The 60,948-nt window shown below is 39.4% G+C and overlaps 1 protein-coding gene and 2 long non-coding RNA genes across 4 annotated transcripts; 1 reads left to right on the top strand and 2 right to left on the bottom strand.

Annotated features, from left to right (window-relative positions):
* Positions 1-5,881: 5,881 nt before the first annotated feature.
* LOC117458913 (uncharacterized) lies at positions 5,882-8,008 on the bottom strand. Its single transcript, XR_004553458.1, has 3 exons — positions 7,923-8,008; positions 7,515-7,630; positions 5,882-6,962 (listed from the first exon to the last, which is right to left on the bottom strand). It is a non-coding gene; the product is annotated as an uncharacterized lncRNA (long non-coding RNA).
* A 9,734-nt stretch (positions 8,009-17,742) lies between these two features.
* On the bottom strand, positions 17,743-41,383 carry LOC117458099 (uncharacterized). Its single transcript, XR_004553401.2, has 5 exons — positions 41,324-41,383; positions 41,055-41,121; positions 35,368-35,474; positions 19,030-19,176; positions 17,743-18,129 (listed from the first exon to the last, which is right to left on the bottom strand). It is a non-coding gene; the product is annotated as an uncharacterized lncRNA (long non-coding RNA).
* Positions 23,703-35,043, top strand: LOC117458779 (cornifelin homolog B-like). Of its 2 annotated transcripts, XM_071205419.1 has the most exons (5): positions 23,703-23,777; positions 28,934-29,027; positions 30,430-30,544; positions 33,489-33,643; positions 34,229-35,043. In XM_071205419.1, the coding sequence occupies exons 2-5, from the start codon at positions 28,956-28,958 to the stop codon at positions 34,349-34,351; spliced, it is 465 nt and encodes a 154-aa protein (XP_071061520.1). In that variant the 5' UTR covers positions 23,703-23,777; positions 28,934-28,955; the 3' UTR covers positions 34,352-35,043. The 2 variants fall into 2 exon arrangements, with proteins under 2 accessions (XP_071061520.1, XP_033955331.1); XM_034099440.2 differs by lacking the exon at positions 23,703-23,777 and having other exon boundaries at positions 28,722-29,027.
* Positions 41,384-60,948: the final 19,565 nt, after the last annotated feature.

Raw genomic sequence — 60,948 nt, 5'->3', positions numbered from 1 at the left:
GCGCCTTGGGATCCCCCAGTCAGAGCTGGTTGATGTCGCCAGGGAAAAGAAAGTTTGGGGCTCTCTGCTGGAACTGCTACCCCCGCGACCCGACCACAGATAAGCGGGAGAAGATGGATGGATGGATGGATGGACATTTCCGCATGGTTTTCAAAGTAAGAGCATGATGGTTTGTTTAATGCAATGTTTTTTTAATGAACGGCGGAAGGTTAGATGCATTCTTTATCACCATCATCATAGTTATACAGTTAGTTTGTGTTTATTGGTTCAACTTTCTTCATTGTTTTTTGTGTATTCAGTCAAGCGGGTCAAAGTTACAAAGCACTTCACATCTTATTAATCGGCCTAGTTTTACCTTACCAGTGCAGTGGTAATCTAAAGCACCGTATTTAGGTCAGCCTAATAAGGCTACATTAAATGTTATAATATTCATCGTGTCCTTTCTACTGTATATGCATATATTCCTGTCTATTGCTTTCATTTGTATTTAATGTTATTATGTTTATACTTGTTTCCACACATTTCACAATTTGGGATGAATGAAGTATCTATCATCATCAGCTAATGTAATTTCTATCTATCTATCCGTCTATCTATCCGTCTGTCCGTCCGTCCGTCTATAGATAGATAGATAGACAGAGATTTTCTGTTCGGGCTCAAACATAGGGTTTCCCATTAATGTAGCTATGGGCTACAGTGAAATGTTCTACTGCAACACTCCCCACACGCATATACAGTAGGCTACGCCCGCGACTGTTACAATGAAGGCTCGATAATCAGCTCACGGCATATATAGGAAGGGTAAAAGTGCTATTTTTTTATAAGTGGGGGGCGGACCAGCCTCCTAGGGGGGTCATGCTCCACCGGGAAGATTTTTTTAATTATTGAAGTTAAATCAAATGCATCAATCTGGTGCACTTTTGAGAGCAAAATTAAGAGGATATGGATACATCTCTCAACACTCATATGAAACAGTACTGTAAACAGATACTTTTTCTTTATGGATATTTTACTTGTTTTACTGTCATATAGTATTTCATACCTGTTTTTCATTTATTCTCTTATTGTTTTATAGCCTAACTATAATGAGCATATGAAGGTGTGCCTCGTAAATTCTTGTTTACATGGTGATCAAACTGTTTTGAGACCCACTGAGATAACGACTAAAGTGATCTAAACACAGAGTCCTTACCTCACTAAACTGAGGTTATCTGACGAGGACTTTCCTTTCACTTAGTTGTAGAAACAGCAAAAAGTTAGCGCAACATCTCTCTCTCTCTCTCTCTCTCTCTCTCTCTCTCTCTCTCTCTCTCTCTCTCTCTCTCTCTCTCTCTCTCTCTCTCTCTCTCTCTCTCGTGCCACACACACGGAGCAGAGCTTGAATGAAACACCCAGAAGTAGGCTACTTGTACTCGCTTATACTGTACTGTAATATGCTAACCTTAATACAGTGTTAGCTCTGCCACTTCTGGCAGTATATGGTATCGCCACTAAAACTTAGAGCCGGTAATGACTGAGGTATGCTTGTGATTCTTTGTAATAAAGGAGTGCATATTACAAAGCAAATGTCACTATGTGACTTTAATTAGAAAATATTCGAAAGTCAAGGTTATACAGACAGTAAAACACAAAATCGTTTTTTACAAGATTATAAAACTAGGTTTGTCCTAATTGTCAGTATTGATTTGTAAACATTAGGCCAGTGGCAAACCATCTTTTTAAATGAAGATAATTTTCAACAAAAAATTCTGAATTTTCACTAAAACATTGAAAGTGTAGTAATTACTGCACTAAGCTGGCATGACTGGGTCACATGATTTATAATAAAATAGTAAAATAAATTCATGAAATGGAATAAAATCAGAAATAAAAAATGATGTTCAATAAGACATATTTCTTATCATTTAATTTCTTATAAAATACTTACACCGCATTATCCTCTGTGTTTAGCATACTTTTCACATTTGTACGCAGACTGAAAAGAGTGGGTTGCAACCCACTCTCTTCAGTCTGCGTACAAATGACACGACGTTACACATTGGAAAATGCGTGCAATAGATACGCTAAAGTCCGATTTTGCGTGCCTATCATCAAACACGAGCACATTTCCCCCATTTTATCTTCACTCCACTGGCTGCCCGTTCATTTGAGGATTCATTTTAAAACTCTTTTATTTACTTTTAAAGCCCTGAATGGCCTGGCCCCGCCGTACCTCTCTGAGCTGTTACACAGCTACACGCCCACTCGCACTCTCAGGTCAGCTGATCAGTTGCTCCTGAGGGTGCCAAAAACAAAGTCTAAGCGCAGAGGGGACTGTGCTTTCTCTGCTACCGCCCCTAAACTGTGGAACGACCTGCCCTTGCTCATCAGACAGGCTCCCACACTGACTGTTTTTAAATCCCGTCTGAAAACCCACCTCTTCTCCTTGGCATTCAGAAACAAGTAGAGTGTTGCTTTTATTTGCTTTCAGTGGTCTATTGTTTTTATTATATGCCTGTTATTTATTTTTTAATTATTACGTTTATTCTGGTTTGTTTTGTGTTTGTATCTTGTATTTTAAATGTATTTATATTATGTTGTGTGAGCTTATCTCTCTGTACAGCACTTTGGTCTGAAGGTTTTTAAAGTGCTATATAAATAAAGTTGGATTGGATTGGATATCATACGCCAACTATTCCCATTGAGTTCTGAGTCCGAGTTTTGCGTGCATATGAGACGCAAATGGATACGGTCGGGTCTGAGAAGACCGGAAGCTGTGTGGTCCATAAAAACATGTTATTACTCAATATCAAGCCACGATTATTGATTTTATTTTAAATCGTATAAAATATGACCTTTTTTGTCGTCCGTGAGGAAAAGAAATGAGGCTCAGAGCCTCAGAATACTGAAATCTGTATTTTTTTTAAATCTTTTTTTCCTTCGAATTTGTTATCCTTTTCTAAATCACACACTGTTATTTACTCAAAAATAACACACAATTATTCTTGTTTTTATTTGTTTGATTAATAAACACAAGTTGGAGTCCGTCAGGACCGAGGGTCGGAGCAGCTAACTTGCTTCAGAGAATATTACACCGGGAAGTAAGTTTTCTCTCCGCTTCGCTTGACAAACCCCGTGATAGTCCTCAAGCTCTGTGATTGGATGTTTGAGTGTGCTCCGAGGGTTACGCCGAGCGTCGAACAGCACTTGAAATGGGATGGAACCACGGCAGACTGTCCAAAACTGGATTTGAACGGGTCCCCCCCTCCCCCACCCCGTCCCCAGCACTACACATGCTGGCTATTGTGTTTCGCAACATGTTCTCTATCTATGGCACGTCTCTACTGGGAGTTGTAGTTTTAAAAGACGTTTTCGTATTTCCCATAATAAGAAGTTGCCAGTATTAAACTGTGTACATCCCTGGAGATTTAGGGGATAGGAACACCCACATTTAAAACATATAATTAATAAATGGGTCAAAATTGCTTGTGTCCATAATGTGCAGCATTAATATATACCCACATGACTGCTAAGGTCAGAAGAGCTTTATTTAACAGCTGGTCTTATGTCTGTGACCCCTGTTGTTCATTGATAAGCCTGAAACATGCAATTGTCAAGGTTCAGAGGCAAATATGGCAGTAGCCATCGATCAACTTAAGATAAGATATACTTTATTGATCCCAAGTAGGACACATTTGAGTTACATCAGCATGTGTAACAGTTGTAAATATGCAGTGGTGTTTATTTGTAAATCATTTAGCATAATCACACAAATTCTGTGTTTTATATTTAATAATTCTGTGTTCTTTATTTATTGATTGTTCAATACCTGACAAGGCCGGAGATTAAATATCTACATACATCTTATAAGAGTATAATGTATAATATCAGATCAAATAAGTTCTTCAACATAGTTAACATTGCTGGACTTACACGAATATTGATAGATGTCTTGTTATGCATTGTTGAGGAACCTGCGACCCAAGTTTTTCATTCATTGCATAACTACACCGTTTGTGTATATGATAAGTCAATAAACCTTAGAAAATCTTGAAATCTTGAAAGGGATGTGCAAAATAGTCATTATATACAGTCTTTAATTAACTATTAGTAGAGAATAACGAGTAATGAATATACTTTATAGGGATCCTATTAATATCTAATAATAAAAATAATGAAATTCAATAACATGCTTTAACCACTAGGTGTCCCTTTCTATCAGCTGTGCACCGTTATGGTGTAAATACAGCCTATCTACCAATTGGATCAAATATACAAGTCAGCCAAATTAGTGTTGATACTGCAAGGAGACGTATTGTGTGAAAAGAAATGTAAGATGTTGTTTAATTGCTGATATATTTATGATCCACGTCACGTTTTCAGTGTTGTCGGCAGTTCCTCATGTTTGTTTAGAAGTCTTCTCATCAGGGCTCTATAAATAGAGAACTACGGCAGATATTTAATATTTAATGCAGCCGAACCGTGTATTACAATGCCGTTATGTGATGACTTTCAAAGAGAAAAGCAAGCACACTCGGAATAAAGTATTATTTTATTTGTAAAAAATGTTTTCGGTCTGTCTCCGGCATTTGTTTATGACGATGTGATGTGAGATGTAAGACTGGAATTGCACAGGAGAAAATAACGTATCTATGCCACAATTTTAGATGCGGATTTTGTTAAACTAATACGTTTGCGCTGTGGACCAACACTATACATTGACGGGGAAGGGGGTAGCAATGAAGATAACACCATTAAACAGTTACACAACATAACATAAATAATATCGATAGCAGCGTCCCTAGCAACCACCTTGGTAACAATGAAAACGTTGTATGGACACAATTTCCTGAAGTAATCTTCGTAATAACTAGCAAACTAAAGATCATGTACATCCACTGCACACATAATCTGAAATAAAAACTCATATTTCTCGCATCAAATGACATCAAAACGCATTTTAATGGCCAAACTAACTTTAAAATAGGCATTTTCCACCGAGAATAAAACGAAGTTCGGCCATGTTTTTTTTTTTCTGCAGGGAGAAATTTGAAGATCACATGACATTGGAAATGAATAGTGAAAAAAACATAGGGATCTTACAATTTCAAAGGCGTTTTTGTAGAAATACTACGTTCTACATTGTGGACCAACGTAGTTATTACACTTTTTTTGTGAGACTGGGTTGGGGAAACACCATATCCCAGCGTGCATTGCGGCTACAACATCCAATCATCGAGCTTGAACTGGGCCTACGTCTATTTCCGGTGACTTTATTTTGAAATTCAGTTCCTGACGGACGGCTAAAAAGCCCAATATTATAGAATTAAACTAATAAATAAAAACAAGGATAATTGTGTGTTATTGTTGAGTAAATAACAGTGTGTTATTTAGAAAAGGATAACAAATTCGAAGGAAAAAAGGATTAAAAAAAATACAGATTTCAGTATTCTGAGGCTCTGAGCCCCATTTCTTTTCCTCACTGACGGCAAAAAAAATCCGACATTATACTATTTAAAATAATATCAATAATCGTGGCTTGATATTGAGTAATAACATGTTTTTATGAACCACACAGCTTCCGGTCTTCTCAGACCCGACCGTATCCATTTGCGTCTCATATGCACGCAAAACTCGGACTCAGAACTCAATGGGAATAGTTGGCGTATGATAGGCACGCAAAATCGGACTTTAGTGTATCTATTGCACGCATTTTCCAATGTGTAAAGTCGTGTCATTTGTACGCAGACTGAAGAGAGTGGGTTGCTTAATACAGTGTCATTATTAGCTGTACACTACTGCTACTTCTGGCAGTATATGGTATCGCCACTAAAACTCAAGCCGGTAATGAGGTAAGCTTGTGATTCTTTGTAATAAAGGAGTGCATATTACAAAGGAAATTTCACTATGTGACTTTAATTAGAAAATATTCGAAAGTCAAGGTTATACAGACAGTAAAACACATATAGGCTATATCGTTTTTTATAAGATTATAAAACTAGGTTTGTCCTAATTGTCAGTATTGATTTGTAAACATTAGGCCAGTGGCAAACCGTCTTTTGAAATGAAGATGATAATTTTCAACAAGAAATTCAGAATTTTCACTTAAACATTGAAAGTGTAGTAATTACTGCACTAAGCTGGCATGACTGGGTCACATGATTTATAATAAAATAGTAAAATAAATTCATGAAATGGAATCAAATCAGAAATAAAAAATGATGTTCAATATAAGACATATTTCTTATCATTTCTTATAAAATACTTTTAGCATACTTTTCACAAAATGGTGGTGTTTAAAACAACATTGTTTTTGTGTCATTAAAAGGATCATTTATTCATGGTCCTATAGGGATATTTAACATTTAACACAAGGTTTAATTAAAGTCTACACAAATTCTAAAAATCTTACCATAACCAAAAAGCACATAGGCTTTTTTTTTACATTGTCCTGGAACAAATGGCAGCTGTTCTACATCTCAGCGATGACAGGTAGTATCGGGGCCTTAAACCTTTTGGGGCGTCTGCATGTGGGGCTACAGCCAGAGGCCCAGACCAAGACGCCCGTCTGACTGCAGAGACCCGTCTCGCTTTCTGCTTGTGTGTGTTTCACTTCATCTGCCTTTTGGTCAGAGCCAGTCACTCTTTCCTTAGCTGTCTTCCTGTTGTTTAAGATGTGAACCTGCATGTTCCCAAGCTCCCTCACAAGAATCTCGGCACGTTTTTGACCCTGATTTCCATCTGGTCTGGAGACAGAGGTATGATCAGTCAAGTCAAAATGGGAAAATTGCCACCCTGTCTCGTTCCCTTCCTCTGTCCATCCTCTGCGGGCCAGCCGGGCTGCGGTGAGGATGGAGTGGTTGAGGAGCTTCTCCTGGGGGTCTGAGAGAAGAGGCCTAGACATGGCCGACACCCAACCCTGGCGAGTACAGACTCTGGCTTACTGCGGTCTCAGGGACTCCAGGTTTGAGGCACTATATCACCTGTGAATCACAATAAAGCATTAGATTAGATGACATTATATCATAAGAGATTAGGGCATTGGTTCACAACATGGGGGTCCGGACTCCGACTAAGTGTCGCAGAGAGATTGTGAAAATTGTAGTGGAGTTGTAAGTCGTTTCAGCAACATTGACTTACACTTTTCTGCAAAATGAATGTAAGTCCAATATTCACTTTAGTTTTATTGTAACCAGAGAAATATCTTTCTATTAAGCTGCTCTCTGTTTCAGCCATGGTTTCAGCCAGTTACTTTTGTTTGTTGAAGTGCAGGTGCATTCAGTGGGTTTATTATTGAAAGACACTGAAACGTGCTGCAGAGTTGCTGTATACTGCAAAATTGGTTATATTTATCTTGGTTTAAGTGAGTAGCTGCAGCTCAGACATACCCTGTTCTTTCAGCCTGTCGCCACTAAGGGGAGGCAGAGATCCTGTGAAATATTGTTAAATTCACATTAAATTTCAAAGCACCTCTTCCTAGTAATCTCTTTCCTTCTGCGTTTCAATGGCAAATTACATAACCAATCTCAACTAACCTTTGTGTTTTAAACTGTTCTTGCAGATGTGTGGACAAAAGTAAAATCCTTCTCTGGATGTGGAGACCCTTGCATCAAATGCAGGATGTGGCAGTTGGCTCCTGGCTGCAAAGGAGCTGGAAGAAAACAAATACGATTGACATTACTAGTTGCAATTCCAATTTGTGACATACATTTAGGAAAATCCATACAAAATGATACACAAGAAATCAAAATGTTTTAATTTCATAGAATGATGCAGCCATAAATGTATCTAATCTAACATGTTAGGACAGTGAAAACATTGTATTCATTTACCAAATGTTTCAATCATGCAACAGCTCCAGAGTATACATAGTACATGCATAATGTACATTGTACACACATATTTACAACAACATTTAACATAAGTAAGGATTTAGGTAATACCAGGTTTCAGAGTGGGATTCTCATCGGGCTCATCTCTTCTTCTCTTCTTCCTCTCTCGACCGACTGAATCACCACTGCACTCTGAGTCTGGATCGACCCTCTCTCTCTCTCTCTCTCTCTCTCTCTCTCTCTCTCTCTCTCTCTCTCTCTTTCTTATCCCCATATATGTGAGCCTCACCAGGTCATCTTTTTGGTAGAACTATGTAATGAAAGGAGCAGAGGTTTGTGTATGTGTCTGCTATGTCAAGGTAAAAAAACGGATAAAAGCAATATCATGTATTAATATATAATACAAATAATCTTCCTGCTTTCCCTACACTCCACTGGCGCGATGCTAAACTCTGCAAACTCAGAGGAACACGTTTTTGGATTCGGTACAAAGGATTATGTTGACCATAGATGGACTGTACCCTCAGTCTGCAGGCTGCTGCTGTGCTGTCTGTTTGCTCTGATCTTTCTGTTCCTGCTGTGGACAAAGCTCCACGGTTAAGGTATGTGTCCACTGAGTGACAACATATTCCTGGCAACAGAGTAGCAGGGTTCAGGAAGTCACAGATTGGTTCAATAATCACATTGGACCTAAAATGGAAACCATTATACAATATGATAGAAACTTTATTGAATTCATAAAAAATGGTTGTTCATAAACCAATACTGGTCTCCAATTTCAGTTTGTGGACCACTTTTATGACAGTGCTGACATTGTTATATTTTAATCTCGTGATTGCAGCCTATCAGGATGAAATTCACCCACAAACAGCGCAGGAAAAGTAGCCTTATAACAATTGTTTGCACCAACAAGGTTTAAATCCTGTCTGCTCACAACTATTCCAACTATTTCACTTAAAGGTGGGGTAGGTAAGTTTGAGAAACCGGCTCGAGATCGCTAGAATTTGAAAATACACGACCGGAGAAAATCTGCCACTTCCTTATAGAGCCCCTCCTCCAACACACACGAACGCGCACATGACCAATGAGGGCACGAGATAAATGTGTGCCCCGATGGAAGGCTGACAGGCAGGTAGGCCATCCAGTTACTTTAGCCGGCTAAACGGATTGGTTGTACTTTTTACAGTATTACGGCTTCTACAGATGACATTTTTTTATGGATTTTTTGTCAAAGCACTTAAGATATTCATTGCTATCGGGATGTTAAGAGCATTCCATGGAATAGAACAAAAAGTGTATCTCGAGCCGGTTTCTGAAACTTACCTACCCCACCTTTAATCCGATTGTCATCCTACAAAAGCTACTTTTCACAAGTTGACTAGCAGCTAATTTGATAATCGATTAATCTATCGATTAATGAAACGATTAATCGACTATTCGGACTATTATGCCTTGCACAATTTCTCAAACGCTCTTATTTAGCCATCAACTTTTAGATTTAGCTTGAGGTTGTTTTAGGCATGTGGAAACTAACAATGAAGACAATAAAGATGAATACTTGATTCAAAAATACATATTATTAAATTAACTAAACACATTTTGAACAAAATTAACATTGCTTTTTATTTAAATTAAATAAATAATATTTCACATCAAAAGAAACAACAGTGTTTTAACAAATCGTATTAAATAATGTGATGACAGAACTGCAAACAGAATAGCTGAAACTTTAACAAAATAAATAACTCAGTTACCTCTAATCATTAACCCATGTTTGTATAATTGAGTTAACTCTGTGTGTTGCTGCTAGCATACATAATAGCCTACCTGACGTGGAAACGTTACTCGTGGATGGAGCTACAGAGCTACTAGAAAGACAGTCGAACCCGGTGCATTCCTCCGTCTGAATGTGGTGCACTTTTGCTAAATGTTTAGACAAATTGCTCATGTTATCGCCCTTACATGCTAAACTCTTATTGCACTTTTGGCAACGAACATCGAGACGGGTAAAGTTTAACCACACCTCGGAGTTCTCCCATCTCCACAGTGTGTTGCTGCATGTAGCAGCTGCGTGTGTGTAAACTGCCCCGCCCCCTCGCACACAGACGGGGGAGAGAAAGATCTCTCTTCTGGATTGGAAAGATCGAAAATACATCATAGACGCATTTGTTTATTTTTTTGCATATTAGAAACGAGTTGGCGACACTAAGACTGCGATATAATGCTTATGTAGCAATAATACATGACATGTATTTTTTAAATGTCTCCGGTACCGATAAAAAGACCAATAACGTTGGAGATTAACGGCGCGTGATGACGTCACCAACGAATCGACGACTGAATTAGTTGGCAACTAATTTGGTAATCGATTTTAATCGATTAAGTCGATTAGTTGTTGCACCCCTACTATCCATAAAATATCTGGATAAGGTTCACGTAGAAAAAAAAGTTGGTCAGTTCACTCAGTTGCTGGCTCATGGTAGCCATCTATCTGGGTGAAAGGTGAAAGGAAAGCTGTTGAATACCCAGTCGTATTGTCAGCATATCTATTGAATGGAACAAATTAAAAAGTGAGGCCTGCAGTGTAAAAACTGATTAATTTATTTTTCTTCATTGCCAACCAATCAATCTCAATGACACCCACAGTGTAATGATGCAGGAAATACTCACCAGATGCTTGAGATTTTAGTTTTTTGACATTTGCCTAATTTGTTGACAATTATAAAACAATCGAGAATAAACCAACCCTTAAGGCATTTGATGTATTTTTTTAATTCAGAAAATAATTTATAACATCTCAAACTCATACAATTCTTAAAGTATTTTCATCTTGTTTGCAGGGAATTCCCAGCCCTCATTTAGATGCAATCCTTCAGCAATACTGCTGTAACATTTCCTTCAATCTTTCTGTGATGTTATCTTTTGACAGCTACTTATTTTGGGCCTGTGGGGGAAACTTCTGTGTAGCAATGCAGGAGGAGTCACCGACTCAAAGGAGACACGGGGAGAGCTGGAGCTTTGATGGCAAACACTGATGGGTTTATTTGGAGCTTCGGCCGTAGAATTCACAAAACAAGTCCAAGAGCCAGAGGTTCTGACTTCACGGTAGAGTTGCCACGTTAATTCTGAAGAACTCTACCCCAGACCCATGTATTTAGCTAGTTCAGAGAGAATAATCAACATTGTGCATAACAAGATAGAATCATACCTCTATCAGCTGACGCCAACAGGCAGGAACAGGGAGACAAAACACTGAGAGCACAGCAGCCAAGGTTACAGGTGCGTGTGCTCAGTTAGGACAGTATATTAACTGATAAACTGGGTCAAAGTTATGGGCCTTGGAAAATATTTCCTCAACAGGGCTACAGCTGAGGTTGAAAAAATAATTCCTTTTTTCATTCTTGCACTTTGAGTCTGCCAAAAGGTTGTGAAATGCTCTGTAAACATTCCTAATAACTCTAAAACAGGACTGTATGTCCCCACAAACAAAACATTTCCTGCTTCAAGAAGCTGATGATGAACACTGCTGATTGTAAACAGGTAGGGGTTAGGACAGCTCTAAAATTAATCCGTTAACAGAAAGTGAAATAGCGATAAAAACACAAAATGATATCCTTATTATACTCTCTGACTCTGACTCTGTCAAAAAACAACAATTTATTTTAAAAATTAGATAAAATATTTATTTAAATGGTGAAATATCCAAAACTTCAGCGTACATCATAATAAATGAGCTGACATATTCCAACTAAGCTGTTGAAGGAAGTTTTTCCATTAATTAGCACTTCTTTATTAAATATTATGAATATGTCTTTATTATCAGGCTATGTTCCACAATCATTTAAAGTTGCAGTAATAAAACCGCTTCTTAAAAAGCACAACCTCGATCCAGAGGTTTTAGCCAACTATAGACCTATTTCTAATCTTCGTTCCTCTCAAAAATTCTCGAGAAAGCGGTCGCAAAACAGTTGTGTGATTACTTAAAAAACAATGATTTATTTGACGATTTTCAGTCTGGCTTTAGAACACATCATAGCACAGAGACAGCTCTGGTTAAAGTCACAAATGACATTCTAATAGCCTCAGACAAGGGACTTGTCTCTATTCTTGTTTTGCTCGATCTCAGTGCTGCATTTGATACTATCGACCATGATATCTTATTGCAAAGACTAGAGCACTTAGTTGGCATACAGGGAACTGCTTTAGGCTGGTTTAGGTCCTATCTATCTGAACGCTCTCAGTTTGTACGTGTTAACGATGAATCTTCCACGCAAACCAAAGTTAGCCATGGAGTGCCACAGGGCTCAGTGCTCGGACCTATTTTGTTCACATTATATATGCTTCCGTTAGGCAATATTATAAGGAATCATTCTGTAAACTTTCATTGTTATGCGGATGATACTCAACTATATTTATCAATCAAGCCTGATGAAATTAATCATCTAAATAAAATTCAAGACTGCCTTAAGGACCTAAAAACGTGGATGACCTTAAACTTTTTGATGTTAAACACGACCAAAACTGAAGTTATTGTATTTGGCCCGAATCTACGAAACAAATTATCTAAAGATATACTAACTATGGATGGTATTAATTTGGCCTCCAGTGAGACTGTAAGGAATCTTGGTGTTATATTTGATCAGGATTTATCCTTTAACGCCCACATAAAATCAATTTCAAGGACCGCCTACTTCCATCTACGTAACATTGCAAAAATCAGGCATATCTTGCCTCAAAACGATGCAGAGAAACTAGTCCATGCATTTGTTACTTCTAGGCTGGATTATTGTAACTCTTTATTATCAGGGAGTACCAAGAAGTCAGTCAAGTCGCTTCAGCTGATTCAAAATGCTGCAGCTCGTGTACTAACCAGAGTTAGGAAATGGGACCACATTACTCCTGTTCTGGCTTCCTTACACTGGCTCCCTATAGAACACAGGATAGAATTTAAAATTCTTCTTTTCGCCTACAAAGCCCTTAATGGGCAGGCGCCATCTTACCTTAAAGAACTCATTATACCCTACTGTCCTACTAGGGCATTGCGTTCCAAGAATGCAGGGTTGTTGGTTGTTCCTAGAGTCTCTAAAAGTACAATGGGAGCCAGAGCCTTTTCTTATCAAGCTCCACATTTGTGGAATCAGCTTCCAGTTTGTGTTCGGGCGGCAGACACCCTATCCGTTTTTAAGAGTGCGCTTAAGACCTTCCTTTTTGATAAAGCTTATAGTTAGGGCTGATTAGATTCAGCCCCTAGTTTTGCTGATATAGGCTTAGTTTGTCGGGGGACATCTTACTTCTTCCTTCTCTCTGTCTATACCTGTGTACTCTCATGTTCCGATTAACCCAGCTTCCCCACATTTCTTTCTTTTTGGTGTCTATATACGCCGGGATCCGGAGTCATGGATGATCCTGCGGTCCTGTGTCCTGGATCGCGAGCCCTGGATCTTGAGTCGTGGCTGTGGTCCTGGATCATCGGTCCTGGATGGATATCCTCGTGGATTCATCTTCCTATTATACACACATGCATTTCCAATTTACACACGGCATCTATTGCACGTCTGTCCGTCCTGGGAGAGGGATCCCTCCTCTGTTGCTCTCCCTGAGGTTTCTCCCATTTTTCCCTTTAAACTGTGGGTTTTCTCCGGAAGTTTTTCCTTGTACGATGTGAGGGTCTAAGGACAGAGGGTGTCATATTGTCATACTGATATTCTGTACACACTGTGAAGACCACTGAGACAAATGTAACATTTGTGATATTGGGCTATATAAATAAACATTGATTGATTGACATATACTGTAACCACTGAATCTTAGAACAGTTACTGTTACTACAACACAGAGGAAGTGTTATTAAAAGATGTTTCTTGTAAACTTGGTTATAATCAGCTGGTGTGCCGATAAATCACTGAGGCTAGAACAAGTACAATGCTCATTCAAATAACAATGTATTGAGACATTTCCATGTGAGGCTTCAATGTGTGTGTCACCTCATTTGAAATGAAGATGAAGAGGACATTACAGCTTTCTTTGTCTGCTGGACAGGAATGCTAGGTAAGACAGGTCAGTGCCAACAGAGATTAGACTTGCATTAAGCACTGAATAAAACACAATTTAATCCTTTACCTTATTTGACATTGCACCCTTTTATTAACAGCATGTGTCTGCTATTTCGCCTTGTTATTGTTGTCCTCTTCATGTTGCTTTGTTCAGTTACAGCTAGTATTATATCTTTCATTCACAGCCTTTACTGTGGTTTGTGGCTCGCAGATGCAATTGTGCCTCATTAAAAGATTTCTTCGTCATATTTAAAAAGGAAGGGAAATGTTTATTTGTTCCCGATCATATTCCTCTATTGTTTGGTCCCAAAACCACCTTGCATGACCTCCACCTGGTCCATTATTTAGCACTTTCCAAGTCAACAGGAATGATTAATTCAATCCCTGCCATTATAACCTACTGCAAAAAGGACTTGCAGCTGCTCTCCAACACAATGTCTTATAAATGTAACCAAGAAGCTTTCAGTTTAAGAGACTGTTGTGCCAGAATAAAATAACAAAGTGGTTGTTGGTTACTTTTCCTATAAGAAATCTCTTGTGCTCATGCAAATAATGATGGTCCTCCAGAAGGCAAAAGGGGTAGGATTCCGTAGTAATTAAGGGTGGTTAAGGTGGGTGGTTGTGTGTACTTGAGCGTGGGATTTTGACTCTTGATTAGTCGATGCTTGTCTTGTTCTTTCTTCTCTTCCATTAATAGAAACCAAGTTTACAGTTTTCTCTATTTTTTTATATGTCTTGAATACTTTGCTGCAATGACGGTATATCGATAATATGCAAGCTTCTTTTCAAGCTATTTGTAAAAAGCTTCTGTGCAACAATGATTGATCATGTTTTGACATTTACCCAAATCATGAATTTAAACCAATTTCATTTTTTTGTATTTGTCCCGCTCATGGCACGCAAAACCAAATGTACAATAATTGCCAACAAAACATGACTCTACCAAAACACCATTGAGTGAAAAGGAGCAGGGAGAAGAATACAATCCTATGTGACCTGTCCCTTTCTAAAAAACACAAAATAAATACCAAACATAACAGTATCTTAGGATGTGTGTGTGTGTGTGTGTGTGTGTGTGTGTGTGTGTGTGTGTGTGTGTGTGTGTGTGTGTGTGTGTGTGTGTGTGTGTGTGTGTGTGTGTGTGTGTGTGTGTGTGTGTGTGTGTGTGTGTGTGTGTGTGTGTGTGTGTGTGTGTGTGTGTGTGTGTGTGTGTGTGTGTGTGTGTGTGTGTGTGTGTGTGTGTGTGTGTGTGTGTGTGCGTGTGTGTGTGTGTGGAGCTCCACGGATTGACCAATGGGTCCATTTGGGTCGTTGTTACGTCACTTAGTACCAGAAAGAAAATGAGAAATCTCCAACGAGGCGTTCTGGGGCAGCATAGACAGGTATTTTCTCCTTAGCAAAAAAATCTATAGAATACTATAGAAAAATCTATGGACGAATTCTATAGACATTTTCTGTAGAATACTACAGGATTTTTGCGGATATACTATAGAAATTGCCTACGTGTTTTACTATAGATTCTGGGAAATAATCTATAGAATACTATAGTACTATAGAAAATATATACTGTGTAGATTTTTTGTAGAAAATAATCTATAGAATCCTATAGAAAACCCCATGGATGCTTTCTATAGAACTGTTCAGTAGAATACCATTCTGTAGAATACTATAGAATTTGTGACCTATATTCTATAGAATCTGTGGACATTTCTATAGAATACTATAGAATGTTTGCAGATATTTTATAGAATTTACCTATGGATTTTACTATAGATTCTGCAAAATAATCTATAGAAAAATCTATTGATGTTTCTATAGAATATACTGCAAGATAGTGGCAAATATTCTATAGAATTCACCTATGAATTTTACTATAGATTCCACCAAATAATTTATAGAATCCTATCGAAAATTGCTTTTGTTTTTAGTGTTGTCACGATACCAACATTTTGGTTTCGATACCGATACCAAGTCAAGAATTGCGATTCCGATTCTTTTTCGATACTTTTCTTAAAAAAAGGGAAACACGGAATATCGGCTTTAAAATTAGGAATAATAGATGATTTTAGCCGTCAGAACAACAAAAGCAGCAGTGTTACTAAGAACAGAAACGCCAAAGAGTCACATCTAATATAAATATATATAAAAGCATTTATTTTAATTGTGTAGCAGTGAGTTTAACATTTTGGCAGCACTGTTGAGCATTTTGAAAATGTATTTTCATGCCTCTGTGCTTAGTCTTTCTATCTTTATAGCCACTGGTGTAAAGTAACTAAGTTCATAAACTCAAGTACTACTTGGGTACAATTTTGAGATACTTGTACTTTATTTAAGTATTTCAATGTTTCTTTTGCTACTTTGTACTCCACTACAGTTCAGAGGTACATGGTGTACCTTTACTCCACTACATGTATTAATACCTTTAGTTACTTCACGGATGTGGATGAATGATGTGAAATATAATCAACACTTAAATCAGACTTTAGTTCCACCTGGAGTAAATCCACCAGCTACCCTGCAGTATACAAAGTACTTCAGACTAGCTGCACCTTCACCAGTTTTGAGAACACTTTCATGATCAATCATTATAAAACATATCATATATATTATTCTGAAATGGACCAATCTGCACAATGACTACTTTTACTGTCGCTACTTTAATACTTTTAGTTGAGGAACATTTTGAATGCAGTACTTTTACTGTAACAGACTATTCCTACACTCTGGTGCTTCTACTTTTACTGTCGCTACTTTAACTATATTTTGATGATAATACTTTTGTACTTTTATTTGAGGAACATTTTTGATTGCAGGATTGTTCCTACATTCTGGTACTTTTACTTTAACTCAAGTACAAGACCCGGGTACTTCTACTTTTACTCAAGTACAAGATATATACTTATACCACCTCCGTTTATAGCCTATGAAAAAAACTAATAGAAAACGAAGGCTAAAGCTAACGTTAGCAGATAGTGATGCTAGTTTGCTAGTTACGTTTGCTCAACGATAATATTGCGACAGAAAAACTTTTCAGTGCACATCACGCTCTGCCGCTCCCACAGGGAGCTCTGCTCTGAACACCTGAACGGCCCGTTCACAGACTTCTGGCGTCTTTTCTGTCAACAAGCCGAGGCGCAGCGGCAGTTGCACTCCCACTTGCAGCCATGCTTCTCGTTTTCTCACATGCTCTGGCAGCTAGCGCGTGGCCGCGTGCACGAGAGGGACTTAGAACGTGCTTGAGAGGAGCGGGACTGCAGGCACGGCTGCAGGAAGTGGAAGCAGAGCGCTGAACACACACGGCTCTTATTAAAACGGCGCTTTTTCACGGGAGTACTTTTCCCCGTCATTCTTAAAGTACCGATACTAATGAAACGGAGGAATCGTACCGTTTTTAACGGCAGGGTATCGCGGTACCTTTCAAGTATCGGTACACCGTGCAACACTAATTATTTTCTATAAAATTGTTCTGCAGAACTTATAACATTAATTTACGGGAATTATCCTTAAAGATTTTACAGGAAAACACTGTAATTTTACAGATTTATCTGCTCTTTTTACAGTCAATAACCTTTAATAAAAGTACAGCACTAAAACTTCTACGGGCGAAAAACCCGTAAAAAAACAGTCAAATGACTGGCAGCAGCGGCTGCCAAACAAAAACCATAAAATGAAAGTAAAAATACTTTAACTGAAATAAAGTGCAAAAGCAATTAGTATACAGAAATTGTCCTTAAAATTTTTAGAGGAAACTTTCCTCTCTTTTCAAAATCCATTGTCTTAAAATGTTACATTAAAATATCTTACATAAAGTTCTGATGAGAAAAACAGTTTTTTACATTTTTTTTTTTATTAGATTTGTGTGATCAAACTCTAAAATAAATACAGAACCTAAAGTTATACAGGGAGAATACTGTTATTTTACAGCTTTCTAACATTTTCCAATCAAACAGGTTCAACAAAATGACATCACAAAATGTTCTGTAGGAAACAATTACTCTGAAAACTTAAAATATTTGTAGAATTATAGTACAACTAATGAATACAGTATTTCATATTTAAACATCATACTTATAAACAGTAGAAACAAAAAGTAAGTTGAATTTTTTAAGATTACTTTGAAACATTCTCAACTGAAAATAACTGGTCCTGATGGAGAGAGGTTTTGGTCCTGACGGAGAGAGGTTCTGGTCCTGATGGATTGTGTTGAAGGCAGAGCTGAAGTCCACAAACAGGATCCTGGCGTAGGTTCCTGCTGTGTCCAGGTGCTGGAGGAGGAAGTGAAGTGATAACTATTAGTAAACCATAATGATGGATGTTATTATCAGCAGCTGCCAATAGATCCCCTAAATCTTGTATGATGGACCTTTGAAGCGCACACACACACACACACACACACACACACACACGTTATTGAGAGCATCCCAAGGGCATTGATTATTTCATAAGTTTAGAAGGGGGGAACATAGTCTAACAACAGTTAGCTTTTGTTAATTTTACCTCGAGCCAAACTTGTGAGACTTGTTTCTGAAATCCCTTTCTCTTAAAGTGAATAAATAAAAAATAAAACAATGGAGGTTACCCTAAAACTGACCACTGGATTGCTTGTCTAACATGACCTAGTCCATAAGTGAGGTAAGGGTGGGAACAATCAAACGCACCCTCCCAGGCACTGCGTGTTAGTGAAGTACAACTGGGATTTCGAAGAGGAAGATATGCTTGGTCAATTCTTAATAAAAAAGAAAAACCAACAAATTGAGCACTTGAGTTTTCATTAGCAGCGCCTAGCTACAGCTGCGGAGCTTCGGTCAATACCACTAACAGTCTATTTCCTTAAAATGGTACATATCGATGAATCTATATTTTCATCTTCAGGTGATTGAATCTGCATAATGTCCCTGTACAATAAGATTCGAGCATTTTGTAATCCAGTGAGGAAATTCAAGACCAGTAAATATTGATTGATTAAACAACACTAAATAAAATGTTAGTGTTTTCTTCAAACTCAGACTCTCTGCTGCGGCTGTACCTCAAAGACAAAACAATTGTCTGATGATCTTTGTTGAACAAGGTCTGATTGTCCTGTACTTGTACAATGTGGGGTATTTTTAAATACTTTACTAAAAGACATTCAATATTATGTTAGACACAAGTTAGTTATTACTCACATATCAAAGTCTTTTCATCTGCAAGATGGAAGAATAGCTGGGTGCTGCCTGGAGAGACTGATGAGAGGGACACAGGCTGGCTTCAGCAGCTTTCCACACAAAGCCATCACATCTTCTCTTCCATAGTCCTCACTGTCCACTGGTGCTCTGTCAAAAGAGTGAACATCACAGCTGTCATGTTAACCCTTTGTTACACAACATACAACCAACATGTGTCAAAAGTGATCCGAATTAGTTTAATTGTAAATGTCTTTGCAATAAATTACTTTAACCATTCAGGATTCCGGGTATTCCTCAATTAACCTGTTTTGGATCAACACCAATTCTAATTTTTATTTTTCCCTTTCTTACTTTTTGAATAAAAATCATGTTTGCATCACTGCACTTCTAATGCACAACATGGGTCAAACATTACCCGTATTCTTTTGTTATGTTATTTCATGCATGGCTGAGTGTTTCTTTACTATACATTTTCAAAAATAATTAATTTTAGCACTGATTTGGACCAAGCATGTATGATGTAGTAATACAAAAAGTATTTTGGTTCACACAGTGTGACATTAGCTAGTCATGTTAGCTTGTAATATATAGAGCAGAGCTAACTAGCAACTTAGCCGAACGTTAGCGGTTAGCTGTTTATGCTATGCTAGCTGTTGGCTACTGAACATTAACCAACTAGATTCCGCTGTAAGAAAGCTGTGAAACTTTACATTAAGCTTGGCGACAACACTGTGACACCCCGCTGCATGTTTATGTGTAATTCTCCCGTGTTGCACTGCAATAAACTGTAAGCTAACGTTAGCAGGGCTGTTACACCAGGTTTCCCGGGCGCAACATCTTGCAAGAAACAGCATCTCAGGGCTTCTTAACATTTAACAAGTTGTTAAATGTTAAGAAGCCCTGAGATGCTGTTTCTAGCAGGGCTCTCAAGTCTCACGCATTTGGCGTGAGACACACGCATTCCACTCCATTCACACGCTCACACGCCACACCTTGTATTTCTCACGCAGAGATTTCTTTCCAGGGTACCGCCCACCAAGTTGCGCCGCAATTTTGTAAACAAACTAGTACAGAATCACTGTAGCCACGCATCAACCAATCAAAAGAATGTAAGCTATCGAACAGCCAATTAGAAAATAACATGGCTGTATCCGGATAGGATTTAGACATTCTGCCCTATACTTTATAGACAGTAGTGCTGTAGCGTCGACGCGTCGACTTCAAAATATCGTCGACGACATATTTCCGCATTGACGCGTCGCTACACACACGTGGATGTGTAAACAAAGCAACAAGCAGTTCGCAATCGCACTTCAAACACAATGGAGACTGAAACGGCTCCCACCTCCTCCTCACAGGATTGCGCACGAAGCCCTCAAACGAAAACATCTCGCCCTAGGTCTTCAAAAGCATGGGAATATTTTAAAGTTAGTCCAAAACGCAAAGATATTGTCATTTGCAGTCTTTGCCAAATGGAGTTGGCATATCACACAAGCACCACGGCTATGTTGGAACATTTAAAGCGGCAGCTAGCTGTGGTGGCTACCATTTGCTCTCCGATTTTTACATAAAAATGGAATTATGGATTATAAATTCAATAATTTTTTTATACATAGACGTTAAAAACCTATGGATTAACCGATTCAGCCGCATTTTTTCTCATTTTAATGCCATTGAACACGTCTTTTGATCAGATTGACAGCTACGGTGGTGAGACGATCTCCCTAGAAGCTCTGTAAAGGTACGTGTTGTGATGACTGTATTTGCTTCCCCTGTCGCGAGTCCGGATCACTCAGTGATGATACTATATACCTACATAATCTGTGGAGTCTCAGCTTTAATCGGATATTTTATATATGCAGCTACGATAAGTAATAAGGGTACTTTTATCTTGAGTTCTGTGCCAATGTCCGTTAGCATTTTTCGCTCATGGGTCATTTAGATGCTTCTTATGAGACTTGTGTTTTGTTTTGGTAAACATGGTTTGTATCGTCAGTTAGCTGAGATTATTTCCATTAATCTGGTATAACACATTAATAGTTTGTTAAATATTAAGATCCCCTGAGACACAGTATCGTGTAAAAAAAAAATGTTACATTACGTTTTTTATGAATTGAACAACAGAAAAATAATCGACTAATCGATCAAATAATCGCCCGATTAATCGTTTTCGAAATAATCGTTTCCCCCCAGCACTAATAGACAGGTAAGGGTTTCAACATTTTCCAGGATTTCAATACTTTGATTGAATACATTAATCAGTTCTTTACACATGGTGCTCTTTTTAGATTTCAGGAACTACTACCTTTCCATGGGCCGGAGGAACAGGACAAGGTGTGTGAGGAGTTCCTGGAATATCAGCTGATGGATATCCCCATGCCCCAAGATCCCACCACCTTTAATGTTGAGGAGTTTTGGGGGAGTATGTCCTCAATCAAGTGCAAGGTAAGAAATATTTGGCACCACATGACATACACATAATCAATTGAAATCAAAAGCAAAGCATTTGAGTAATAGAGTCTCTTGGTTCCTTTTTTTAAAGGTGACCGGTTTGAGCCAGTTTGGGAGGCTCACTAAAATAGCTCAACTTGTTCTAGTGCTCCCTCACTCTAATGCCAACGCGGAGAGGGTTGCCACCAACACCTACAACAAAACACACACACACACACACACACACACACACACACACACACACACACACACACACACACACACACACACACACACACACACACACACACACACACACACACACACACACACACACACACACACACACACATCCCTTCACTAAGAATGAAATAAATATGTTTTTATTTGTATGAATGTATGTGTCATTTATCAGATAAGACCACCGTCCCCACCCAAAGCCCCGCCGCTGCCAAAATCTCACTCTGAACTCTGTTCAAAACTTGAGAGCCCTGCAACCTAGTAATGATGCATACCAACTTAACGGGAAGAAACTCAGCTAACTAGAAGAAGAAACGTAACCTTAAATAAAAAATAAAACATTCACAAACTAATGATTATCTAAATACATATTTAACTCCATTACAGTTGCAGGACTCACCATATCTCAAGTCTTCTGTTCTTTGTTGACGTCCCGATGCTCATATTTAACGTGTAGATGTAAAATGATCCCGATATTAATCCATAAACTCCTGCAGCAGACACACAGACAGCTGTAGCTCGCAGGAGGAGACCCGCTCAAACTGACGTGGATGTTTCAAATGTGAACGACAGGCACGGACAGTTATCATTGGCAGGTTTCTTTAATTACGTTTATATTAACCAATTAGGAGTGTTGTGGACTCATTCCAAACATGCCTGACTTGTCTGCCGTGTTTTGGCTGAATTCTATTTCAAGTGCCGTAGCTCTGGCTGCCGGCCAGAATCCGAAAATGATACATTATACTGTAAGACTAAGGCTTATTACTGTATATTGACCAATGAAAAAAAAAACACAGCAACAGAACACATAAATAAAACAAGGATAACTGTGACTTATTGTTGAGTAAATAACAGTGTGTGTTTTAAACCTGGGTCCTCCCTGCAGAGATTTCTCCAATTTCTATGATTTTTTTTTTTTAATGATATTGTCAACTGTAGATGTTTACAATATAGTAAGTTAGGAATTTAATATTTATTTGCTTTTGTTTCAACATTGGATATTTTGTGTTTCTGGTGGATTCAATCAAATATTGAGAAAATGATTTATGTAAAAGTGTACTCCTTTGACCTGGCTGCTACACCTCCTCGGACGCAGAAACCGCTGTAAGTAATAATCTTGTTTAATTAGACTTCTCTATTTCAGTTATTCTACTCTGTATAATTGTTCTGTAGTTGTTGTAGCTAAAAGGGCACTTTTGAGAGAATTTAAATCTCAGATCTGTCCACGTGAAACTGTCACTGCGTCCAGTTTCTGTCTGGGCTGCATTTAAATACGCACCCCTCTGCGTTGATTGTGCGTGACGTGTAGAAACAGCTGGAGAAACCAGTTCTCAGCTGACAAAGCAGTTAAATAGCGGTCTCAAAAACTAGTTAATTCAGTGTACTCCCTTGACCTGGCTGCTACACCTCCTCGGACGCAGAAACCGCTGTAAGTAATAATCTTGTTTAATTAGACTTCTCTATTTCAGTTATTCTACTCTGTATAATTGTTCTGTAGTTGTTGTAGCTAAAAGGGCACTTTTGAGAGAATTTAAATCTCAGATCTGTCCACGTGAAACTGTCACTGCGTCCAGTTTCTGTCTGGGCTGCATTTAAATACGCACCCCTCTGCGTTGATTGTGCGTGACGTGTAGAAACAGCTGGAGAAACCAGTTCTCAGCTGACAAAGCAGTTAAATAGCGGTCTCAAAAACTAGTTAATTCAGTGTACTCCTTTGACCTGGCTGCTACACCTCCTCGGACGCAGAAACCGCTGTAAGTAATAATCTTGTTTAATTAGACTTCTCTATTTCAGTTATTCTACTCTGTATAATTGTTCTGTAGTTGTTGTAGCTAAAAGGGCACTTTTGAGAGAATTTAAATCTCAGATCTGTCCACTGAAACTGTCACTGCGTCCAGTTTCTGTCTGGGCTGCATTTAAATACGCACCCCTCTGCGTTGATTGTGCGTGACGTGTAGAAACAGCTGGAGAAACCAGTTCTCAGCTGACAAAGCAGTTAAATAGCGGTCTCAAAAACTAGTTAATTCAGTGTACTCCTTTGACCTGGCTGCTACACCTCCTCGGACGCAGAAACCGCTGTAAGTAATAATCTTGTTTAATTAGACTTCTCTATTTCAGTTATTCTACTCTGTATAATTGTTCTGTAGTTGTTGTAGCTAAAAGGGCACTTTTGAGAGAATTTAAATCTCAGATCTGTCCACGTGAAACTGTCACTGCGTCCAGTTTCTGTCTGGGCTGCATTTAAATACGCACCCCTCTGCGTTGTCGCCCATCAGCTGTAGAGAGTTAACTAACTAGAGGGGCGTGGCACCTTAGCTGTGAGAACTCAGCAATCAGGCGTCCATTTAGGCAGCTGTTTCTTGAGCGTCAGCGGCAGCGTCAGACTGCCAAAGACATTGGAGTCCTGCGGGAGTCCTGCGGGAGTCACGAGGGTGGCAAAGAGGAGGCAAATCCTACTCTAATTTGAGCTAAGTATCACTGGTGTCTTATTCTTATTTTTCTTTTGTTTAGCTTTCTAGCCCCTCATGCTATAATCATGTGTATTTTCTCCATTCCTGTTCATGTGTCTTCTCGCAATTATCACTGGCCCCGTGTATCTCCTAATCGCTATAACCGGCCCGCTCTCGTCTATCCCACGTGCTCCACTGAGATCCAGCACCTAGTTTCAGGTGGCCTGTGGAACTGCCAGTCAGCTGTTCCTAAGGCTGACTTCATCTCTGGCTACGCCTCCCTGCAGTCTCTGGATTTCCTTGCTCTCACTGAGACGTGGATTACTCCATCCAACACATCCACCCCAGCAGCTCTCTCCACAGCATATTCCTTCTCCCATACACCCAGACCCACTGGCAGAGGAGGTGGCACTGGTCTCCTGCTCTCTCCCAAATGGAGCTTTTCCCTCTTCAAGCTACCTAACTTCACTCCTTCCACCTTTGAATTCCATGCCGTCACTGTGACCCATCCTATACAACTGACCATTGTTGTTCTCTACCGTCCACCAGGAGCCTTGGGGGACTTCTTGGATGAATTAGATCATCTCCTCTCACACATCCCTGAAACTGGCCCTCCCGCTGTACTTCTCGGAGACTTCAACCTCCAGACGGGGAAGATAGACGAACTAACATCTCTGTTAACCACCTTTGCTTTCTCACTGTCTCCGTCCCCACCGACTCATAAAGCTGGCAATGTCCTCGATCTCATATTCTCAAGGAACTGCACTACTTCTAACCTCTCTGTAAACCCGCTCCACACCTCCGATCACTTCTTCATTTCATTCTCTTTACCCCTTTCCAAACATAACAAACTAATCTCTTCTCATCCTGCACTTGTCCGCCGTAACCTTCGTTCCCTCTCCCCCTCTACCTTTGCCTCCTCGGTGCTCTCAGCCCTCCCTTCCTCTGACTCGTTCCAACTCCTGCCTCCAAACTCTGCTGCAGAAACTCTCCTCTCTACTCTCTCATCCTCTCTGGACTCTCTCTGTCCTCTCACATCTCGGCAGGCTCGTCAGTCCCCTCCTGCTCCCTGGCTAAGTGACGCACTGCGTGCTAATAGAACCGTCCTTAGGGCAGCAGAGCGGAAATGGTGGAAATCCAAACACCGTGACGACCTCCTAACCTATCAGGCTCTCCTCTCCTCTTTCTCTGCTTCCATCTCTCAGACAAAAAGCACTTTCTTTCAAGATAAGATCCAATCTTCCTATTCCAATCCTAAAAAACTATTTTCCATCTTCTCCACCCTCTTGGACCCTCCCAAAGCCCCTTCCCCCTCCTCCCTTCTGTCAAGCGACTTTATTAACCACTTTGAAAAAAAGGTTTACGACATTCGCTCTTCTTTTTCTGACTCACCCCTACTCACCGCCGGATCACCTGAGCCACCTTCAACCGGCACACTAACCTCCTTTTCCCCTCTCTCTCCAAGTGAGGTTCTTACCCTCATTACCTCTGCCCGCCCTACCACCTGTCCTCTGGACCCTATCCCTTCAAACCTCCTTCAGACTATCGCTCCTGATATTCTACCGTTTCTCACCCATTTCATCAACACTTCTCTAACTTCTGGTCACTTTCCAAACAGTCTCAAGGAGGCGAGAGTAAACCCTCTCCTGAAGAAACCCACTCTCAACCCGTCTGATGTTATAAACTACAGGCCTGTCTCTCTCCTCCCGTTCCTGTCTAAAACACTTGAACGCGCTGTCTTTAAACAACTCTCCTGTTATCTCCATCAGAACAACCTTCTGGATCCGCACCAGTCTGGTTTCAAGGCAGGTCATTCCACAGAAACTGCTCTCATTGCTGTCACTGAGGAACTGCACACTGCTAAAGCAGCCTCCCTCTCCTCTGTCCTCATCCTGTTGGACCTGTCTGCTGCATTCGACACGGTGAATCATCAGATCCTCCTTCGCACTCTCCAAGAACTTGGAGTTTCAGGCTCTGCACTTTCCCTCCTCACCTCATACCTCAAAGACCGCACCTACAGGGTTACTTGGAGAGGGTCTGAGTCCGACCCTTGTCAATTAACTACAGGGGTCCCTCAGGGCTCTGTTCTTGGTCCTCTCCTCTTCTCCCTGTACACAAACTCGCTCGGATCTGTCATTAGCCCGCATGGTTTTTCATACCACTGCTACGCTGACGACACCCAATTAATTCTGTCCTTTCCCCGCTCAGAGACCCAGGTCGTCGCACGCATCTCTGCTTGTTTAGCTGACATCTCTCAGTGGATGTCCGCTCATCATCTCAAGCTCAACCTTGACAAAACTGAAGTGCTTTTCCTTCCGGGAAAAGATTGTCCCTCTCTTGACCTAACTATCAACATCGGCCCCTCTGTTGTTTCCCCGACTCAGACTGCAAGGAATCTGGGTGTTATCCTAGATAACAACCTGTCGTTTACTGCAAACATCGCTGCTACAACCCGTTGCTGCAGATACACGCTTTTCAACATCAGGAAGATACGCCCACAGCTGACCCAGAAATCGACGCAGGTTCTGGTCCAGGCTCTCGTCACCTCACGCCTAGACTACTGCAACTCCCTCCTGGCTGGTCTACCTGCATGTGCCATCCGACCTCTGCAGCTCATCCAGAATGCAGCGGCTCGTCTGGTCTTCAACCTTCCAAAATGTTCCCACACCACGCCGCTCCTCCGCTCCCTCCACTGGCTTCCGGTAACTGCTAGAATCCACTTCAAGACACTGGTACTTGCGTACTTGCGAATGGATCTGGCCCTTCCTACATCCAGGACATGGTTAAACCGTACACCCCAGCACGTGCACTACGCTCTGCATCAACCAAACGACTCGCTGCACCCTCGCTGCGAGGGGGACCCAAGTTCCCATCAGCAAAAACACGTGGGTTTGCTATCCTGGCTCCAAAATGGTGGAATGAGCTCCCCATTGAAATCAGGACCGCAGAAAGCTTACACACCTTCCGGCGCAGACTGAAAACTCATCTCTTTCGACTCCACTTCGAGCGATAGAATGACTAACAAAGAACTGCTAACAGAGCACTTATATACTAATAAAGGACTGGCTTAGCCAGTTGAGCAGCACTTGAAACGATTGGCTCTTTGAAACCTGATGTTCTTATATGATTCTGTTTTCCTCAAGGTTGTGTCTTCCTGGTCGAATGTACTTATTGTAAGTCGCTTTGGATAAAAGCGTCAGCTAAATGCAATGTAATGTAATGTAATGTAAAAATGTTTTAATTACATTTTACTTTTTTTTATTTGACGCATTTTTTGACAGTTTTATGTTTACCTTAAAATTACAAAGAAATATCTTAAAGTCTTATAATAGTAATACACTTTTATATTACGAGTTACATATTTAATTACAGATAATACTTTTTATTTTACGTACATCTGCATGTATTTTCTGAAAGTGAAAAAATACTGTAAATATTATATAGTAAATGTACTGTAACGTTATTGTCAAAATACTTAAAATAATGTTTTGGGTTGATAATTTATAGTTAATATCTGTCATTTTACAGGATTTTGCAAGTTATTTAAAAAAACATGATAATTACTATAAACATTTACAGTTATTTCCTGTAAAATTACAATCTTTTTTTACAGTGTAATAGACTGCAAAACAGTCGAGTAGAGTACTGCAGACTCCAATGAGTTGTTTATAACAGACTCACACTAACAATAGCTATTGTTATGTCACTTAGCTTTGATCTTCAGTTGTAACAGATAATTAGTTGCATAACAAAAGTGATCAACGTATACATACAGATGCAGTCACAGAAATTCTTGAGCATTTACATCAGAATACAAGGACAGTGACATTCATTCAGTTTAGAGTTCCATTCCAATATGTTGTATGGTTGTATATGGTTATGTATAGGTTACATAATTTAATTGGTCACATAATCCAGTATACAGTTGTAAAGATTGCAAAGGGATCACCTGTACAGCTTTTGAAAGGAGCTCAGTTCCACAAAATGATGTAGATTACTATGATTTTCTCTATTCCAATTTAAAGACGAGTTTTATATCATTCTATAGAATTTAGTATAGGTTGCATCAGAGAGAAAATGTCATGCATGTTTTCTTTGAATGCTACAGTATAGATTTCTACAGATTTCTATAGATTTCTATAGATTTCTACAGATATGTCATGAGTCGGTTCTGTCCTATATAATTCTTTAGATTGTTATAGTTTTAATTATAGAAGTTTATAGAAAAGTACAAATGTATAGTATTCTACAGAATGATCTAGAGATTTGTATAGTATTCTATAGAATTCTTTAGCATGGCTTACAAATACGACTATGTTCTATAACATGCTATAGATTTCTACAAGATTCTATAGGATTTTATAGATTTTTTTCCTTTACTCACTACAGGGTGTACTTTGAGGGTTTGTGACTCTGCAGACCGTTTACATGCATAAAAACCTTCATAACAAACAAGGGGAAGCATGACATGGGCCCTTTAAGCAACAGTGTCACATAAGTGTCAGACATGAGGTCATGACGGTCATGACATGAATCACATGATGCTCATGCAATAGCCTCACCTTAGTTCTTAGCGGGTGTGGCGATTCAAGAGTATGTGGGTGCCCTAGGAAAACATTCACTGGGAGCCCCTCGAACCAGCTTTTCATCAACACGCACAGCCGACAGCTCCCCCCCCCCCCCCCACTGGAGCGGACAATGACATAATAGCAAAGCGATGTTCACGGAGAGCAGGGCTGACTGGTTTGTCCAGTTTTAACTTTCAGGTGTTCTGTTGTGTGCAGGTATTTATAATCTTAAAGAGATATGCACTTCAGTGCAGACACCGGCTGTAACAGGACGTACGACTCAGAGCTCTCTCAACACACAAATACACAGGTAAGATATTAACTCGGCACTATCATGATAATGCATAAGTAGTAGCTGCTCTATATATTTATATATATAGCGCTTTTATTATTTGTAACCTGTCTGTATTCGTGTCATCTTATTTTTCTCTAATGTAGAGTGTGTGCTTTTTTTATGGATAGCACTAACTAGCACCAACTTTGCTTTAAGGCAATTTGCCATGAAATATTATTCCACCTTTATATCCATAGGTCAGAAAGAAAATACCTTTGTTGACCATTTACAGTATAGATGTGTGTATTCTTCATTTATCTGGTTGGCTGAAAGATGTAACTGTTATTGTCAAAAAACAAAATACAAGAATGTGAGAATTCAAATGGCAGAGGAATTTTGGACCCTAAATATATTGAAATGAAATTGAATTACAAAAATATCCCTGTCAGAGAATTTGAAACATTGAAGGCTAATGGGATATGTTCTAATAGGATTCAAAAGGTCAGCAAGGAAGCCCTATATTACTAAATAAATTCACAGTGATACGTAGACTCACTGTTACATTTGAATCGATCAGGTTCCTTTTCCCCCTCAACAAATCAAAGAGAAACTCTAGAGATGTGGAAAAGGTTTTCTTGACAAAAAAAGCATTTTGTTTGGACAATTTAAATTACCTGACTTTTATTTTCTAACAAGTCACTCAAATGATGACACAGCACATTGTCTGTAATTCCCATCCGGCATGACAAATACTGGTGATATCTGATCTATCGGCAGGCAGTTATTCAGTATCAGTGTCTACAAAAACCCAATTTAAAATGACTTATTTGTCATGGTTACTTAACCACTTGGTTATTAATAGGGAAATCCCACGACCATGATAAAAGTAAATTACATTTATCAAAAGCACTTTGGTTACATTACATTTATTACATGTTATTTAGCTGAAGCTTTAGTCCAAAGTATTAACAATGTTGACCATCAACCTTGTAATTGGTGAAAAACTTGCTCCATCTCCTGAGTCACAGCAGCCCCATTAGCTTGACCTATATGCTTGTTAGACCAAATGCGGTAAAGGTGTATCTGTGAACCTGTTTTTCGCCATGCCAAAAACACAAAAAAATGTCAATACTTTGTCCTCGGGTTAGTATTATATTTCTAACGCTCACATGCTTACAAGCCTCCACCAGAGCAGCACTGGGTGTCCTTCTACAATATCTTATTGAACAAATTCTATTATACTGTAAAATGATGTAACGTTCTAACTGAAACTATGAAATACGTAAAGTATGTGGTGTGTTTTTTTTGTTTCATTCTTGTAGCAAGGGTATTGCCAGCACCTATTTCTTTGTTGCCACTTTGCATATGACTGTATTTTGTACAAGCACCAATAACAAACATTTTTGACATGAACTCTAAGTCCTGGTTCCTCCTTTAGAAAGCCATCATGACTTCCAAAATGGTCATCAGCCAGCCTCAGCCTGTGATGGACGCCCGGGACTCTGATGAGTGGGGATCAGGGATCTGTGACTGCGTTCAAAATGTGCCTGAGTGTAAGTATCTGCACTTCTTCTCTTTATGAGAGAAGTTACAAATATAGTTTACATTTGATTTGTATCTCTTGTGCACAGTCATGCTATGATTATGTGACAAAAGGGCATCGTTTACTTACTCAAAGGGCAAGACGTTGTTCATTTGTATTCTGTAGTTTTCAAATACATTAATCTTTCATATTAGCTGCATCATAAAAACACAGGATTACAGTACATTTTGTCATTTCCTTACTGATTTAATGTGTCATTTTTTGCAACAAACCTACCAATCTTATGTGTCGATTTGAACTCAATACTTCCAAATAATAATGTTAGATACTCATCCATGTTTTATGAAATAACAGCAAAAATACACAGCCAAATCTGATGTAAAAAAAGTGAACCGGAAAGGTAATTGACTTATTCTAATTATTTATTAGTATCTTAAAGGCCATTTCTACTGATCATAATTCCATTGTTGAGGTCTACTAGAATAGATTTACATTGTTCAATGTTCCAAAATCACATTGGTTTCTCATAACAGCATCTCTGTATAGTATGTGTATTCACTCTCTGTCCTATACACGCCCTGTTGGAGCTCCCCCCCCCCACCCCACTCACAGCCTGAGCTCCTTGTGTGTGTGTGTGTGTGTGTGTGTGTGTGTGTGTGTGTGTGTGTGTGTGTGTGTGTGTGTGTGTGTGTGTGTGTGTGTGTGTGTGTGTGTGTGTGTGTGTGTGTGTGTGTGTGTGTGTGTGTGTGTGTGTGTGTGTGTGTGTGTGTGTGTGTGTGTGTGTGTGTGTGTGTGTGTGTGTGTGTGTGTGTGTTGTGTGTGTGTGTGTGTGTGTGTGTGTGTGTGTGTGTGTGTGTGTGTGTGTGTGTGTGTGTGTGTGTGTGTGTGTGTGTGTGTGTGTGTGTGTGTGTGTGTGTGTGTGTGTGTGTGTGTGTGTGTGTGTGTGTGTGTGTGTGTGTGTGTGTGTGTGTGTGTGTGTGTGTGTGTGTGTGTGTGTGTGTGTGTGTGTGTGTGTGTGTGTGTGGCTCCGCGGCTGAGAAAAGATAAGGCTGAGTGTGTGTGTGTGCGGATTGGGTCCATTTGGACTTTGTTACGTTAATAGGACCCAGAAGGAAAAAAATGGAAGAAAAAAACAAATCTCCAACGAGGCCTTCTGGGGCAGCATGGACACGTATTTTCAACCCAGTCTCACAAAAAACGTGTAATAACTACACTTGGGACGTAGTATTTCTACAAAAACGCCTCTGAAATTGTGAGATCCCTACATGTGTTTTCACCATTCATTTCCAATGGCTGGCGTCTATGTCACGTGATCTTCAAATTTCTCCCTGCAGAAAAATAAAACATGGCCGACATTCGTTTTATTCTTGGTGGAAAATGCCTATTTTAAGGTTAGTTTGGCCATTAAAATGCGTTTTGATGTCATTTGATGCGAGAAATATGAGTTGTTATTTCAGATTATGTGTGCAGTGGATGTACATGATCTTTAATTTGCTAGAACTTTATTACAAAAATTACTTCAGGAAATTGTGTCCATTTAACGTTTTCATTGTTACCAAGGTGGTTGCTAGGGACGCTGCTATCGATATTATTTCTGTTATGTTGTGTAACTGTTTAATGGTGTTATCTTTATTGCTACCCCCTTCCCCGTCAATGTATAGTGTTGGTCCACAGCGCAAACGTATTAGTTTAACAAAATCCGCATCTAAAATTGTGGCATACGTAGATACGTTAACTACAATTCCCAGTAGAGACGTGCCATAGAGAACATGTTGCGAAACACAATAGCCAGCATGTGTAGTTCTGGGGACGGGGTGGGGGAGGGGGGGACCCGTTCAAATCCAGTTTTGGACAGTCTGCCGTGGTTCCATCCCATTTCAAGTGCTGTTCGACGTTCGGCGTAACCCTCGGAGCACATTCAAACATCCAATCACAGAGCTTGAGTACTATCACGGGGTTTGTCAAGCGAAGCGGAGAGAATACTTACTTCCGGGTGTAATATTCTCTAAAGCAAGATGAGCTGCTCCAACCCTCGGTCCTGACGGACTCCAACTTGTGTTTATTAATCAAACAAATAAATAAACACAAGGATAATTATGTGTTATTGTTGAGTAAATGGAGAATTGCACAGGGGAAAATAACATATCTATGCCACAATTTTAGATGCGGATTTTGTTAAACTAATACGTTTGCGCTGTGGACCAACACTATACATTGACGGGGAAGGGGGTAGCAATAAAGATAACACCATTAAACAGTTACACAACATAACAGAAATAATATCGATAGCAGCGTCCCTAGCAACCACCTTGGTAACAATGAAAACGTTGAATGGACACAATTTCCTGAAGTAATCTTCGTAATAACTAGCAAACTAAAGATCATGTACATCCGCTGCACACATAATCTGAAATAACAACTCATATTTCTCGCATCAAATGACATCAAAACGCATTTTAATGGCCAAACTAACCTTAAAATAGGCCTTTTCCACCGAGAATAAAACGAATGTCGGCCATGTTTTTTTTTCTGCAGGGAGAAATTTGAAGATCACGTGACATAGACGCCAGCCATTGGAAATGAATGTTGAAAAAAAAGGTAGGGATCTTACAATTTCAGAGGTGTTTTTGTAGAAATACTACATCCCAAGTTGTGGACCAACATAGTTATTACACATAGTTATTTGTGAGACTGGGTTGGTATTTTCTGTGTTAGAGTTGTACTTGCTACAGGGTGTACTTTGAGGGTTTGTGACTTTGCAGACCGTTTACATGCAGAAAAAGCTACATAACACACAAGGGGACGGGTAATAACCAGAATAGCATATGATGGGACGTTTAAATGATTGTGTGCATATTTGTGTGTTTTTTTTTGTCTCTGGGATCTTACAGGTGTTGGTCATTTTTACAATGTTTATTGGTTGCTTATCTGGCATTTGTTTATTTCTGGTAAAGGTTGTTGTGCTTTCTGGTGCTGTCCCTGCTTCGCCTGTAAAACAACCAAGAAATATGGGCAGTGTCTCTGTCTCCCCCTGTTGGACATGTTTGGTTTTGTCCCTCCCGTCACCATGTCCATGAGGGTCTCCATGAGGCAGCGCTACGGCATCAAAGTAAGACACGATTCTCTTTTGTTGGTGTCAGATGGCAGAAATATTTATTATTTGCAATTTCTGTTGATCCACTATAATGTTTTTATTTCATTGAGACTTAGGGAGACATGTCAGGTTACATGATTTGAACTTGTAAAGCAAATGTCCAGAAAGTGTTAACAATCACGAGTGTCTAATTCGACAAAAATATGAAAGTGATATTCAAGATTTTCAACAGCTCAACAAACAACAATTTCATTAAGGGTTAGGACAATGTGTGTGTTTTTTTTTTTTATTCCTACTGACACAATAAAGGTCCACACAATAAACTCTTTGTTAGAGTTGGGAGGAAATCATGGCTTGGGTTTAGAAAGCAACCTTTTGAAGGTTTTGTGGACCTTTGGTAAAAAAAAAAAAAAAAAAAACCTCAGTCCTGGAAGGAAAGTGTCTCTATTTCAGGGTTTTGGTATCCCTACTTTTAAAAAAATTACTTTAGAATTACTTCTAAAAAATACGTAAGAAAGGTAAACAAAGTGTATGAATAATTATCAGAATCAATTATGCAGCCTGTAAATCCTATTTTTCACCTGACTGTATTTCCTGCAGGACACCATATGTAGGGACTGTCTGTTTGCCACCTTCTGTACACCCTGCAGCTGGTGTCAGATGTCCAGAGAGATGAGGAGGAGAAACCTCCAAGTCGTCCTAGTCAGTGCCAAGAACACATGAGTTCTTTCCTGTCTCCTGACCACCACCAAGGCTGTAACATGTTCCATTAACACACAGCCTGCTGCGGCTTTTCTAACACATCTAAACATTATAAATACACTGTACACTGAAGCCTATAAAGAGACGAGCCTACATTGAAAGAAAATAAACGTTGACTTTAATTTAATGTGTTGTGTCAACAGATTTCGCATAACTGCATCATGTTAGTTTGAAGCAATAATATTACGTTAACTTAATATTATTGCTTTCAACCAACCTAATACAGTCATGTCAATGACTGAAAAGCAATATGTGTTCCTGAAAAACTAATTTAATAAAATTAGCTAAAATGATTGATAACTCCCACAGCATAATACGAGTTCTGGCAGCAGGGAATGTAGAAATAAGTTATTTTTGAAATGTATTACACCCCAATTGTTTTATAAGTTTTATGTTTTCTGCCTGAGACGAAAACGCTTACTTTTACTGAAAAAATTGTATCTGATCTTGGTTAAAGGGAACTGTCCTCTGACTTTAAGGCAACTGTTCTTGAAGAGCCTTTATGAATGACATTTTGTTGTACTTTGTTTAAGTTTTGTTTTTAAGCAAAACCCAAGCATGGGTTTATCATCATGACAGTCGTTTTGTAAACTAGTATTGTATTCACATACTAATATTATATCTGACAAAGTTATAATGTATTAAACAGACTTCAATCAATTTAAATGATGTATTTCTATTATATTTGTATATAGAAAATCAGGGTACAGCCATTCCTTTTAAATTACAGTAAGCAGGTTTTACTTTGTTTCATGTTGAGCAATACTTTAATAATAGTTCAGCTATTATCAATAATATCAAATGAATGCCATGTTATGTTGTCTGCATATGTATATGGCACATTGTTAAGAGCAGGTCAAATCACATGCATTACCAAGTGTTCACAGATGGAAAACACACAAAGAGCATATTGCAGAGAAAATGTACAGAAAACACCTTTAATTAAATGTACTTGAAATACTGATGTGACACCGTACCTAGCGGCTAGAGGGAGCCACATTCTTCCCAATGAGCCAACATTTGTTATAGAGGGTTGAGGCCATGTGGGGTCACAGTGGATCAGAAGCATGGACCTGACAACCACCTGCACAGGAGAGGGAAAATAACAAAAAAACCTTACGATAAATGAAGCTTTCCGGCGCTCAATGTCAGTGTTTTAAAGAACGGTTCTGTATTAGCACAGATAGTGAATGTATTTCTGCCTTTGTAAGTTGCATAATGCTGCTTTCTATTATAAAAACACATTTGGAAATTATCTTGAATTAAAACACTGCTAATTTAGTAAGTTATATTCTGTATTTGTCCCCCCAAGTATTTAACAAGAGGCATTTAGGACATGTCACAATTAAGATAAATAAATAAAATAAAACATAAAGGATATGTCTTTAAGAGGGAGGAGCAAAGACATCATCATCATCTACATTGAGAAAATAATCAAGTTTTCAATAACAGATACTCTCAAGTTGCTGGTTATCATGCTGAAATCAAGAAAGTGTAAACAATATTTGTTTGGCAAATTGTTAGTCACTTTTAACTTCGTTTTGTGTAAAATAATTAAAGTAGTTTCGGCCACCAACCTTTATGGAAATCAACAGGAAGTCCGGTTAACTAAAATGTCCGTGCGGAACAATACCCCAACCCATAGATCCGTGGGTGAATAATGTCAATCACCACATTACACACATCCCTTCACATTTACATTTGAATTTATATTAAAGTATTTCGTGAGGCCTTCTAAAATATTTATAAATATAATTAGGGTTGTAGTTGAAGAGTTTGTAAAGGACAACGGCACGTCCATTAATTCCACAACCACACACATGGATTAATATCGATGTAATACATTAATGTAGCCTTTGTGTCTGCTAAAAGAGGTGTCAACAAGCTGGGGCAACAAGAAAATCAGCGAAATTGAGTGCGAGTATTAAAAAATAAATAATTATTATATTAATATTGACAATAACAACCAACCGTCAATGCTATGGGACAGTGGTTCCCAACATTTTTTCCCAAGAGCCGCCCCAAATGACTCCTGTTGGAAGTTGCGCCCCCCTCCCCCCCACACACAACAGCGCTAATTAAAGTTTAAAAGTCTCAAAAATGCTACAACTACTGTCACAAACTGGATGAATGTGAAGTATGTTGTTAAAGGAGGATGAAAGCGTAATTAAGGAGCACTATTGGAGTGACTTTGATGGTTATTGGACTCAGGATTAATTTATTTGGATTCCCGCTGTATGAAGAAATGAAAGGACGGCGCGGAAGTGGAAACAATTCACAAAGGGATTAAACTGTTGCTCAAAGTAAGCCGGATTTTGCCGATGTGTTTATGTGGATTCAAAAGTCGTAAATAATCTACAAAATGGAGGAGACCGTTCTGATCGGAGCAACTGTGACAAATAATCCAACTGAAACCGGCATGGACAATGACTATGTTTTAAAAATGCACACAAGCCTGGTTTGGACACTTTATGGGCAGAAGAAACATTTCTATTAAAGAAAGAATTATACATTTCTGTCTTTTTATGCCTTTAATACTAACTTGAATTTTTATTAAAATTAATGAGTCAATTATTTTTTATATTTTATTGTAATGTAGAGACAAGGCTTTTAGTGACAATCATGTATTGCGTTACAATTATATGTAAAAAAGTTAAAAAAAAAAAAAGTCTAAATATGATATTTGGCCTCAAATCATCTGAGGCCTGGCGCCCCCCCTGCGATCTTTGGCGCCCCCCCAAGGGGGCGTGCCCCCCAGGTTGGGAACCACTGCTATGGGAGGTCTATGAAGGTCTATGGGACGCCCTGCCCGTTGAAAACTGACTCTCAAGGGGTACCCTGTCCGTAATTCCGTGACGGGGAGGGGCCCTGACAGTCCGTAACTGTCAACAAGACAACTGTGACGGGTTGGGAGTGAGAACGTGTTGGTTATAGAGCCAGCTTTTTTGAAAGGAATGGTTGGAGACAAAACCAAAGCTAAAACAGAGCAAATATTGGACTTTATAAGTTGTGGCTATGTATACGTCTGCTTATTGTTGTGCTTTTATACCCTCTTGTGGCCATACAACAAACAAAGGCTGCTTTAAATAACAACACCTGTACTGTGTGGTCAGCTACATACTTGCCAATACCCATTATATTAAAAGAAGATGGAGAAGAACAGATGTATTATTTGTTGTTCAGTTCAAACAATACATTTACGGAGTCACTATCATGTGAAATGTTGTCAAATTATGCCCAATAAACTTTCCTATTAGTCCTGTTTGCACTCCAGCAAAGGCGATCCCTCCCCTCTGCTGGCACACTTGGCCGTGGTGTTCACTGTAAATTGCTCAGTGGGTTGTTTTTAATGGGATTATAATGACAGTTATGGTTTGCAAGAATTGATGTTTGTGACTTTTACGAGGTGTGAGTGAAGGGGCGGGACCAGGCGGCTCATAAAGGCTGCAGGAATGTTAATTGGTCGAGGCCACTGCTGCCCTCTTTGTTCTGCTCTCTCATACTGGGCTTCTGTTGCGCCCCTTACAGGCCAAAGAACTGATTTAAAATCTGTGACTTTAACCCTGCACACCGTCCAACACCCCCCACGCACACATATGTACACAGCTTATCCCACCTAGCCCCCCTCGTTCATCCCCTCCCATTCTTTCTTCTGGGGTTTCCTCCTGAAAATGGACCCCTTTGCTTCTCTCATTTCCTCCATGTTGCTTAATCAGGTGGTTGCCACCCCCCCCCCTCCTCCCTTCTGGGATTGATCCAGTGTTGGGGGAGTAATTTTATCACAGCTTTTTTTTTTTCTTGTGGTCACTTGGCCGGCTGCACTTCAAGCCAGATGAATGTTCTAAGGTGAGGGAGGTTTCCGAAAGCCCAAATGGGATTAGTGTCATTTTTTATTATTTGGAAACATCGAATACATTTACTAAATTAAAAAAGTTATTATTTATTTATTGTTTAGGAATTCACTATGAATCTGAAACATTTGAGGGCCTATTAAGACTGATTATTTTTTCTTATTTTGTCTTTCATCCTTAAATCTTCATGCCGATGATTTGATTTGACTTTGTTTTACCTTGTTTTTAATATTTAACTGTGTTAACTGTGCTTTTGTGATCTACATAATTTCTTTCTTTCTCCAACATACACATTCACATCTCAAAGATTTTGGAACAGTTTGATTAATGTGGTTCACAGGTTGTAATATTTGTATTGCACTTTCGTCCTTAGTTTTACAAAATAAGGTTTTTATGATGTCTTTAACTAATTTCTGTTATTTTCCTAATTTAGGAAGTATATCAGATCTCTCCTTACAACAAAGGACGTTGGTTCAAATAAACTACAGTGTCCTTATAGCAGAAGGCACCAACTTTTCTATATGTGTGAGAATAAAACATCCTCTTGGAAATCAGTTTAAATCTGCTCTTTAAAAAATTATCTTTGTATTATTCAAGTACAATTGTTAAAGCCGAAAAGGATCATCCTTAAAAACTACTTCAGTAGGGAATCCTTAAATGTTAATCAGAGGTCATGAGATGGATTTGAACCTGGAGATCATGGAATCTTCCCGAGTGTCATCCTGTCTGTCGGAGGTTTCCACCATGACAGATGGAGACACCGTCTATCTGTCCATAATTTCCAGGGGAAGTGTTCCTTTCAAAAGACAAGGTTGGAGTTGCAGGGGAGTCGTCTGATAACGGCTCAGGTTAAGATGAGGCGGCAGGGGCAGGCGTAGTCCGACACACGCTATCAGACGACGGGCCTTAGAGCAAACAAACAGCTCTGACCTCTCAAAACATTGGCAGCAGGGAGCAGCTGATAGTGAGAGACAGCTAGGTGGAGGTGGGTGATGTAGCAGTGTGAGTGTGTGTAGGGGAGGCAGGGGGCGGGGGCAAAAGGGCACGCAGGGCAAGAATTATCTGATCCTTCCGTGATCTTAGTGTCTCAGTGTCTATTAAAATCTGAAGGGTGTGTCTGCATGTGTGAGGGGTAGTTATCTTTATGTTTGATGAGTTGCCATGTCTTAAAGAGCTGTTAAACCAAAAATGATTTCCACTTCCCCTGACATCAAGATATTTTGCATCTTCAAAAAAACATAAACACTAGCATTTTCCAATCCTGTTTGAATCCTTTTTGTCTGCATTGACCTTTTTAAACAATGGAAAATAACTTGCTGATAAGCACTATCCATACTTATCAGTTATTATAATTTATAATGTATTAAGCTCTTATGCAGGAATTGGTGTGATGATTATATAGAGCAGCGAGAAGCCTAAATGTGTTTTCCAATTCCTACAATACACTCCTACTCCTAACTATTGCCATTTCATGACAACCATCTTACCATGACGTTAATTTTTGTGATCATAAGCTCTGATTTAGTGTAGAAAGACTAAAACCTAATTGCATTTTTGGGGACTTGGCATGCCTTCTGTGTACATACATTCATTTGTTTGTGACACATTCAGACAAATGAGAAAAGAGAAGGTCAGGAGGTGTAGCAGCAGCAGGGTGAAGGGGAGGAAAGGGTCAACAAATTCTTTGATTACTGAACCTTGTCATTCAGATAGCAGAGGGCTTGAACACTTGGCGAACTCACCGGACAGCAGCGAGGCAGAATCAGAGGACTGAGGACTCTCCTGCAGAAACTGAATTAATTTCTACTGGGCAGCAAGATCTCTACAGTCTCATTAGAAGCTATCTCAATATAAGATAAATAAATAATGAGTAGATTAAGAACCAACCGCAAACTATTGAGTGTTTATGTCATTCATTGAGTAAATATTCCAACAATTGTTAAGGTTCAAGATCTCAGATGTCTGGGTTTGCTGTTTATTTCTGTTTTTATATCATACAAAATAGAATATCTTTGGTTTTTGAATGTCTTGACAAAACAATAACTTTTAAGACATTATCTCGGGTTCTGGGAAGCAGTAATATACATTTTGTTCTAATTGTATTTAGCATTTTATAGACCAAACTAATTGTGAATTGAGTAACATTGACAAAAAAAAGACAAAACATTAATTAGTCAGCCCTAAATGCCAAAGTAAAAAAAAAACCTAACCCTAACTCACCATTTAGGTGGAGCAATAATGGTTGACTTGTATTTATTCAACACTGCTCTTCCACTAGGGGGCATTACTGGGAGTTAAACCAAAACCAGGCTCCTGAAGAGGATCTCCACTGTTGTTAGCCTTGATATACGGCTGCTGGAAACAACCCCTAAGTGAATCTCAAGGTTCATTGAAAGGGTGAATAGGATCTATAACTCTTGAGTGGATGTAGTTGTTTATCTGTTGTGTCGGACAGCGACTTTACAGACTTGTTTAGCTTCAGGAAGAAAAAACAAGTGTGTTACTTTGTTTGGCTTAAAAGACTATAAACACAACACATCTGCTCACCCACTGTCACACTAACAATATTAATACCTTACTACTTATATTTTTGACAATGTGTTTGATTTGCGTCCGCAATTAGGAATATGTTTTAATTAAAGGTTTACACTTGCAAATAAGATAATAATAATAATAAAAATGCACCAACATGTTCAGGTTGTATTTGATATTAACTATAATCTATTTTGGAGAGTGAAATAGGCATAAACGTATTTTACAGTGATATATTAAGGGAGTACTTTAAACAAATAATTATAATTGTGTCATCTTACCATAAAGATATTTTCCATCTCGAATGTCCTCCTCCGCCTCGGTCAGATGCTCCTAGGTCTTTCTGCTCTGTGTGTGACATAAACATTGAGGAAAATTAACATAATGCAAAACAAAAGTAGTCGGTCACACCAAATCCAAGCTTTTGAGCAAGAGATAAAAGATATTCCCAAGAGATTTACTCGATATGTGACATGCCACAGTGACTCCAACATTTGAGATTTGCTGAGAATTATAGTGTCTAACGCTAAGACTGCAGCCTGTGAATTACCTTTCAAAGGCTGCAGGAACTTAAACTTTCCAGAGCAGCTGCATGGAGACTGGAGGCTTGTGTGTGTGTGTGTGTGTGTGTGTGTGTGTGTGTGTGTGTGTGTGTGTGTGTGTGTGTGTGTGTGTGTGTGTGTGTGTGTGTGTGTGTGTGTGTGTGTGTGTGTGTGTGTGTGTGTGTGTGTGTGTGTGTGTGTGTGTGTGTGTGTGTGTGTGTGTGTGTGTGTGTGTGTGTGTGTGTGTGGGTGTGGGTGTGTGCGTGTGTGCGTGCGTGCGTGCGTGTGTGTGTGTGGGTGGGTGTGTGTGTGTCACACCTTTTCTAATCCAGATTTTGGATACTTGGAATTTTTCTTGCTACTGGTAGAGTTTGGCAGATTCTTAACCCAGCTACTTACTAAAGAAGAATTTCCCATTTATTAGCATGAAAGGATTACGAAAAGTCTTATTTGACATGTTTGCCAAGCTATACTGTATATTTGCTTGTTACATCACACCAGAGATGGAACAAAGTAATTGTATTGCAAGTAAAATAAAGTGTCAACCTTTGGTCCTGATGTATTGGTCAATTCCCAAGTCCAAACAACCAATATCCTAACTTCAATTCCAAAACAAGAGTTCCTCCCAAATGAAATGCTAACACCTTTGTAAAAAAATCGGCCCAACATACTTTCATTTAAAATCTTTTGACAAGTGTAATATTTTGCATATTGTCAAATATTTGTGATGTCTAACAGTTTTTGCATCTAGGGTTAAATCAATTTAAAGTTTCGTTTTGCTTCAAATCTCTTTAATTCCAAGTATTCACCATCATTTTCTTGACTAGAATTAAAAAATGTTTATGCCATGCAAACTTTTAATATCCAGTTCGAGACTTCAAAGTTTCTCACAGGTGGCCCCAGATAAAAAAATCGGGACTTTGAAATCTTACGATATATTTTTAGTACACTACACATGGCACTTTCATGTGCCGTCCAGCCATACTGTGACACTATGCAGCTGTCTCTGCATGCAGCACTCAGTCATTATTAAAGAAAATGGGTTGTTTGTTTGGTTTCTTCTCAATTGTGTCACTTCCTGTGGGAGGAAAAGTCCTAGGTAACAAGGCAAAACCTACAATGTCACAATTAGAGAAGAACTTTATGAGGATTTTCATTGCAGTGCAGTCCTGCCTGACCCACGACACCACTAACTACTCTGACCCCCACCCCCTGCCTCCACCTCCCCAAACCTAGACTTTTTGTCACCGTGGTGATTGGTAGACTAAACACCGTGCAATATTCACCAGATCCACAACCCATTGGATCATTACAAACATTAAGACGATACAAAAGGAAACAAAACTCGTGACCCTGCCCCACCAAAGTGTCCCCCTGGCCTCCTCACACTCTATTTTAAGTGCATGGTCACAATGACATAAAATTGCAAACATACATATAGACTGAAGCCTATATTCTTAACATTCTTCGGCCAGTAAACAAACGGGCCGGACAGATGCATCACCCCCGGCAGACACGCAGATTCGAGGGCTGGGAATGTTTACACGGCCCTGTCGCCCTCCGAGGCCTCATCCAGAGCCGGCGAGGACTCAGACAGAGAAGAGAGCCACACTTAGAGACAATGTTCATCAGGTCATGAATTATCACTGATAGTGCATCTGATAGGACTACCATAAAGTGCTCAAAAACCTCTGATACACCTTTTTGATACACTTTCTATTTAAAAAAGACCATATACCACCATTCTTTGATCATTATCATGTCCAAATGCCACATAATGCACATGAAGCAGAACTTAATCTGGTTCTGTGTGGGGAGTCGGCTCTATTGACTTTCTAACTTTGGAGGCCGCATTGATGCCGCTGAGAATGCAGATGCAAAAGGATATTTTCTGACGTACTTTCTACCGTGTAAAACCATGATTTGATTTCTTATCCTTATCCACGTTTGGAAAGATGATGATGTACCAATAGCCTGTTTCCACAACAGTTTTTTTCCCCCCTGGAATACATTCAGTACAATTCAAAAATGTTACTTACATGTAGTCCCTGGACTGGATTAACCATGGCCTAATTAAACTTAAACCATAGTTCCTGATAGCAAGACAATTCAGCTCTTGGGAGTGGTACTTTCAGGGCAGAGGTTTCAGTACTTGATATTGCTAACAAACAAGAAACATCGTAACTACTGTACATTGTGTACAGCTTCATCTACAAGGTAAACAAGCCTTGAGTGGTAATAGTATCAATATTAGAAGAAGGGACAGTATGAATGATTGAGTTCCACCAATATTAATTATACATAGTTTAAATTGTGTTCTATACAATGATTCATCATGGACAATGAAACTAAAAGATGTAGCAGAACCAGAGATATTGCCTTTTTTAACATCACATGTGCTAGAAGCGGCTATTGTAGCCTTCATTTGTTAGCACACTTACTCTTCTTAACTCCACACCGTCACTTGTTTTTAAATATAAAGATAAGGCTCTAAACAAGCTTGACTTATATGCTTTACTCCAGAAGACCTGGATGCCGATTTTGATGAGTGATACAGTTTAGTTTCTCTTTAACCAAGTAGGCTAGCCTTAGTTCCATTTACCCTAACCAAACTATAGTGGTTGCAGATTGGAACAAAACCTACTGTACACAAAAATGTTGTTACAAGATACACAAATACCTGTGGATTTGTTGTATGGACTTGGTTCTTTTTAAGATAAAATAAAATGTAATTGATCCAAAGGGGCAATTCAATAAGTGTGGTTTTCTAGCCTGAAAGTAGAACTTTTGGGTCCATCACTGTGAATTTTGGGGTTTGGTTTACTCGAAGTTAAGAGCGGATTTGTTTGCAGCACGTATTTGAGTCATGGGACTGAATGAGAAATATCCAGCAGACATGTTGGAGTCCCCGTGGCCCCGGATACGAATGAACTGACCGCATTCTAACGTGACTCCACATCAGTCAAAAAGATATACGCTGCTACTTTTCACACACACACACACACACACACACACACACACACACACACACACACACACACACACACACACACACACACAGACAGAGAGAGAGAGAGAGAGAGAGAGAAAAAGCCTCCATCCCCGTCTCCATCAGTCAAGTCCTGTGGCCGATGAACTTCCATCGTCTCCAAGGTTGATAACAAGCCTCTTAAGCTTGGCGGCTAATCAAGCTCAAAGGAGGGAGAGAGATAGTGGGGGAGAACAAGAGGTCTGCCTGTAGATGCATCTCTCTCTCTCTCCTCTCTCTATCTCCTCTCTCTCTTCTCTCTCTCTCTCCTCTCTCTCTCTTCTCTCTCTCTCTTCTCTCTCTCTCTCTCTCCTGTCTCTCTCTCTCTTCTCTCTCTCTCTCTCTCTCTCTCTCTCTCTCTCTCTCTCTCTCTTCTCTCTCTCTCTCTCTCTCTCTTCCCTCTTCATTTTCAATGTTCCCTTATCTTCCTCTCTCCACAGGGGGAGGCGGAGGGCGGCCTAATAGCCTGCGAGGGGGGCTCTCCAGAGTCTCTCTACATACCAGTCATTTACTACAGGAGAGAGAGAAGGGGGGAAAAAAGAAAAATGTCTTGATAAATCATCCAGGGTCACACGGCTTCCATGTTCCCCAGAGTCACGGAGATAGAGCGAAGGAAAAAAAATGAAAGAAACCCAAAAAAAGAGAGAAAGAAAAACCAAAAACTATCTATCTCAGATGTCTGTCTCCTCTTTGAAGTCTGTATCATCACACAAACAGCACGAAGTTGAAATAAATAGAAACAAGTGGCTGCTGCTGCTGCTGCTTGTTGCACTTGAGTTCAACTGTTTTTATATCAACAGACTTCCTCTACATGCTTTAATGAGCTCTACTTGACATGAAAATATCAGCTTGGATGAAAATGACTGCTGTGTTTAATGGAGGAGATCTAATCCGCTGTTTATTTCACAATCTACTTTCTTGATGTTTGCAGCTGTCTTTTCGAAGCACTTATCAGAAAACCTTTTCAGTCTTTTCTGTGTTTGCCAAATTCATGTTTCTGCGTCCCAAGAAGATTAACACATCCACTGGTCGAGATGTTTGGTCTTTTTTTTTTCATTTGACCAACGGCTTAGTAGAGAATAGACTCGGAGCCATGGCAGCAGTGTTGTTTTGATGCTGACTTCCACAAATCTTTTTTTCTGACAACTCCCTCCTTTATTCCTAATAATTTCCTCTAAACAAGTTCATGGTATCATCATGGACCCGATCCATGACAATGATATAATGTGGGGAAATGTGCAGCAAATTCCTCAGAAATAACAAAAGTGAACAAAACAGTCATGACCAAATGTAGATAAGGACACCAAAAATGAATTGAAAAAGTACATGGAATTGCAGTAATGTTGGGGGTGTGAGTGGGAAGTAGCGCATGGGTTTGCGGGCAAAACCAAACACAGTGAATGGAAAGATTCTCCCAGGAGAGAAATAGCAACTTATACTGGGAGCACTGGGCACAGGTGCTAAGTAGATGGCAACAGAAGCTTCCACAAAATAACATCACAAACACACATTAATCAAACAAGACTATTAAACTACAGCCATGTTAATGTCTTTGTAATGCTGTACAGCTAAATGGCTGCTAACATGCTGACGTTTAGCAGGTATAATGCTAATTATGTTCCTCAAGCTGCTACTTAGCACCAAATCAGAACAGCTGAGGTCATACCATAGCACACATTTGATGTGATGATTGTGGTTAGAGAAAAATAAACATGTTGGATAATTGTGCACCTCAGAATTCACATGTATTTCTACCATTCGGTGTTTAAAAGATAAAGTAAAGCGTCCCTCTTTGCAGCAAGGCAATAAGCTATTGGGTGTGGAGCATGCCTGAAAAGTTCTCATTTAAACTCAGACCTGCAATTATAATTAACATTCCACTTTTTACTATGACAACAATCTTTCCCCGTTTGAATTCCCAAACCCTACCAATACTTTAACAATAATTAATTTTCTGTAACAACAATATGTCCTTTATCCTAACCAATACCATATGTGAAGATATTGTAGAAAGCCTTGATTAAAAAAACATTCCTGACAGACATTGAGGTTTTTTTACCACCTCTGAGAGCACATTGACCATAAATGGGGCATCGGGGGGAAATGTGCAAAGTCTTAAATGCTACATTTTAGTTGCATAACTGTAATGCGCCACTAGTGTCTGTGGATCCTCTTTATTATTATTATTATTATTATTATTATTATTATTATTATTATAATTATTATCATCACACACCATTGAATTCAGATGGAGGGAGTTAGGAACATTGAAATTATACTTCCACCTGGTCCCCTGTAAAGGCTCACAGAGGTCACAGATGTACAGATTGGTGAAGTTCTCTGTCATCACTTTTCCTCTTCCTCTGTCACTCTCTCTCATCTTTCCCACGACTCTCTTACCTCATGTTCTCTCCTCACTGTGCCCCCGCCTCATCTCTCCACTCTTGTCATCCCTCCGTCTCAAATCACCTCGTCTAACCCTCATCAGCTTCTCCACCATCTCTGCTTTTTCATTGTATTCCTTTAAAATAAATGTCCCATAACCCGGAGTATCTTTTTTGTGTGTGACTTTGTTGAACTGATGACAGGGAAACAGGTGAACACAAGATGAGGTCCTTCGTGTATGTGTTTTAGGTTGTATTGGTTCTCCTGCTGTTAGTGTGCAAGGAAAACATTTGTGTTTAGGTTAAAATAACTATGTATGATATGTAAGAACATTGTTCAATATGTAAGTTACTAAACAATAGTAAGGTTAAATACGTTAATGTTGAGTTTCAGACACAAACAGCAATAAAGTGTGGGAAAGTCTTTTTAGTTTTAGTTTAGTTCTCTCATACACTCTAAATGGTGCCTCGGTGACCAACCGTCTGCATTCTAGGCATTAGGAGTGAGACCAGGCCGCAGAACCGACTTGTTAAAACAATGCTCCATATACTAGAAATTGACAAAAACTACTTTATTCGAAGGTTGGACTGTATAGCCCAAAATCCATGTTGTTTGTCTTTTTCTAACAGTATCAGGGCCTAATTTTTCAAATGTTCTGAAATAAATGAAAAGCTATTACCATTTTAAATAACTTAAGATACGATTTACCCTGACGGAAATATTTATTCTGCGTCCATTTGTTCTGCTCCATGTTAAGCATTACATGTGACAAACATAAAGATTCTAAGAAAGCCCCTCCACACACACCCCTCTCCCTCTATCTGTTGTCCCCCTCCCCTGGCCTCCCTCTCCCCCCACCTGGTTCTCTAACGTCACTCCTGCAGTGCAGATAAGGCTCAGCCAGCCTGTCAGCGGATGGCATGTCTGACACACACACACACACACACACACACACACACACACACACACACACACACACACACACACACACACACACACACACACACACACACACACACACACACACACACACACACACACACACACACACACACACACCACTAAATCCATAATGGGTCCAATATTGTCCTTTTGATTGCAGTCTAATCAGATACATCTTACCAATATTAAGGCTGAGTATGCCCTCAAGATGCACTTAGAAAGGACTGTAGTCTGATTGTCTAAACCACTCTTAAACATGTTAGCTGCAAACCATAGAACAATATGTATCTGCAGTTGATACAATTGGGAAGCAGAACCAGCAAATCCTTCGCTCTTTTTTCTGCACAACATATTTTTCATGTTTGGCAGAAATGATGAGTAAATACAATAATTTGCTTCGCCAAATGAACTTTCGGTAGGGTCAACAGTTTTGTTTCCAATGAAGATTTTAGAAAACGAAAGCACTCGTTTGTTTAAATTCTTGGAGTAAAGCATGCTACAAGTTACTTTTGACTTTCAGGTTCACTATGATCTTTTACATTATAATACATAATGATAATCACCATCAAAGTGTTACTGTTAGAATGGATTGAGACTCGTTTTTTATTTTCATAATAAACTAAGCTAAATGACCAACACTAAACCAGCTCTAACCATTAAAAGAACCATTCATATAGGTAATGCAACATAAAATAAATGTCATACAATATGTACGGATAGTACATTTTAGTATTGATCTTTTTTTGTATTGGGCCACTGAGTGGACACCCTTTCTTGTTTTTGTGTGCTGTGCATTCCCCCAGGACACACGGACACACACACACACACACACACACACACACACACACACACACACACACACACACACACTGAAATAGAAGCGACATTATGCCATTAAGGCGGTCACTTATCATGCTCAACCTTTTTCCTCCACATGTCTTAATGTGTCTCAACTAAACCCCCCATTAGTGGGACCCCCACCCCCCCCCCCCAAACATACACACACGCGTCCTCCCCCTACACCCATAATATGAACTAAAACATGTTATTCCAAGATTCTGTGACTGAAAATGTATCATACTTTACTTTTGACTCCATTTAACCAAAACATCTGATACTCCAAGTGGTTGAAAACAATCACTCAGACTTAATTACAATTTTGACCCCGATCTGGCTCTACTTAAAACCCCATCCCCTCCACGACCCCCATGTCCTCATCCTAAATGGAGTCCCTTCACTGCACTAAATATGCAGCAGCGTCTCTGGAGTAACTTTTGTGAAACTGCAGTCTCTTAAAAAGCTCAAGGTGTTGCATATTATCTAGGCTTAACACGGGAAGTGAGTGGAGCAAAATTAGAGAAAAGGGAGGGGGGACATTTGAGGGGGAGTGAGGCAAGAACTTCTAAAAAGGGACAAAGGTAGCAGTAAAACGGCCAACAAGGAGTGAAAAATCTCAGATGAAGACCATAAAAAAGGTGAAGGTTCAGGGCGTGCAGGGAAATGTTCATTTATTTACTCTCCATTCTAAAGCATGTAAACTGATAATAAGTCACTCAGCAGGAGCTTTTGGATCTCCGTCCAACCGTTTTACAGTAAAAGATTATGGGTCATTAAAAATAGGAACTGGATCAAAACAATGTGTTGCGATGAAAAATGGAGATGCCTCCCAGACTCAGTGTAGCAATTACACCAAAACGCAATGTACTTCCGTGCGTGACCTTACAAAATATACATGCGCGGCCCCCTCGCACGCTTTGAGAGCTAGCCCAGGGCCTTAATATGTATGCCATGATTCTTTGGGTGCCATCACAAATTGCTCGTCTTGTAAACGTCAACGGTGCAGAGGGGGGAGAGACATGGTGTTAAATCCTCCAGCGGTTGAATCCCGCAGAGAGACATTTTTCTTTTCAGCTTCACCTGCTGAAAAGTAAATGTTTAAGAGAGCGGGATAAACACCCCTAAATCATTATCGGGAGCTGTGAGTGAACACCTTATGGGGGGACAGAGGAATTCTGGTAAATGATATTTGTCCCTTGGCTGTATCTCTGGCTGAATCATGAGTGTGACAGAGTTCAGGTGTGTATGGAGGGAATGTAAGTCCCGGGTAAAAGACATAGACATGAGTACACATCATTATTTTTTAAACAGATTTTGTTTAAGCTTGCACTTGCCAGCTTCCTGGCAGCTATCCCTGTGGATGTCCACAGAGATATGACAGCAGGGCATCTATAAGCTTTGCAGACATTGCACCCTTTATCCTGGCTGCACAGATAGAGCTGCAAAAAATTGGTCTCAATGTATTTTAACACAACACGTCTGTGGGAAACATTATCTCGTCTGATTCATAATGAAAGCAAATGCCTGTCTTAGCTTGGGATGTAAACACAGATTAGGCTTTTTATTTAACAATGTATTTGCTCGGCTTTCCTCCGTCTGTCTTGCTGAAACCCAAACAAATCATTAACGTAATCGCGGTTTTCCAGAAGGACGGCCGTGAGGTTACACACCACAGTTACAGTAGGTCGGAGATAGAGTCGCACTGCAGTTTCCACTAACAAGGGATGTGACCTGATGATGCTACTGAAGGTCACAGTAAACTAATTGTTATTTAAAAAAATTGGGGAAGACATCGCTGTTAAATGAAGTTCCATTAGGAATCTTTAACTATTTGCAAACTTTGAGGCCATATTCATGACTCTAATGAGAAGTTGTAGATATATTGTAAATAATATGCAGATACTGCAGTTACTGATACTATAGAAGATCTAGAGAATGTAAAGCATTAGAATATTGCTTTAAATGAGGTTTAGTGATGTGAACGAAGAAGGGAAGCCCATGGCCTCTGTGTTGGTTTGCAATTTGAACGACAAAGAAAGAAAGACAGATAATTCAAACAGACAAAATACAACAAGGAACTTCAACACGCTAGATTAAACACATTCAATCGAATTAGGTTGGATGACATTGGGTTAAATACTTAATTTAGGCATACAAGGTATCTGTGACTAAAAACATGTAAAAAAGGGTCCAAATTTACATGTGACTTTCCCTCCAGTATTTCATATTTGATTTTCTTTAATTCATCTGAATCTAATGTTTGCTTATTTTCTGCAGTGTCTCTTTGTTGTCTCAATAAAATGTCCCCTCTGTGGGACAAATAAATAATTTCTTAGATGTACCTGTACAGCCTATTATACGTCAGTCGTAAACTCATAAGCAAATGAAAGTGACTTTAAAATGTACAATTCCTATATTTTAACCAGGCATAAAATGTCAATAGGAAAATAGTTGAAAGTGAAAATCCTGCCACCCACTGACTTATAAAAACACTTCCCTAAAAAGCAAGTAAAGTCTGATTGTTAAATAAAGGTACTCCTCCTTGTTGCTTTCGTCTCACCTACAGCAAAGATCTGCAATAAGTGGAGTATATTATCCTATGTGGCAGTCATATGGGGCAGTGCAGGGTGCTGGCAAGCAAACCCCTCCATCAATACCCCCCCACCACCACCACCACCGCCCCCTACCACACCACTTCTCCGTCTCCCCCTCAGTATCTCTCAGCTCCCAGGAAGCTGCCGGGCTTGGCTGGAGCCAGAGTTCTGCCCCATCCATCATCCTTATCAGGAGAGTCTGGCTGTACTGAGGAGAAAAGAGAAGAAGAAGAGAAATAGAAAGCTTTAGAAATAAGAGTAAAGGCGGTATTTTTACCAACGAGCAAAAAAAGTATAAAACATATTTTGTGTGCCGAACTTTTCACACTGCAGTGTGTGCTTATGTGGTTGTGGACAGGAATCAGGATGGGGGTAAGGTGGGGGAGTGGGCAGTGATAAGCACTGATACAAACAATAACACAACAGGCACCATACAGCCACATCAAAGACCCCCATTTAGATTTGGGGTTTTCAGTGGTTGAGGGGATGCACAGATGAGGTTGGGGGTAGGTGGTGGTAGGGGGGTGTAGGGGTGCTCTGCAGTTACAGTGACTCATCAAAGCCTCGGCAGCAGTCTGACCCCGCACCAGGACAGTTTAGCACAACTTTTACAACTCTGTGTCAAATAAACACAACACAGCGAACAACACAAAGCTGATAAAGAGTTTATGGTCGAGCTGGTACTTACTGCGGTGGATAAAGAGCGACATGCCATAACTGTCACTGGGTCCTCAGATGTCAGAGGGAGCGTTACACAGACTGGAACTGTCACTTTCAAAGCAGTGACTGAAGAAAATGTGTTGTCTTTTATTAGTTATATCCTGAAAGTTAGAAAGGATATTACTAATCTAATCTGTGCGATTCTTATATTAAAAATGTAGACATTTACAGAGATATTAAATATGTTAATACGTTGAATGTCAAACATATACAAATCTTAATAATTATAATATCTTATAATAGCGCAAACATAAAACAAATTATTTGAACAGTATTTGTACAAAAGTGGATAGGATAGGATACAACGTAGGAAAATGTTAGAAATAAAATATGGGAATGAGGGTTATATTACAATGTATTTAAAATGTATAATTCACATAATCCTTTGTGTAATGGCTGATAACATAAGTAAACAGTATTTAGAAGGTGTTCATATGATTCAATGTTCAATTTGCATATGATAGTCTCATACTTAATCCAGAAAAATGTACAAGGATGTTTATACTAAAAGCTTTTTGAGTAATACAGCATGAGCAAGAAGTCAACTTAACCTGATATAGCCTCTTACTGTCAAACGCAAGCTGAACCAGCAGTAAAAAGACATCAGGATCAAATTGACCAACAACAGATCCCCTTTTGGAAATCAAGTACATTGCCTTTAGATATATTATTTTACAAATAGATTAAATATATTCTGTGGTACCATCAACCTCTCCTCCAGAGCCAGAGGGAAACAAAAACTCATCCATCTTGATGATCACAAAAAGAACAATCCATCTCACTGAAGATGAATGGGCTTCTCCAGGGCTGGAAACGTAATAAAAGTGGCTCTCTAATGGAGTATAGTTGTATTAGGGCCCGTTTATAAAAGCCATAAGGCCATTGTCAGACCGGCAGGGAAATACAGCATCATTACAGCTCTGTACAGACGTGGATCAGTCTCTGATAACATTAAAGCAAAGCTTCCTTTGTGTGGCGGTGGTCTGCTCTGCACCACTGTAACTGGTTGTGGCGTGAGCCAGACGAGCAGCAGCTTTGAAGCTCGCTGTGTCGCAGGGCCGAGACTCAGCTGATGTCAGAGGCGTGCAGCTGACAGGATGAATGTGTGCTGTTTGAACTGGAGGTGCTGCTCTCTGGGTGATGTAATTAAAGCTACATCCAGCTACATTTGGTCAAATAAAAGTTCTCCATTGCAGGTGATTAAAGGGCCATGCCACGGGTCATTAACGTTTCCCTGATTCACTAACAAGAGCACAAGGTAATCAAGCACACCAGAAAATAAAATTATAAGATTGATACAAAATGTAGAACTCTGCTGGTGTTAGATGTTTACCACGAGTCACAAATACATATATAAGTAAGATTGAAACACATACAAGTTGGCAGTACGTGTGGGGCCTGAATTAACTACAGTAACTAAGTTGAGAGAATTTTAAGAAATCTCAAATCTCATTTTCATGCATGTTAGCATGTTAACTAGAATCATAACTATTTCACAATGCACCATTTAACATTTCAGCTTCACTCACTAACCAACATATTAACACAAGTTCAGTTGGCATGCTTATGTGTCTAATATTTGCATAGTTCTGAGGGGAATGTAAGGACTCTATTTGAGATGTCTTGGGTTGGAAAGTGATGAGAGAGCTCAGCAGCGACATGAACCAGCGGTCCCTAGTTGGACTAAAAGTCTTTGTTTTAAGGTAATTTCTCCAAATACCAAGGTAACAAAGTACAACTGAGGCTGAATAGATTTCCTTCCAAGCAATAATAAGTAATCAGCAGTATAGAAATACAAAGTCACTTTTTAAAATGTAATTTCAATCATGAATTTGGGCTTAATTTCCTCCTTGGGTCATTAAAACCCCCTACACCAGGAGACAACACTGAGGTCATGACTTCTTCGTCTTAATTAGAAGCTATGGCGCCGAGTACAAATCTGTTTAACGTCAGACCTTAATGTTGCGTCATGCGTTAGTTGTGTGAGCTCTATCGTAGGTAAATAGGGATTTTGATAACACAAACTAGAGAAAATGGAAACAAAAGCCTGTGACTATCAACATGTTGAACAGACAACCTTTTACCGTTATATCCACATCACAAAAGGACATTTTAAAGATCCCCCCTGTATCATTTTGTATATGATTTAGGACAGAAGAAGCTGAGACGTAGGATGAGATCCTGGGACGAGCGTGAAAAGCTGCTCCTGGCTGCAAACAGTCGAGTGGGTCGGTGCCGGTCTGACCGCAGCGCCCTCGCCTGCTCTTGTGCCGCTCGTTGTTTTCATAAAGGGCAAAGCCTGGAGGGCCCCTGACAGATACAGAGATGTAATTGGAAGCGTCTGGCATTGTGTGTCAGCCTACAACCTCAGTGCTTCTGTCTTCACGTACAGAGAGATTCCGACCTGTACACACACTTAAAAGTCAAGTCACAGTATATCATGACCCAACGTCACAGGTTTGCTTTTACACTGATCTATTGGCTGTGAGAGACCGTGGGAGAAGGGAGTAGAGGCCTGTCTGCCCATAAGGCTCATCCACATTTGGTTATGAAGAAGTACAAGAGAATAGAAACTCCAAGGCATTTCAGGAGCCAAACTAAACCAGGAGGCACTGCGGTTTGTGTAGACTTTTGTTATTTATGTGACTGAGATTTGGAAGATGTTTTTAGAGGTTTTTAGGGAGGATATTTAGATGTTGTTGGGAATATATCTGTGGTTAAAGTTTGGTTATCTTAAGGCACAACTTGGAAAGGTTTAAGAAAAATCCTTGTGTGTGTTGAAATACTACTTCTATTAGGGGATATGTGATGGTTAGGAAAAGACTGTGATCATGGTTAAAAGAAACCAATTCTCACTATCTGAAGGGATTGAAAAACAAACAGTGGTCTCCTGTGCCAAAGCCCAACGTTTGGCAATCCATCCATCCAAATTTTGTAAGAAAATCCAAAATCCATTACCAATGAAACTCAAATGTAAAACGTGTTGGCTTTCAAAACATCAACAGTGGGCTGTGGTGAGGTTTGGGCTTAGAGGTGATGCTACTGTAGGATGGCTTCTGTATCAAACACCTATAAGGCAAACGTGTTTATACTTGTTTAAGGTTAAACAAAAAGCTAAGTTTCCTTCGGCTTAATCCCACTGCCTCCCCAATTTATTTCTATTGTGTTGGTCTTTTTATTCTTGACAATCCATTGTATAACCGGTGTCACCGCACACTTTCAGACTTTTCTCAGCAAATGTAGTAAGGGGTTGGACTAAGTTGTTGACACTAAAAGAGGCGGAAGTAATTATGTGGTCACTGCGATCAAGTGGCTATTGTATTTTTTGGAGACTACTTGTAGCTCCAGCCTATTTCTGAAAGGTGGTTTTAGACAATCCAGCCAGAAGTTACACCAAGCAATAGAACAAATCTAAAGAAGGAATTAAAAAAATATATATATATATATGAAGGGTTTGAAATAGAATATTTTATCTGATCTAAATAGCTTGAGAGAAACTTTATTGGTATTTTTCTAAGATATATATTTCTTTGTTCTATTATGAAATGAAAAAATGGATAGGAATATGTGAATATGTAGAAGCATCAACAAATACAAAATGGAGTTATAAGAAAGTCATTTTTTTAAATGGTAAATACATGTCATTTCTTTAAAGAGAAATAAAGCTCTGTGGAAAACTGTTGACTTGACCATTCATATTAAGGTTGCGTTCTTGTTATGTAGATGTGGAGAAACATCCAAGACAGCACAAATTAACACCTTCAGCTTCAGAGCCACAGTGCGCACATATTACTTAGACTTAGACTTAGACTATCCTGATGCAGAGAGCATTACACTTTGGCAACAATCCCAAACATTATACGGAGTGGTACCAGCATGAGATCGCTGATAGGGAAGCAGGTCTAAACAACATGTGACACGAGCTGAATGAACCATAAATCCCATCCAGAGCTCAGCGAGAATGAGCAGAAATGAGTGGCTGGAGCAAACGGCCAGATGTGGAGCGGTGCTGCTGAGGAGGAAGACAGATTTATGGCCTCTTCTTTAATGAGGTAACATCCTTTTCTCTCATAAGACCTTTAAGAACTGTTTTTTTTCTCCCACATGTAAGGAAAAGCAGTTCTTCTCCAACAAGGGAAGGATGTAGAGGAGAAAGAGCAGGGGAGGGAGAATAGAGCCTCAAATGTAAAATGTAACTTATTTTTCTAACGTTGTAGAATCAGTGACTGCATAAGGGAGTTTTGGGAGTGAGGGCGAGAGAACTGATTAATACTTAAACAGCAACATAAACTGCACAATTTGATCTACAATGCCTTATACTTGCATATGACTGATTTGCAGTTTTTATCTTTGCAGATGGTGTGAACATTACAAAATTACAGCCTACTCTTGAACTTTTCTAGACAAACTTGCAGAAGTGTTTAAAAATGAAAATAATATATTAAGAAAATATAAAAAGAGAAAATTATCAGAATTGACTCTTTTCTGATTTTGTAGAATCAGAAACAATTGATGCTTATTTAAAATTCATGATTCCCCAGAGCTTTTAACGTTGGGATAGTTGTATTTTAACTTATGCATCTGCAGTATGTTATTTGTCAAGGAAGTGTGCTGTTAATATTTTTTAGCTTGCCAAAAGTCCAGTTCAAGTAAAAAATGATGTGTTCAAGCTTATCCGGCACCAAAACATTGACCAGCCGGTAGTGCTCACAGGAGATGTTACTTAAAGTTATAACAGTGGATATTAAATTAGTTTTCGTCATGTCCATCATGAGGTAAGCAGTTGAAATGGGCAGTATGTGTAGCTACCCTGCCAATCAACAAACGCAACATTCTGCCTAATGATGTTCTCAGGTCCAACGGTTTTCCTGGAGGTCTTTGCTGTTTTCTCCATAAACCGGTACATCAAATGAATAAATCCATGCCCTCAGGATCACCTCTTATCAAATCAAAGCCTGCACTATTAAAAAAAAATCCAGAGGGGTGATTAGGGCCCGCAGCAGATTGCATCCTATAAAACCAAAGGGCCTCTGCTTGTTTTTGCTGAGGCGGTGGGCGGCCATTTATGAGCTGCTAACATGAATGAAACAAGGTTTTTAAACAGAGTAGGTAACAGAGGATTTGTGTGGCTGGACTCGAGGGCCATTGGCCTGAAACACTGGTGCAGATTGTGCTCGGGCTCTGAATGGCAGAGTCATCACCCTCTAACTCCTCTGCTCATTATACAGCCTCTCCACCTTCACTCAGCGGTGTTTGAACAGCACTGAAGGACCCTACGAGAATGAGAAAACACGCCACAAATTTCATGAATGGGCACTGGCCCCCCTCGCAAAAATAAATCAATGAGAAAAAACAAGGTGGGTAAATACTGCCGGTCCCAGCGGTTTACTGAGAGCGACAAGAGTCAAAATTGAATTTCCGTGGAAGTGATGTAATCTGCTGGTCCGGGTCACACCGAGATGTTATTATCTTAATTTGGGGTTCATTAATCCCCGGTGAAGCAGGCTGATGACAAGGTTTCCACCTTGTCCCAGCTGCCCGGAGCTGCCAGCTGATTTAGGACGGCTCCCTGCCTCGGTATGTAAACCATTTGCAGCAGGAATGTATAAGCAAGCTGTAAAAATAGGATTCGGGTCTGAGACATACAAGACGGATCGTGCCGTAAAACAACGCGTCCCATCTCCACCGCAGCCTGCCGGGGGCGGTCCAGTTGTTTTGGGAGGGGTGGGTCGCTGGTTAGTTCTCACAAGTGTAGGGAAACCCGCAGGTTCAGAGTTCGGGCCTTAGCGACAGGCCGTAGATTTGAGGAGTAAGGGGGGTTGTGTTTAAAAATGAAAATGGATTATGGGCTCCAGAATGCTGTAATCCTTCTCACAAATAAACGATATATAACGTACGACTCTCACGAGGGGGCTTTGGGAGTAGACACTTTCACATGCAGGCAGGCAAATATACACTCAGAATTACTTCTTCACACACACACACACACACACACACACACACACACACACACACACACACACACACACACACACACACACACACACACACACACACACACACCTCTGCAGTGCTGAAAAATGGACAAGAGAGAGAGTTCGCTGCACTAAATCTGAGACGGTTCAAAACACTACCGGTTAGCTGAGCAACCTAATCATAAAGTACAGCAAAAAAGTCTTTGACAGAAAGCTTTGTGACAGCACCGGAAGAAATATTGACAGCATGATGTGAGGAAGCAGTGCAGCTTACGGCTCTCACATCATTCTGAAATCACATCTGATCGCGTCTAAAAAGTATGTAAGAGCCGGAGAAATCAAAGGTGGCAGATTTAAAAATAGAAGACCTTACAAAGCAATAAACAACAGTTGGTCTTCCAGGTTTTGGACTGATTTAACAAATTCAGAGAATTAGGAAGAAATGTAAATACGGTACGACATTCTGTCTGACAGACTGAAGTGAAATACATGGGCAGAGCTTGTGCTCAGATCAGAGTTATGTCTGCACAAGAATGTTTAAGAAACACTGACTTAACCTTAATCCTAACCCAAACAACCCTATGCAAACTTTGGGCTTCTTCTAAATTGAAGCAATAGAAAACCATCCTTCGATAGTTTTCTTCAGAAGGGTAAATAAGTTGATGCAGATGCCTCTATTTTAAATTGAAAACAAAACAAAAGATAACTGGGATAATGGAATTTTGGGCAGATTTTGCATTGGGAATCCTATGATCACAGACAAATAGATATTCACTGTAGTGCCCTGTGAGATTATTGGAAAATAAAAACGAAACAATATTTCACTAATATGGTCTACATATGATTTCAAAGTCTTCTCTACACTTCCAGATAGTAAGTCGAGGATATACTTTTAAAAAGGTAATCATTTTTTGTATTTTGCCTAACAGTCAGTTCAAAGATATTTAGTCTAACGATATATGAGATTCAACCTAAAAAAAAAACACGTGTAATTGTGGAATGTAAACTTCTCTCTGGGTCATTAACCCCCCGAAATGTCAAGAAATATTACAGGACCAGAGGCCATGACCTCTGTGTCCTCAGAAGCAGCTTTATAAAAACAACATGACTCACAGTACTCTTGTTTTATAACAATAATGTCTGGCTTATTTATTGATATATGTATTACTGTATTTGCTATAGTTTTACAGTTATGCTGTGCAGCATTTTGAAGTCACAGCTATTCATTGCAATGTAAAGAAAACGTGTATTGTTATTGTGTGAATGCATGGTGATTATTACAACTTCAAACAGCAAAAATAGAATAATGATAATAATTGAGAAGTGATCTTTGTGGACATGAAAATGGGAAAAATATCCCCAAAAAAGGTTTTGCTTATAACAGTTGTTTTTGTCACAGAGAGAGAGAAACTGGCTAAGTTGAGGGATGGTTTACAAAACAAAAATATTTAAACTAGACAAACTGACAGGGGCAAAGTTGAGTTTGGTTTACAAAGTGTACCAGGCACATGCATGTTTGAGGTTAAAAAATGTCAAGACCTGAGCATTTATCATATGGCTGTGTTTCGTGTGCACCCTCTGGTAGATGACATTGTTCAAGATCTATATCCAAGTCTTTACACAGACACTGTTGAAGGACGACCATTATATTGTTTACTTATTACCATAGCATAAAGACATATTGAAATGATGGTTCAGTCTTGCTAATATTTCCAGTCCCATGTTCCTTGATGCCACCATGACTGCCAGTCCATTGCAGAAAAGGCCAATAACTGCGATTTAATTCTTAATACGCTGTACTAACTGAACCCCAAATAAACGATGTTGTACGGTTTGTTGTACATTTCATGTCAGGACAGAGAAAGGATAGGAATGTATTGGATGTCATCTTGCGTGCAACCCTTCATCTCTTCGAACTCATGAAGGTCTGGAGAAATTCAAATGCAAATGTTGTTAGAAATGAGCACAGCGGCCCTTGTTATAATTTAGAACAATGAAATAATGCTTCCGAGAAGTGGTTTGTTCCATAACAAAAAGTCAACCAGTAGAGCTGTTTCCGTTTCTCATTAAACACACATTTAGCCAGATTTATGTCTTGACTAAAGGACTTACTTGACAAAATAAGAAGAGGTTATATATATTAAAAATAAATTAAAATATATTTTACTTTTGGTTTACCAATATAGGTCAACTGAAAGAACAATTTGAGCAAAGTCAGTTTGTTGGATAAATCAATAGATCATGCATATAAACTAATTGTTTTAATATTTAGCCCAATATTGACGCTTGTAAACTTGGTATTTTGTCAGAAAGTTAGTGCTTCTCCAAAATATTTTTATTTTACTTTAAAAAAATATAATGCAATAAAAAGGCTCAAATGTCTCAAAGATACAATCAACAGTATTGTAGAGAGCTGTATGTCTCTGAACTGGTCCAACACAATCAACAGAAAAGACCATTTAAGAACCACATCAAAATGTATTAGCTACAACTTTTAAGTTCTTAAAACTTTCTGTGCTCCTCCTTTATTTTTTCGATGTTTAAAAGATGTCTAGATTGCATCATGAAGCGACAGATTGGAGATCTTATTCTGCAAATGAAGTACACATTTTCTTTCCAATGGGTGAAACGTTTTCTCATTCAAAGTTGCTTGTCATCTATTTAGTGGTTTTGCTGATGTGACTCTTTTGGAGTCATAATGGCAGCATCAAATAAACGCCTGACGTCATTCACCTGAATGTCATGTGCAGAGAGAAATGGGAGGCCATAACTAAACAAAAAGCTGCTCTGTTGTAATGAGTTACTCCCTCACTTCCCAGCATCGCTCATAATTTTGCCTCCGTTATTTAGATTGAGAATAACCGCCGGTGTAATTCGTTCAGCTCGGTGAAGGGCAGCACAAATGCTTCTCATGCAAATGAGGTAAATGTGTACTCTAAATTACAGCTTGTCATCTTTCATAACGCAGTGGTGAGCCGGACAATCGGCAGAAGTGATCAGGCAGACAGGGCAGGAACAAGAAAAGAACTGAATGAAAATCCTCACGTGGCTAAAATGATTTCTTACTCTCTGAGGATGCTGTTTGATTGGATTATAGTACAAATGTGTTTCGCAGGAGATTAATCAAAAATGCATGTTATCACCGCTAAAAA

Source organism: Pseudochaenichthys georgianus, chromosome 14, assembly GCF_902827115.2.
Source record: "Pseudochaenichthys georgianus chromosome 14, fPseGeo1.2, whole genome shotgun sequence".
NCBI lineage: Eukaryota > Metazoa > Chordata > Actinopteri > Perciformes > Channichthyidae > Pseudochaenichthys > Pseudochaenichthys georgianus.
Note: the sequence above shows the minus strand (reverse complement) of the source record. Positions and strands in the feature narration are given on the sequence as shown.

Excerpts from the sequence above, each read along its gene's own strand:
- LOC117458779 (XM_071205419.1), top strand. The coding sequence starts at position 28,956 with ATGCACTTCAGTGCAGACACCGGCTGTAACAGGACGTACGACTCAGAG. Across the intron at positions 29,028-30,429 it reads CTCAACACACAAATACACAG|AAAGCCATCATGACTTCCAA; the intron begins GTAAGATATTAA and ends TTCCTCCTTTAG. Across the intron at positions 30,545-33,488 it reads CGTTCAAAATGTGCCTGAGT|GTTGTTGTGCTTTCTGGTGC; the intron begins GTAAGTATCTGC and ends TTTCTGGTAAAG.